The sequence below is a fragment of the Panthera leo genome, chromosome F3 (genome assembly GCF_018350215.1).
Source record: "Panthera leo isolate Ple1 chromosome F3, P.leo_Ple1_pat1.1, whole genome shotgun sequence".
Taxonomy (NCBI): domain Eukaryota; kingdom Metazoa; phylum Chordata; class Mammalia; order Carnivora; family Felidae; genus Panthera; species Panthera leo.
Window position 1 is genome coordinate 56,484,685 of NC_056696.1, and position 72,089 is coordinate 56,556,773.

General features: G+C 37.4%; 1 protein-coding gene across 1 annotated transcript; it reads left to right on the forward strand.

Annotated features, from left to right (window-relative positions):
- Positions 1 to 16,448: 16,448 nt before the first annotated feature.
- Positions 16,449 to 54,884, forward strand: LYPLAL1 (lysophospholipase like 1). Its single transcript, XM_042925544.1, has 5 exons — positions 16,449 to 16,568; positions 22,049 to 22,148; positions 39,640 to 39,809; positions 52,614 to 52,729; positions 53,506 to 54,884. The coding sequence occupies exons 1-5, from the start codon at positions 16,475 to 16,477 to the stop codon at positions 53,743 to 53,745; spliced, it is 720 nt and encodes a 239-aa protein (XP_042781478.1). The 5' UTR covers positions 16,449 to 16,474; the 3' UTR covers positions 53,746 to 54,884.
- The last annotated feature ends 17,205 nt before the right edge of the window (positions 54,885 to 72,089 follow it).

Here is a 72,089-nt window from a genome sequence, read left to right on the forward strand (position 1 = left end):
TCCATCTATCTGCCCTTTCTGGACTTCTTTCCTTGCTCAGCCTATATGGTGTCACATCCTCATCGATATAATCAATAGTCCCATCTCACCTTGACCTTCAGCCTTGCTATCTCTAATACTGATTAATAACTTGTTTATTTCTTCTGTTTCTTTTCCGTAGCTACTGGTACAAATTTGATGATGATGCAGATTAGCTCCTTTGAACTTTCTACATGCATGTATGGCTATTTAGTAATTCTTCCCCAATCTAATTCAGCTTCCTTTTTCTTTAAGCATTTATGGAGTTTCTTAAGTGCTTAACCTCTTCCCTATTCCTTTCATTCTTAGCAAATGGCCATTAGAAGGTATAATCTTGTTCAGTGTCACTATCACCACATTCACATTTTTTTGTTTATGTATTTATTTTGAGAGAGAGAGAGAACATGGGGGAGAGGCAGAGAGAGAGGGAGAGAGAAAATTCCAAGCAGGCTCCTCGCTGTCAGCACAGATCCCAACGTGGGGCTCGATCCCATGAACCATGAGATCATGACCTGAGATGAAACTAAGAGTCAGATGCTTAACTGACTGAACTACCCAGGTGCCCTCATCACATTCAGATTTGCCTAGATTTCTTTCGGGTCTTAGAGGAAGAGTGCCCCTACTCTCCACGGCTCCCATTCCCTCCCCTTCCATCGCTTGGAGTTCCATTGTTCTAGTTCACCATTTCCCTTGGCTTCTTCTGTCAATTCATAACGTGCTCAAAGCATCCCCATATTTTTAAGTGTCCTTTTTCTTTCCACCCTGTGCCCCTCTTGGCTTTACAAGTAAATTTGTTCAAGGAATAGCCATGTTCACTTTTTTACTCTCCATTCCCAAGCTGAGCCACTGCAATCTGACTCATACTCCACTGCTCTACCGAAACTGCTCTCAAAAACAGGCATATGTACAGGATGGAATACTATCAAGCCACAAAAAAAAAAAAAAAAAAAAGAAAGGAATCTTGCTATTTGCAACCACATGGATGGACCTTGAGGGCATTATGCAAAGTGAAATAAGTCAGCCAGAGAAAGACAAATACTGCATGATCTCACTTATAAGTGGAATCTAAAAACAAACAAACTCATAGAAAAGCAGATTAGATTTGTGATTACCAGGGGTGGGGAATGGGGGAATTGGATGAAGGCTATCGAAAGGAGCAAACTTCCAGTTATAAGATAAATTAGTAGTGGGGATGTAATGCATGACATGATGCCTATAGATAACACTGCTGTATGGTATATTTAAAAGTTCCTAAGAGAGGAAATCCTAAAAGTTCTCATCACAAGAAAAAAGGGGGGATTTTTTTTGTACCTATATGAGATGATGGCTATTAACCAAACTTACTGTGGCAATCATTTCACAATAGATGTAAGTCAAGCCATTAGGCTGTATGCTTTAAACTTACACGTTGCTGTACATCAATTGTATCTCAATAAAACTAAAAGAAAAAGAAAACCAAAAACATTGCTAGTCACCCCCCTGCTACCTGCCAAATCCAATAGTCTTATTTCATCCTCAGATAGCCCCTCACAGTTGTTTACCTACATTCTTGTTTTCATGACCACCTCCATGCTTCTTTCTACCTTCATGATTCCTCCTGATGGTTTTTCGCTGATTGCTCTTCCTTGGCCTAGCCTCTAAATGTCGGTCTTTTACAAAATTATTCCTACGTCCTCTTTCTTCCTATTATTACTTTTCTCTCAAAATGGTTTCTTTGCTTCCTCTGGATTTATCACAGGATAAGTCCTATGATTTATCTGATTTCTATACACTGATGATTCTAAAAATTTACTTCCACCCCCAATCTAAACTTTAGACTTATTTCTAGCAGTCACCAAATTTCTGCTGACATCTCAAATAGCTGGCAAAAAGTTGAACTCATTGTTTTCATTCGACACTTGCTCCTTCCTCTATATTCTTTATCTTTGTTAATAGCCGCATAGAACACTTGGAGATAGTCATTTGAGACTATTTCATACACTGCACATCCAGGTCTAGTGGGTAACCAGGTCTTAACCCATTCTACCTTTCCAATATGCCCTCATCCCCATCCTGACAACCTAAATTCAGGTAATTCTTGTATTTCCCTAGCCCATTGACAAAGACTTCTTATGAGTCCCTTTATAAGGAGTCCCTCCCTCTTTCAATCTACTCAATATGTCAGCCCTAAAATTATTTCTATGTTGCCAGAGCTACCTTCTTACATACATGACCATGTCACTTCTCTATTAAAGAAAAAAAAAATTAACTCTGATCTGAAATATGTTTTAAAAACTAGACTGTCTTTTGTCTTCCCAAGGTAAAATAAGGTCTACATATAAAGTCTGGTTGAGAAGCCCAGTGTGTAACTTTTGCCCATGTGGTTTTTATTTGAGAGACGGTTCCCATTTTCTTCTATTGTTCAAAGGACCAGGTGCTATCTGTGAAACCAATTCTTCCTCTTTCCAGATGCAATTCCCTCTGCTCCAAAAAGGGTCTCTCCTCATCAGTGGTTACATACCAGCCTGACCGGCCTGCTGTGGCAGTTCAGTTGTATCTCACAGCCATGGTTAAAAGATGGAATTTGGGCGTCAGTAGGCTCTCTTAAAGATGCTTCATTTATTTCTACAGAAAAGTCCTTTCACTTGACAATAAAATTAATGTCACTTTTAAAATGCTCTCTGCAATGTCCAGGCTCCTGGCTTCCCATCTGGAATAAGATTATAAGGATTAAAGGAACTGACCTAATTGAAGATGGCCCTGGATTTTCAAGATTATTTTTGAAGATTTACAATTGTTGGTTTGCCTTTTACATGTGCAAACAAAACCATCAAGCCAATTAAAGCTGCTTCCAGTTTTCTCTGACAGCTCAAGAAGGTTCTTATTCACTGTCAGTGCCAGGCTGGGCATCGTGCAAGTCTTAACACATGGATCTCCCCTCCCACCATGGCTGGAAGAATCAAGCATTTTTTTTTTTTTTTCCAAACCATTGTTTAAGATTTGTAAAGGCTCTTCTGGCTTCCAACGTAAAGCATTACTTAGAAGACTGAAAGCCTGATTCAGGCTTTCTGATTTTTAAGCCTGTGTTGATTTTTAAGCCTTTCGCACAACATAAATATCAAGAGCTTTATCTGAGTTTACTTGTACTGTCTCACTCAAGATGGATCTTAAAAATACTTTAAGAATCTTCCCCTGGTTTGTCATGTGTTAGGGTGTGTGTGAGAGCAGGAAAGAAGAAGCCAAGGATTAAGTTTGTTTATCTTAAAATTTTTAGCTTGTAGTCAATCACTTCATTTTAATGTGCTGCATCATCCCACAGTAATTGTTTTAACCCATTTCTGCCTTTCTGTGAAATCAGTTTACTTTGTTCTTTTGAAATTGCTCTCGAGAAAATGAGGGACATAAAGATGGGGGGCAATTGTACAAATAATTACATCAAAATCCAACTACTGAAGTAGAGTTTGAGCTTGTATTTTTCTCTACTGGCTCACCATTCCGAGCGTATTTGTCATGGAAGGCCCTGAGCTATCTATATTTTGCAGGATAGAAAAACACTTGGATTAAATGGGTCAATCAGATGATTAACTAATTAATTAACCTTCTGCTTCACTTCTCCTCTGACCTAACATCTGTTTAGGGGAGCCAAACATGATATACTGATAGTCATCTTCATAAGACATTATTCCACATTATAGAAGTTTTGTGGAAACAAAAATCATAAAACTATAACGTCCTCTTAAAAAAAAAAAAAAAAGACACCCTCCCCCACCTTAAAGAAAAGCTATAAATTTAGGCCAATATAAACTTGTCAGTGTTCTCCCTCTCGGTTTCACACCAGGGCGTGGTGCTACACAGCTGGGGAGCTGAGCTAATAAGTGTTGAAAAATGAAAAATGCTGCTTTATGGCATCACATAAACTGGCAAAAAGATTACTTTTACCTCCACCCCACTTTCGACAAACAAATGCCAAAATGGAGATGCTGTAAGAATAAGACTTTATGGGATTGGACCCATGGGGCAAACAGAATTGTCTTGTGGGATTTTCTTTTTATTGAATACTATATGTAATAAGAAGTGGCCTAACATTTATAAAATCTAATCACTTTTTGTTCCTTTTTGAACCTCAAAGGGGTCATTTCTAGGAAAGCTGTTGGAAACACTGCATAATGATCTATTTATCCAGTAGTGAAACAGGATTATCCCTTTTACAAGGAGACTGAGCTTTCCCCAACAGTATAAATACCGTAATATGAATGTACAAATTGAGCATTTTGAGGAACATCACATTCAATAAGTACTTATTTACTTATTTATTTATTTTTAAATGTTTATTTATTTTTTTGAGAGAGAGAGAGACAGAGCATGAACAGGAGAGAGGCAGAGAGAGAGGGAAACACAGAATCCGAAGCAGACCCCAGGCTCTGAGCTGTCAGCACAGAGTCCAATGCGGGGCTTGAACCCATGAACCGTGAGATCATGACCTGAGCTGAAGTTGGATGCTTAACCAACTGAGCCACCCAGGTGCCCCATTATTAAATAACTATAATAAAGTTTAAAGAGTAATGTTAAGTGCTCTTGGGTAATTTACATTAAATAATATAATCAGAATCCAGTTGTTTTTCTTGGGCTGGTTTGTTTCCTAGCTGATGACCATTTACTCTCACTCACTCATCACTCACTCGCTATTCATTCAACACTCAATCACTAAACATCTATTGCAAATTTACCATTTCCAAGTCACATAGGTCTATTAAATCATGAAAACTCTTCCATTACAGTGAATATCCTAAATTTATCATGAGAAGAAATCCCTTTATTCAGGGGCTAAAAGTCAACTTGGTAGAGAGAGAACAAGGTAAGTAAAAAAAGAGAGACAAGAGGGTACCTTGTCAGGAACATTCTTTCCCTGTAGAGAAACATGTTGAACTTCAGTGAAAACGGGAGGAGAGAGCAGCTCAAGGCCTGATCTTCAGGCTTCTAGGTGTTGTTAAGAGTCCAGTGGCTGGGAATTTCTGCTTGTAATATTTAAGGAACAGTGGTTGTCTGTTCTGCTATGCCTTCCTGATTTTCCATACCTAGAAACATTCTCTCTCCTCTGACTTTGCTAAAATTTTACCTATAACCTTTTTATAGTATTTACCTTATAAGTATACACCTTTTGTCTCTCTACTAAATGTAAGCTCCTTAAGGGTAGGACCAATGTCTTATGTATCTTTAATTTACCAACAGTATTTAGCATAGTACATTATACATAATCAAATACTCATAGCACCAAATAATACTTATTGTAGTCATAAGTAAAGAAAATTGAGAAAACAAAAAGGCATGCTTAATGTTTGGGAGAAGTCCCATTTCAGTTGATTAATAAATAATAGGGTGAAACGAGGGAATTCTGATTACAGCTTTCAAAATGTGCAATTATGTGAAGAAGCCACAGAAAAGTGACCTTCTTCAAATCCCCAAAAGTATTTCAGTATATTTGTAGGGTAAATCTAAGACTACAATTACATGAGCTAAGTCATATTACCATTTTTTGTTCCACAATATAATATAATGCATCACTGGAGTCTTTTCCTCACAAACAAATGCAAATTCTGCAAATGGCAGATGGTTTTCAAGAATGAATCTATTCCCGGGGCGCCTGGGTGGCGCAGTCGGTTAAGCGTCCGACTTCAGCCAGGTCACGATCTCGCGGTCCGTGAGTTCGAGCCCCGCGTCAGGCTCTGGGCTGATGGCTCGGAGCCTGGAGCCTGTTTCCGATTCTGTGTCTCCCTCTCTCTCTGCCCCTCCCCCGTTCATGCTCTGTCTCTCTCTGTCCCAAAAATAAATAAAAAACGTTGAAAAAAAAAATTTAAAAAAAAAAAAAAAAAAAAAAAAAAAAAAAAGAATGAATCTATTCCCCTGTCATTATTACTACTGAATTACTAGTCAGTTTACAATTACATACACCAAAATGGTAAGAATAAGAAGGATTTTGGTTAACTACAGTGGGTTCTGACTACTGTATAGCAAATGGCTATAAAATATATCTTTTTTCCTCATCATCCTGCTGCTACATACTCTGAGCTACAGAAAGGAAAATATAAGTTCTTTAAGAATACAAAACTGTCAATCTACCAGTTCTATTAGCATTTTATCTAATTTGGCTCAGTTTAATGAAAAGTTTCTACTACCAGTCCTAAGGTAATAGGTACTAAGGTTTTGGTATGTGATTGAACTTTCAGGATAACTAAATATGGGAAGGCAGTTCACCACATCTCCAGGTCACATCTAGGAAGGTAGCATTGATTCTGATTTCACTGTGGAAGAGAGATTATTAGTTTTGTTTGTTTGTTTTGTTTTGTTTAAGATTTGGACTGTTCAGATTTGGAAAGTGGTAAAGTTTGGACAATTTTACATTAACATGAGACATCTGGATATGTGAGTAATCACTGATTTTGTATCACTGACAATGAGATTTTTTTTCATCCACTTGAATTCAAATGATGGTCACTGCAGTGAAACTTCACTGGGCTAGGCACAGAACACCCAAAAGGCTTACATGAGCTTAAAGTAAATCAACTGCAAACAGCAGGGCCTGACGGAAGTGCTCATAGAGCTGCAAGGAGGCCCTTCTTCAAACAACGTGGGAGGTGGGCAAGAAACTTCAGCAGAAAAACTTGGAATGTAGTAATGTGGAATGTGGTGACATCGTTTGAGGAAAGGATTTAGTCAGCCACAGGTCAAAAAAGACAATAATTATAAACAATGACAACCTCTGAGAACAATAGCCATACCCACAAATTAAAGTTCTCTCTTCAAAGGACTTCATTTTAGGCTTCAGAGCCCAAAATAATTCCCATGATTAGCATAATCTTTGAACGTAAAGAATGGTCTTTCTTTTCTACCTTGTGATATAATTTAAAAGGAAAAAAAATGGTTCTTTACACTATTTGTGTGTCCTTGTTTTCCTTTTGGAGCCCATACAAATCTTTTAATGAAATCCCTAAAGAAGCATCTTGGATTGACCTTATTGGAAAGATCTCAGAGATCTGTGGAACAGTTAAGAAATGGTTGCTGTTGGGGCACCTTGGTGGTTCAGTCAGTTAAGTGCCCAAATCTTAATTTCAGCTCAGGTCATGATCTCAGAGTTTGTGAGTTCGAGTCCCACATTGGTCTCTGTGCAGAGCTGCTTGGGGTTCTTCTCTCTCTCTCTCTCTCTCTCTCTCTCTCTCTCTCTTCCTCCCTCCCTCCCCCTGTCTCTGTATCTCTCTCTCTCCCTCAAAATAAATAACTAAACTTAAAAAAAAAGATTGCTTTTGAGTACAAAGAATATGGTGAAATTTTTTTTTTTTTTTTTTTTAGAGAGAGAGCACATGTGCACAAGCAGGGGAGAGGAGCAGAGGAACAGAGAGAGAGAGAGAGAGAGAGAGAGAGAGAGAGAGAGAGAATCTTAAGTAGGCTCAGCTCAGAGCCTGATTTGGGGCTCGATCCCAGGAACCTGGGATCACTGAGCCAAAATCAAGAGTTGGATGCTCAACTGACTGAGTTACCCAGGCGCCTCAATGAACTTTTAATATCACACTCTGTATTTTCCTTCTCCTTCTTTCCTTACTCAGAAATGAACAAGTCTTCTTAATGATGTTATGAGAGAAACTTGGTGCTTTACAAAGCACAACTTGGAAAAAATGTAAGCACCTTGTGTTTATAGCCAGCATCATGGGTCAAAATCAAAATTGTGTCCTGTGTGAACTGAAATAGTCAAGAGATTTCACTTGCTGTGCATTTTTATGTTTTCCGGAAGCTTGCTTTAAGACAAAGAACGTATTTGTTGATACTTCAGTCTTTGCTGTGGTCTACTGAATGTCTTAAGACAATAATGACATTGGAGTCTATGTCTGTGTGTGTGTGTGTGTGTATCAAAGGAGAATGGGATTTGCCTTCTCTACTTCCATTTTAGCATGTCTTCTCTGAATAAGCAACAAATTGATGGTAATTACTTCCACAAGTGGCTTCCAGATTTTACCCATGTGACTAAACAGAACTTCTCTCTGAGGAAACTGGCAAGAGAGGGGAAACTGTTAGTATATGCAGTGATTTTAATCCCTATGAAACACACTTTTTTGTCTATCAGCTCTACTTGCATGATGTAAAACACCTACATTAGGATACTTTTTTGTGGAGAAGGGACAGATTTAAATCTGTATGGCACATGTGGATCTATTCTTTTGTTACAAAAAAGAAGAAGTAAGTAGATGAAAGCTGATTACTATTTATATTTTAATGCTTTACTTTTTTTATTTTAGATTTTAAGTCTTATATCCATGCTTTATAGAAAGGGATATACATTCTTATAGTCTATGTTAAGCATGGCAAGCCCTTTTAACGTTTTACATAGTCTAGGTAAAAATTGGCTCTTAAATTCTTTTCAGCTAACATTGAACATTGATGCATTTTACATATCTTTTGTGTGAAGAAAAATAAATAATTCACACTTCTGCAAGTGAAGGTATGTACTATTTCTGACTTTCTTAAAATTATATTATTATTAGAAGTGTCAGCAGGCTTCATGGGTGGCATTTCTCACTGACAAGCAAGACATGAGTCAATATTTTTATTAGAGTCAACCCACTTGTCTTCACAAACAAAATATTATTAATGTTTTTCCATTTAGACTTCAATGCTAGTAAGAAGAATATACAAATTGCTAGAAGAGAGAAATAAACTACCGTGATAAACAGTTTTTCAAAGACCGCCATGGGCGCAAATTGATGCAAGAAGTTGAGATTGTTAATTAAAGTTCCAAAAGCTGATGTTTAATGTTTTTTAAAAATGTAAAGTATTGAGTAGATTGCTCAGTCATCATGTACTTTTCCTATTGACACAGCTGTAGTTAATGAGATTTTTGAACATCCTCTGTCTATTATGCATTCTATAATGACCATGTAAATATAAACTAGTGGAGAATATGGGAAAAGAATTAAGTGAAAATTCTTTTACAAACACACCCATACATGCATATGCACGTGCACACACATGCATGCACACACACACACGCACACCCTTTCAGCCTTGCCTTCAAGTGAGAAAATAATTGCAAAGAACTTAGCCCAGGGGCCACATTAAGTGGAGGCTCTTTATTTTTGTTAATACTGTTTTTAGGACCATAGTTTAGAGTGGGAAGTGGGAAAGACAGAAAAGTAAATGGTCAGTTGTGCAAATGCTACTTTTGTGGTGGCTGTGCTTACTGGAGGAGCAGGTGTAAAGGGCATTTGGGCTCAATGAAGACAAATCAAAGGAGGAGACGATAGACTTAAGTTTTGGCAGGTAAGTAGGCAGGTAAAGGATGGGAGAGGGGAAAGTTACTCCTGGCCAAATGGGCAAAGGCACAGGGGCAAGAGGCAGCACAGCACATCTGGAGAATTCTTGGAGTTCAACATGATGAAGAAACAGAACAGGAGGCTGGTTGTCTCTGGAAATAAACAGGGAACTGAACAGTTTTTTGAAAACTGGTTTTGTGAAGTCAAACCTTATATCAGATATCAAAAATATCTTTAAAAAAAATTCTGGGAAGAATCCTTTCATACAGTCTAGGCACTGGGAATATAATGATAAAAAAAATCCAGTTTGGCTTCAAGAAGATCAAAGAAATAGACACTCACTGAAATATAAATTATACCATATTTAATTTATCTTGGAAATTTAGACTTTGAGATGCATATCATACTATGATATATATACATATATAGATATACATCTATGCATCTATATATATGCATATATAGATGCATATATAAAATGAGGCATTCCTATAAAAATGACCCCATTTGCTTGTTTCCAGGCTTGGATTTGCAAGAATTATCCTAAAGGACAGTGTTTTCTAAATAGGATAACTTTACTTCAAGAGTATGTAAGGCAAGACAATTCTTTGGAATGTAGAAAGAAAATATTAAAGCTTGTTGATATCTTGTTTTTATCCCACACTTTTAAATTTCTACTTTTGTTTATGTTTTGTGTCTGTATAGTTCATTCATATAATTTATAAATAAATAAATATGCACATATAAAATATGATAAAAAACTTTTTACTGACAGGGCACACATTGGAAATATTTTGGAGACAATTACCATATACTATACAAGTTAATTATTATTTTTCTCCTACCCACTAAACTGGATGACAAGGTAACTAACACCAGGTAAACATAATTGTTTTGGTTTCATTGAGGGTATAAAGAAAAGGGGCATCTAAAAGCCTTGTTTAAGAGTGCCTGATTGGCTCAGGTGATTAACCACCCGACTTCGGCCAGGTCATAATCTCATGGTTCATGAATTTGAGCCTGCGTCGGGCTCTGTGCTGACAGCTCAGAGCCTGGAGCCTGCTTCAGATTCTGTGTCTCCCTCTCTCTCTGCCCCTCTGCCACTTATGCTCTGTCCCTCTCTCTCAAAAAATGAATAAACACTAAAAAAAATTGTAAAGCCTTTTTTGTTGGGAATTTGAATGAACCTGTGGCCATTAATCATACGTGATGTTGCTTTCAAAAACATACAAGCAAGAAGGAGGGTCACACCTGAGATCTATACATTTGTAGGGAATCCTTTAGTGAGTTCACAATACCTCTAAAGTGCATTCAAAATGGTGTGTGTGTGCGTGTGTGTGTGTGTGTGTGTGTGTGCACGTGCATTGGTGTCCCTTTCTTTTGAGATGGTCCTTAACTTTAGCTGAATCTTAAAGGACACCATGAACATACCCTTACCATCCTCACCATCACTGAATTAATAGACTTACCATAGAACAACATCCTTTCTTCGTGGGCTGGCTGACTGTAGTGCTCCAATCACACATGCCACATTTTAAGCAACTGGCTTCCCTGCATTATGGCTCTTTGTTTGCCTTGTCCTTTACGACCTAGCTCTTCTTTTCACTCAGTGTCATGTCAGTTTTGTCTGATTCCCACCACAAGATTTCTTGATAATGGGTTTTATTTTTTTCAAAGAATTCTGCTTCCTAAGGGAAGGTGGAAACCAGTCCTAATATTGTGATCCTGGCCCTGGCTTTGTTTCCTCCAAGTCTTGGCCCATCCACCCCTAGCTCTTCCTGGAGACTGCCAATATGGCCAATGACATTATGGCAGGTGTTGGAAGGAGTATAGAATTTCACCCTTTATTCACTCTTTTTTCCTCTAAATATAACTCAATTAAAAGCATAATTTAATTCCAACAAGTAATATTTACAATTCTTTTGTGGGTATTTCAGGAGAATACAAAGATCAATAAAACAGTTCTTGCCCTTAAGAAATTGAAACTTACTAGACCACAGGGTTAGCAGGATAAGTATTCAAACTTAGGTTTCTTACCTCAAATCTACTGCACCTTCCACCACGGAACACTCATAACTTTGTCTACAATCAGTTTAGAATTGTGTGTGGCTTTTCAGGTTTTCAACACAGAATATATATGTGTGTGTGTGTGTGTGTGTGTGTGTGTGTGTGTGTGTGCGTGTGTGTGTATATCCTTAACATAGTCCACTTTGGAATAAATTGCATTTACTTTTTACATGGAAAGACTGATTTTGTATTATCTGATTATCTTTTTAAAAGATTCTTTTTAACTCTTTTTTTGCCTTTACTGGCCTTTACTAAACAACAAGAAAAAGTAGGAAGGGAGAGTAAGGTTGCTAAGTCAGTCTGTCATACAAGGAAGGAGGAAAATGATAATTGCTGATCTTTCTGATACTACTAAATAGGAGTATGTGCAGTACAATTAAGAGTTTTGAGCCATAATTTTATGAGCAGAATTAAATAGAAGAGGTACATGTATAAAAATAGCAAGTGTTCCATATTTAAACTTTCGTGATCCTAGAATCATAGAACTGGTAAGCTTATCAAGCCCTACTCCCTGATTTCACAGTTAGAGAAACACATTAAAGAGATTAAATGGCCTGTTTAATGTCACCTTGTTATTCCTAAAGCTGGAAGAAGAACTCCTTAGTACCATTTCAATATTCTTTTCATTGTATACTGTTACGATTACATATATAGTTCATCTTCTCTTAACTGAATGTATCAGGATATAGATGTTCAGACTGTATTGATGGGGAAATTACTCTTTTTGCTTTACTTCCCTGTCTATGTAATAGATGTATGGAATCCAACAGTCCCCTCAGCAAATGGGAGAGTTTGAAGATTTAACCTTCAGTGCCCTCAGGGAAACAGGATCTGGTTAGGAGTTGCTAATAGTTATTGTTCTGAATTTGAAGAGCTATCAAGGTCTACTGAAGGAGAACAAAGAATGGATTCTAGAGTACACAGGCAATATGAAGATCAATGGAGGGACCCCAAGACTACTATAAGGACTTGGAGAAAGTTGATTAAGAAATATTTCCAGAGAGTAGCTTGGGAATATGAGAACTGGTCAGGGGAGGTGTTCAAAAGGGAGAAAATCCCTTTACTAAATAAGAGTCATATGGCAATGCAAATAACATGTTCCGGTGTCCAGGCGTTTATACTGACCACCCAGCCTATGTTCGAAGGAGGGACTTCCACAGTCCTCACCCTGGGCCTGCACACTGTTTTGGTGGGAATTACTTTGACTGTTAATAGTAAAGCCGAAGTGACAAATACCCATGCTCCAAAACCAAAACTGCATTTAGTCTATATTTGAGTGATTCATGTGTCCACCTTCCCAGTGCTGCCTCAGCCCAGCTCACAATGCCTCAGGTGACCCATCTCTTCTAAAAAGACCCCATCTATGCCGTGCATATCTAGTAGGACTCGTGGGATGAAGTAGGGGGACTCCTCTCACCTGTACCTAAAAGGACTGTATCTAGAATGACAAATGCAAGTTGAAGCTCCCAAGAACTGAGGAGATGGCTATATTAAAGTTTATAAACTCATATAACTATTCCTTTCTAAAGAGTTTAGTTTTACTGTTTTAGAAGATATTTATAAGATACTTAAGTTTTTTCTACTTTTTCTTCCATAAATGGATATAAAGGACCTTACTTGGTTAATTCACAAAATTTAACAAATTATCTACCACTGGGCCATTTCGTTTAACGTGTATGTATTATTTACGTTCATGTATTTCTCTGTCCCTTTAAATAACTCAACAGATAAAAAATGGAGGGGATACAACTTGATGCTCAAGATTGAGGAAAACAAGATGCGTAACTGTGCATTGTCTGCATGACTAATGTGAGCTTAACTGTAATCGTTTGGAAGTATCTAATATATTACTCTCAATGACTAATCTTGCAACCATTTTTTTAAAGCCAACAAGTGTGCCCTAAAGAACTTCTAAGCTCACAGGAGGAGAGCAAACTAAATTCCAACCTTGCCATTTATATCTTTAGATTTCGGAAGATGTTGAAACCCTACAAAAAGGGAGATTATTTTTTGTTTTTATTTCGTTTACTAGATTTTCTTAGTTTAGACACTGAAGTTACCAAAAACAGGGTACATCAAATATAATGGGCAAATAGACTGTCTGAGAGCAAATGAGTAACAACAAAAAAATTAAGAGCTACACAAAGAGTAAAAGAATGGCTGAATAAAAATCTTCGAGGGAGAATTTTTCCCCAAGTTCAATAGGGCAAAAGATCCACCATAAAAGAAGCAAACAACCATCCTGAAACTTAATTACATTTCAAAGTAATGCAGTTACATGAAAGGAACAAAACGTTTTTGTTCAATAGTTTGCCTACCAGATGGCATTTCTAAATATAGTAATCTAAAACCTTCTGTTTGTTCTATAAATAAAGATGAAAGGAATAGCAATAATATCTAAGCATTTAAATCACTGGGAATAAAAGAGCACTTTGATTGGGTTTAGAAAAAATCTAGTTTATTCTAACAATGATCCCGAATCTGGGAAGACTCACGTTCTAGGTGAAACTCAGAATCCCAGACTTCCGGTATTGCTCTTCTGTCTGCTCAAAATGGGTTTCATTCACATTAAGGAACAAACCAGGAACTAATACCAGGAGACGTGGGGAAATCTGAAAACATAAGAACTCCTAATCAGTGGGACTCTAAAGGGCTACCGTTCAAATACCAGAAGTATTTTGGGGCCTGTGTGTTGGGGGTGGGGGGGCGGGGGAGGGTTTTTTGTTTTTGAATTAAAATAGCTGGGGTATATCCTGTCTTATTTTTGTGAGCTAATGTGTAAATGTGTAACGGTTAAGGACCTGGACTTTGGAGTCAGGCCTAATACGTGAGCCCAGGCTTTATGGGTAACTGGCAGTATGCTCTTGAGCCGGGTCTTGACTTCTTTGAGCTTCACTGGCAGAAACAGATAGCAATAGTACAGACTTCTATGGGAATTTAGTTATGACAGCACCGGGCACCCTACTAAGTCCCAATGAATTTCGGCTGTTTAGTATCACTGTTAACAATAGTGATATAGCTATATTACATTAGCTATATTAGCTGTATTACTTTAGCAAATAATTACGCTCCTGATTTTCTGCTATCTCGAAGAACACGGTGATGCGCAGCCAGGTTCTCTGGCAGTAACAGAGTTCTAAGAGTAGAACTCGACGCCTCACCTGGCACATCTCCAAGTGGTTTCTCCCAGTGTAACACTGCCCTCTTCTCACTTTGCTCTTCAGAGTTACTGAGACTTCATGTGGGGAAGGCAGGCCTGAAGACAGAAGTATTTTTTAAGAATTGGTTATCAGAGGTCCATCCCAGTCTGTCCTTTCTAATGACTTCATTCTCAGTACTCTCAGCTGGCGATCTATAGTCTTGAGTGAAATGACTCGAAGTTCCTTTTGCATCTGGTCAACTAAAAGCATGTAGGACCATTCCCATGGACAGCATTGGTCCAACACTGTGATAGCACAGAGCTTATCTTGGCAACTGGCTCATGATGTTAAGCAACTTAGCCACTTGGGAGTAGGGTGAGTACCATGAACAAATAAAAGGTAAGTTGTAATTGCTTAAATATGATGCCAACTACTATGAATGGAAGGCTGGTGTTTAATGGCACTTAAAGTTCCACTGGGTTGTTTGTTGAATTTTACACGAAGAAAGAGCCACTTGCTGGGTCTACAGACTTCAGTGTTAGAAGATGTCTATGGTTAGGTCTTCAGATAGAAGGTAGTTCCATTTATTTTTAGTATTTTAAAAACTGTGACCGGGTGCCTGGGTGACTCAGTCGGTTGGACGTCCGACTTTGGCTCAGGTCATGATATCATGGCTCGTGGGTTCAAGTCCCTAATGGGGCTCTGTGCTGACAGCCCTGAGCCTGGAGCCTGCTTCGGATTGTATGCCACCCTTGTTCTCTGCCCCTCCCCCACTCATGCTCTGTCTCTTTCTCTCCTTCAAAAATAAACATTAAAAAAATTTTTTTAAATTGTGATAAAATGTACGTAACACACAATGTACCATTTCAACCATTTTTAACGTAGAGCTCAGTGACAGTAAGGACATTCACAATGTTGTGCAACCATCATCATGATTTCCAGAAATTTTTCATCATCACAAACAGAAACTCTACACCCATGAAACAACATATCCCCATTCCCCCTTCCCCTCTGCTTTTGGTAATCCCTCCTCTACTTTCCAGATACCTCATCTAAGTGGAATCACACAATATTTGTCTTTCCGTGTCTGACTTATTTCACGGGGCATACTGTCTTCAAGGTTCATGTATGTTGTAGCACGTATCAGAATTACATTCCTTTTTAAGGCTGAATAACATTCCATCACAGGGATTCCATCTTACGTGTATACATTTCGTTTACCATCCATCCCCTGAAGGACATTTGGGTTGCTTCCGCCTTCTGGCTTTTGTGAATAATGAACACTGGTGCACAAAATACTGGTTTGAGCTCATGCTTCCATTTCTTTTGCATATATACCAGAGTATATAGCTAGCTCATATGGTAATTGTTTAACTTTTCGAGGAAAAACTAAACTGTTTCCACAGCTGCTGCGCCATTTTTACATTCCCATCAGCAATGCGCCAGGATTTCAATTTCTCCACATCGTCACCAACATATATTTTGTTTTCCGAATAATAACCATCTTAATGGGTGTGAAACGGTACCTCCTTAGATCTGCTGTGTAAACTGTTTTTTAAAACTACAGATTTATTATAGAGCTGTCTTATTTTGCATATAAAAAGCCACACACATCCTGTTCAAGTCCCAAAGAAGGTGAAGTATGATTATATCTGTTAAATTTTGAACAGAATAACAACCTTATTTCTCCAAATAAAAAGGCAATCCTGACTTTCAGGATGGCAGCTAAAAATCCCACAGCAAACAAATATACCCATTAGGCTTAGCGAAGCTGTCACCTTTACAATACCACCCTCAGCAAAACCAAAAACTCTCACGGAAACGGGACCTGCCTCAGATTTGACCCAGAAGCGCCACAGCACCAGCCCTACCGCGCAGGCGCGTCTTCGGGCGCGCGCCCTGCGTGCCTACGTGCGCGGGCCCGCGGGGCGGTGGAGGGGCGGGGCCCACGAAATTCCTCGGGCGGCAGCGATGGCGGCTGCGTCGGGTTCAATTCGCGTGCAGCGTTGCATGGTGTCGCCAGCTGGGAGGCACAGCGCCTCGCTGATCTTCCTGCACGGCTCAGGTGGATTACAGTTTCACGTCCTAGTTTTCTGCTTGGGAATCGTCCTCCCCTCGGGTCCCCCAGTGTTGCCCTAGGCTCTGGGCCCATTAGGGCTCGGTGGACTCGGAGAGGGCGACCCTCCTCCCTTCGCTAGCCCTGTGGCTGGGGACACACAGGCCTGGTAATCTGTCCCCAGCCTTCCCCACCGTGTGTTTCCTTTTTCTATCTTGTGGTCACTGGCCCACCGCCCTCGCTGATGGCCCCTGTGTCCCGCCCCTCGGCCATCCCTCCATCTACAATATACTCTTCTTTGCAACCCTTGCTACCCTCCCCTACCCCCACCATTGTTCTCCCTCAAGTTTAAACAGAGCAAGTTAGTAAGGTAAGTTCTCTGCTAGAGACAAATAAATTATTTAGTACTTTCCAGGGTCAGCTATTAGTGATTTGGGTTTTCAACCGCATTGGATTGTTTGCCATTGCTTTTCTTTTTCCAGTCTCCCATACTACTGTAGACATTTCAGACAGTTAACTTAATATTTATTAATACTTTCTGTGAGGCACTGCGCCAGGGCTGGAGTGCCTTTCTCCCTTTCCTCACTTTCCTGCTCCCCCTTCTTTCTTTTTCCTCTTTTCCTCTCTTGTCATTAAGCCCCCAAGATACAGCACCGAGTCAGCTCTCAGTCCCAGGGGTAAATCTTCTCCTTGCACTGCCCGCCCTTAGTGACGTGTGCTTAATTCGGTATAGCATTTCTTCCACTCATCTGTAATTACTTATGTCTGTCTTTCTCACTTCACTTTCCCTTCCTCAAGAGTAAGGACCCTTGTTTTAATCTTTGCATCCCTAGTGCTTGGCCCAGAATAAGTTCTTGGGAAATATTTTTTTAAAGAAATGAGATGCAGCCGGTGTCCTCAGGGCGCCTACCTAAAGTTAAAAACAAAAACAATTCAATTAGTTTGAGTCAGCAGTGGACGGGAGATCACAAGATGGTACATGATTTACTGCCAAGAGAATTGTAAGGAAAAAACTGTGGTTAGGCATATTAAGGCATTTGGAAGATGAAGAGCTTGTCAGATTTGACCGAGAACGTGGGCTTTGAGCTGAGACTTTGGTAGGCGTCAAGAGATGGTGATTGGATAGTGAAGGGGATTGGAAAGGTACCGGGTGGAAACCTGGAAATGGGCTGTTGTGGGAAGTATTCTCGTTTTAAGAATGAGTCCCAATAGGCTGAAGTTTGCCCAAGGTCACTTGGCTATTACTGTGAGTGGTCATGGAATTAGGATTCCCACTCAGATCTCTCTGACTTCAGAAGGGGTAACGTGGAAAAACTCTGAGCTAGGATGTATCACTTTGGAAATAGGAAGAAACTGGCCAAACGTGTTGAAAGGGAAATTTGGCTGCTGAGATATATTTAGAAGGTGAGGTGGGGTGTCTAAGATGACACCAGTGCTTTCCAATTAAGAGACTGTTACTGGTACTATTTTGGGCTCCAAGGGCGTTCATTTATAAGCATCCAGAAATTCCCCAAACCATAATCTTTTCAATAAATAAATTAATTATATTTTATAATAAATAAGTTATAATAAATAAGTTAATAATATTTTTAGGAAATACTCCTGGACATTTCTTTTTTCCATGGGTCGCTTTGCTTAACGTCTATCCTTACTCTTTTCAATTTCAAATTACCGATGTTTTCATAAATTGTAAATCCAGATTTGTACAATATAAAAGTATATATATTATTTTTTTCTTTTGTACTTTGGAACAAAGAATTTATCCAAAGAATTCTGCTAATTATGCAAATGTAATGCAATTCCTATATAGTTAGAGCTCCATTGTAGTAAATAAGACCCTTATTGAAAGTATGATTTTATATTAGACTTTACTATATGTGGTTATGTTACAGGACATGTTTGGGTTCTGGTTACTCCAAATATGGTCAAACCAATTGTGACAATTTTACCTTGCTCTTAGAATAAAGTGCCAGCTTTTTAAAAAGCAGACCTTGTGAATGGATGAATGGATGTTGCTTTGTGGCATTAAGTTTTGCTTTTTAAGATTGAAGAAGTGAATTTAGAAGCTTTTTTTTTTTTTTAATTTTAAAAGTCTGACCTTCTCTAGGATATGCCAGCGATAGAAGAATATAGGGGAATGTGAGTAATACATAGCTTAATCTGAGCGTTTCCTACTCCTAAAATACAAAAGTATCTTCTTTCAGGATGATAAACACAAGTAATAGTTTAATTAGCTTTGTTTAGTTTCCCGGCTTAGATTAATTCACTCTGTTGGATGCTCCTTTAATGGTATTCATATCTGTAATTACTTAATTTAAGGTCTGTATTCCACACTGCACTATAAGGTTCACACAGACCATGCGTGCCTTGCTTTCTCCTCCTGTAGTGTCTGCGAACTGAGTTGGCTCTTAGTAAAGTCACCAGTAACCTGTGTGTTGCTAAATGTAATAAACATTTTTCAGTCATCCTCTTATCTCATTATTTCAACTGTTAGCAGCAGCATTCAGTATTCTTTTTTTTTTTTTTTTTTTTTTTTTTTTTTTTTTTTTTGAAGAGTAAGGCCAGTACAGGAAGCAACTATTAATGTTTTTTTAATGTTTATTTAGTTTTGAGAGAGAGAGACAGAGACAGGCAGGGGAAGGGCACAGAGAGAGGGAAAGACAGAATCCGAAGCAGGCTGCAGGCTGCAGGCTCCAGGCTCTGAGCTATCAGCTCAGAACCCAGTGTGGGACTCGAACCCACCAATGTGAGATCATGACCTGAGCTGAAGTCTCAGAGGCTTAACTGACTGAGCCATCCCCATCAGCATTCAGTGTTCTTGAAACACTTTCTTGATTCTTTTTACCTGTTTGCTCCTTTTGGTGTATTTTGCATTCTCTTCTATCCATTAATTTTGGGGTTCCTCAGAATTTGGTCCTATTTTTTTTTTCATTTTGTTTTTTTTCTCCCCAGCTAATGTGCATATATGCCCAAGGATTCTGTTTTTTCCTCTGTATGGTGATATACATGTGTGTCTCTAAGTTTCCTTTGAGCTCTGGACATGTTTTTCCAGTGGCCTAATAATCACTCATTCATTAACCCATTCATTCAAGAAATATCTATTATATGGCCACTGTGCAAGGCACTGTTCTAGGCTCCAGGCATATAGTAATGAACGAAACAAACAAAATTCCCTTGTCGTGGAACTTACATTCTAGTGGAGGAAATATTATAGAGCGAGTGGATAGTAGTAAATTCTAAGGGCAAGGAGGATGGGAGGTATAGGAGGTGATAATTTTAGATAAGGTGGTCAGAGTAGGTCTCACTACAGTGGTGACACTTCAGAAGTTAGACTTGAGTGAGGCAATCGTGTAGGTTTTGGGCTAGACTGTTGCAGACAGGGAAAAGCCAGGAGAGAGGGTCTGAGGTAGGTTCTCCGACATGGAACGGCAGTCAGGCGTGTTTGTCTGGAGTGAGAGGAGTAGGCCAGGATATCCAAAAGGGTGCTGGCACAGGTGGTGTGGGGCAGGGGTTGGCAAACTTTCTGTAAAGGCTCAGATAGCAACCATTGTAGCTTTTGTGGGCCATATAATGGCTTCTTTTCTGCTTCCCTCTTCTCCTTTCTTTTCCTTCATTTTTTTTTAAATGATTCTTAAAAAAATGTAAAAATTGGGGGAGCCTAGGTGGCTCAGCTGGTTATGTGTCCAACTCTTGCTTTCGGCCCAGGTCATGATCTCATGGTTCCTGAGATCGAGCCTTGTGTCAGGCTCTGCCCTGACAGCGTGGAACCTGCTTGGGATTCTGTCTCTCTCCCTCTGCCCCTCTCTTGCTTGTTCTGTCTCTTTCTCGCTCTCTCAAAATAAATAAAATAAACTTTAAAAACTGTTAAAGTCGTTCTTATGGTTTTTGTCTTCCAGCTGGCTGTAGTTTGCTCAACCCCAGGTAGAGGACTTGTATGCATTCTGAAGAGTACCTCACACTCAGCGAGTATAAACCTGCTGATTCATGCATTTCCTATCTCAGTGTGTGTAGTTCCATTGCTCACTCAGTTATCCTGGCCAAAAACCCCACCATCGTCCTTGAAACCTTCCACCATTGACCCCTCATAACTAACCTATCATCAATGTCTGTTAATTTTATCTCCTAAGTATCTCTGTACATTTCATTGCTAGAACCCTAACTTAAGCATCCATCACCTGAACAGTAGCCTCCTTATTGATCTCCTCACGCCCACTTTTGTCCCTCCCTTCACACAGCTGCCATCTTAAAAGGTGGCCACCTTTCTGCCAAAAAGCAGCTAGCTCTGGGCTCTGAGGATGTCTCTAGCCTCATCTTGCACTCCCTGCTCTTTCTCTCAATTCTTTGACGTCATCCTGCTCCTTCCAATGAAGGATTTTCGCATTCGCCATATCCTGTCCAAGATGCTTTTTCCTTGTGCCCTTCCCTTTTCACCAGCCCGTGGACCTTAAAACTTTGTGTCGGCTTGTGTCAGTTGTGCGCTAGGCCTTATGTGAACAAATAACTCAGGGGATAAAGTGCAAAGTGACCTTTGCTCTGCAGAGCTTACATTCGGGTAATGTTATCCCTGCACTCCTTCGCTGAGGCAGTTCTGAATACCATAAACACTGGCAGCACCAAGGGTCTCATCCTTACAGTGGTTACATTTGCCTTTAATGTTTACGTATGGTTACTCGGCTACTGTCTGCCCCTCACAATAAACTGTATACTCAGTGAGAGCAGGGACTCTTTTCTTCCTCATCTTGCCCTCACTGCCTGACACATTGATGTGCATTCATAGATATATTTTGAATTGATGTCTTAATGAACTGATTTAAAAGAAATTAAAAGTTGTCACCTTTAAAATTTCCTCTTCAGGACTACAGAAGATGGACCTATATTTTCTTCCATTTTTTTTTAATGGAAATATCCATACCTTAATTCTTGCATGGATTTTGGTTACTTTTCAGCCTTCGGGTGTATAATCATTATTTTACATCATGTAAACAGGTTATCGAAATTAAACTTAGATTTCTTCAAGTTTACAAAAGTATGCTAACTATCCCTTTGATAGATTTTATTGCTTTAACCAAGAAAAGTGTTTTAGGTTGTTCCAAGTACAAAAGTTTATATACACTTTAAAAAGTTACTCTTTTTAAGGGTGAGATAAAAAATGGCAGTGTTTAAAATCAGATAAAGAATTTTTTTTTAGAAAAAATAATTTACTTCATGTATTTGTTGCTGTTGTACCCTTAAACAAAGGAGAAACTTAAAACTCATAAAGTGATCAGTGCTGAAGTTACGAGTAAAGTAATCTAAATTATTTTTGGCTGTTTATACCTGACCAGTTAATTCATGTTGATAAATTGGTTTCTGTGCAGTTATTTTTATTTATGGAAATTTTTTTTTATTCCCTGTTCCAGCCTCTGTGTGATATGAGAGTTATAGACTGCTTTTAAATACACTGTGTTGTCAGAATGTTTTATCTTAACCTAGATTTTGTGATCCATCAGGTGATTCTGGACAAGGATTGAGAACATGGATCAAGCAGGTTTTAAATCAAGATTTAACATTCCAGCACATAAAAATTATTTATCCAACAGCTCCTCCCAGGTATGCAGTAATTTATCTCACTGCCCAGTATAACTGTAGCATAAAATGTATATAAATAGATGTACCAGCTAAATGTTCTTTAAACTTAATTGTGTATTTGAATTGGGGTACTTTTTTTCCAGAACTTTTTATTTTTTCAGTTTTATGATTCAGCCAAGTTTTGCTAGATGAATAACTTTTTGCCTTTTTGTAAAGCATTCCCTGAAGCTTTTAACTTAAACTTTGTCCTAAAGAATAGTCTGCTGAACTCAGCTTCCTCTAACCCTGCAGATTGCTGTCTTTCAGATTCTCTTTTTACCCAAAAAAGAAACTCCAAAAGAACCTTTTTTTTTTACTCCAAAAGAAACTCCAAGAAGCATAAACTTTCTAATAATTTAGTTATGCCACAATTGATAAACTCTGGAAAAAGGTTTTGTGGCATTGTTTCTACACTTAAAAATTTTTGGAAATAATATTAAGCTTTTTGAATCAGTAAACCACAATAGGAATGTGGAATTGGCTACTTACTAAATAGATTATGCAACCTATAGATGTGTTTAACAAAATGCAGAGTCATGAGATTGATATAGTTTTGAAGTCAAACCGCTTTTTATAATTATTAAATTAGCATCTCCATAAGCTTTTATCCTGAGCACATGCTTTAAACTGGGGTTTCCAAATACTTTTTTGGGTAAGCAAAATAATGTGCTGAGCTGTACAATCCACTAATTTCTCATTATCTGTTCTTGGTTTATTCTTATTAATGACACTGTGTGCTTATGCAAATGTGATTTTTATTTTTCTATTAACTTAATATTAATGAGAATCAGAACCAGAAGTTCAAGGACCCTTTTGAATGCAATTAAGGTTTTACTTACCTTAGTTGATAGAATTGAAAATGGTAGAACAAAATAATGATAATTTTGTCATAAAATTTAAGAGTCAAAAAAAGTTATTTTAATATAATTTTAGGAGAGTTTAGTAGTTTGGTAGGGCAAATGAAAGGCCTAATGACCAGGGCGCCTGGGTGGCTCAGTTGTTTGAGCATCCTACTCTTGATTTCAGCTCAGGTCATGATCTCACATTTGTGAGATCAAGCCCCGCATCGGGCTCTGAACTGACAGCACAAAGTGTGCTTGGGATTCTCTCTCTCTCCCTCACTCTCCCTCAAAATGAATAAACATTAAAAAAAAAAAAAGAAGAAGACCTAATGACCAAGAGGTTATTTTTGTGCTGTAAGTTGAATGTTTTTGAAATGTCAGAAGAGCTTTGTTATTTGCTATTGGTTTGTAGTGAAGTTGGGAAGAAGAAAGACAATGGTATTCCTACAGAGACAGAAAAGATAAGTTCATTTCAGCCTAAATATAAGCATAATTAATAAAATTGAATGGAAGATCATTGGAAACAGATTCTAGAGTCAGTACTTTTCAGTTTATGAATTTACATCATCACCAGTTTTGATATATGTTTACAGATAAGTGTATCTCAGACTTTAGGCTGGAGATAGTTCTAAGAATACAACAATCTAAGTATTGTTTGTGGGTGCTGTTGTGTTTAAGTAAAATCTAAAATCACTGAAATATTTCACTGAATTCATAATAACTTTTTGGTATTATGTATCTTAATAGTCAGTACATATTTGGACAGATCATCAAACATTTTAGACCATGCTAACCATGAAATGTAATAGGAGTTACAAATGTAAATTTAAATTTTCTTGATACCACATTAAGAAAAGAAAAAAAGAAATAAGTAAATTAATTTTAATAACATATTTTAGTCAACCCATTATATCCAGAATATTATCATTTCAACACATAATGTATATAAAATTATTAAAGTGATAATTTGCATTATTTTATTCATTCTAAATCTTTCAAATCTGGTGTGTATTTTACATGTGTAACACATCTCAATTTGAATACTGATAAATTTACATTAAATAATTGACTCAAAGAAAATAAAAACACTAATTTGAGAAGATATATGTGCTTCTATGTTTATTATTGCAACATTATTTACAAGTCAAGATATGGAAACAACCCAAGTGCCATCAATAGATCAGTGGATAAAGATGTGGTGTGTATGTGTGTACACACACACACACACACACACACACACACACACAACCAGGAATATTACTCAGCCATAAAAAAGAATGAAATCATGCCATTTGCAACAACGTGGATGGACCTAGAGGGTATTATGCTAAGTGAAATAAGTCAGAGAAAGACAAATACCATATGATTTCACTTACATGTAGAATATAAAAAACAAACGGGGTGCCTGGGTGGCCCAGTCAGTTGACTGATATCAGCACAGATTGTAACGATCTCATGGTCGTGGGATTGAGCCCAGTGTTGGGATTTGTGCTGAACATGGAACCTGGTTGGGATTCTCTCCCCCTGTCCCTCCCCCACAATATGTCCCACGTTTCTGCACACATGCTTTCTTTCTCTCTCTCTCTCTCAAAATAAATAAATAAACATTAAAAAAAAAAGAACAAAGAAACCAAAAAACAGACTCTTAAATACAGAGGGGAGGTGGGTGGAGGGTCTGTGCCATAGATAAATGGGATTAAAAGGTACTAATTTCCAGTTATAAAATAAATAAGTCACAGAGATGAAAAGTACAACATAGGGAATATAGCCAATAATGTAATAACATTTAATGACAGATGGTGACCGCACTTACCATGAGTAATGTATAGAATTGTTGAATCATGTTGCGTTCCTGAAATGGATATAACACTGTATGTTAGTTATACTTAAATAAAACATTATATTAAATAAACGTAAAAGTTCAGTAACTGGTTACACTAGCTACATTTTTAAATGCTCTTTAGGTATATGTGTCTAGGAGCTACCATTTTGGACAATGTAATTTTAGACTTTCAAAAGGAGTTCCCATACGTTTATAGTATGCTAAGGGCAACTGTTCTAGATCAATTCATCGTTTTTACCTAAATTTCTCATGACTGACAGTTCTTGAACTTGTAAGATTTCTTTTTTTTTAATGATGAGGTGATTTAAATTATTCATTCTCAAGCAAGGATGACTGTCCCTCAGAGAACATTTGCGATGCTGGGAGACGTTTTTTGGTGGTCACAGCTGGCGGGAGGAGCAGCATAGGAGGCTACTGGCATCTCCTGGGTAGAGGCCAGGGTTACTGCTATACACCTTCTACTGCGTGCGACAGCCCCCATGACAGTGCATTAGCCAGCCCCAAATGTCAGGGGTGCCTAGGTTGAGAAACCCTGCTTTAAATTACACCTCTGTCCCACTTAGACTAGATGGTTAGTATCCTGGTTCTCTGTTAGGAAAAAAAATAATGTTGCAGTGTGATCAGCTGTTGATATTTTAGGAAAACAAACATCTGAGGTACTTAAAGTATGAATGGCATCATTGTCTTTGAATCAATACAAAAAGAAGTTGAGATTGTACCTAAGAACAGGTCTTTATGTACTAGGCTTTCTTTATTTTTAGATTTAATTACTCAAGGTCAGAAACATTAAATACAAAATTCCACTTTTCTTCAAAATTTACCCTTGATTGAGAGCATGGAATTGTGAAGTTTTGCTTCCTTGTTTTCACTAGTTCTAGGATTCCTAAGATGAAGAAATAAAAACCTCACAATTAAATACAATTTGCAATTTCCTATTAAGGAATTAAGGAGCTTTTCAAACAATTTTCAGAAAGAATATATATGTCTGCATTGTGGAGTATTACATTTCAGACCCCTATTCATGATTAGAGGTATCAAATTAAACAGTGAAGTGAGACATATATAGTTAAGGATAGTAATGCCATTTAATTTGCAATCAATTTAAAAATCAAGTAAGTTTGTAAAATATGTTTATTGCTTTCAATCATGAATACCAGCACTCTCAACCAACCTAGCGAAGTTATTTTGTTTAAATATTTGGCAAGTTGTACATTCTGTAGCTCTGCTGTATTTCATTGGTCCTTTTCCATATTGGAAATCCAATGTCACATGATCAAGGACTACCAATGGCTCCAAACCTTTTGACTTTGTGATCTTCTAAATGTTGGAAGGGCTCTCATAACAAGCAAGTATTACAAGCAAGAACTGGTTCAATATTTTATCATATTAGAAAATCTGTTTCAACATTACTGTGAAATCATTTTTCTTTTAGTCTGTAATAGTGCAGATATCAGCAAGTTTTAATTCTAGTTGTCTCAGAAACCCAGAGCAATTAGAAACTTTATTCGTTTTAATAAATTTTATTTTTAATTTTAAAGCATGAACCACATCTCTGTTGACTGAGGATTTTGCAATCTGAGTTCATCTTACATCTTATTGCAGTTTTGGTTGGTGCCATTTTCCTTCTGTTTTAATGTATTTCAAGATTATTTTTACTCAAGTACATAGGTATTAAAGGCATTGTATTGAGGTAGTTAAGACATCAGATAGTGTTTACAATTCAATAATATTTTATTATCTTGTTGTATTGGAATTGGTGATGATGCTTTCTTAGTTTCATGGTGAATTAAAATGTAATACATTTTAAGGGTTTTCATACTTTTAGGCTTACTCTTCTGTCACACGAATTATCATTTCTTAGTTTTTTCCCATGAAATTATATTTGGTAGTTATGTATTCTCTCCTATTCACAATCTGGCCTCTTTTTGGTATCCCTTTTCCACACTGTTCAGAATGTCCAGCCATAATGCCCTTAGATATTAGGACTATTAGTGGTGATTGTGTATAAATATAGTTAATAAAAATTTGTCCTAGAGGAACATTTTGGCCTTAAAGCCAATTCCTTTTTGTTTAGGGGATTAATTCTCCTAAATTGTATTCTAAGAATAGACAGTTTGCATCATTACCAGCAGTGTATCAGGATACCCATTTCAACTAACACTTGCAAGCATTCATTTATTTTAAAAACAGATTCTAATTTTATTACTGAGAGTCTCTAACGGTTAACAGCTATCCAATAAACAGTGCTTTCAATATCACTAATTCAGCTTAGCTGTTTACTCACCTAATGTGTTTAGATAAGAAGAGAGCTATGTGATTTTTTTTCCCTTGTACACTTAAAATTCTTTTTTTTTCTCTTTATTTTTTTAAGTTTATTTATTTTGAGAGAGAGAGAAAGAGAGAGCAAGCACGAGCAAGGTGGAGCAGAGAGGAAGAGAGAGAATCCCAAGCAGGCTCTGTGCTGTCAGTGCAGAGCCCAGTGCAAGGCTGGATCTCATGAACCACAAGGTCATGACCTGAGCTGAAATGAAGAATCAGAGGCTCCATCAACTGAGCCACCCAGGTGCCCCGCAACTCAGAATTCTTTAAATATTTTTTCTTGATCACAAAATTGTTGTCTTTACAATGATATCTACTTTATAATTTAACAGCCTCTTAAAAGGTAACAAACTAAAAAGAAAAACATAGAGAAGTATCAAAACAGGAACAGAGTACTAATCTGTCAATTGATTCTGAGGTTCATTAATGGATATAAGCTTTGGAAATATATGTATAGTCACATTTATGTGTTATTCATTTTTTGTGCCATTTATATTTAAATGCATTACATATAAATAAAAGTAAAGGTTATGTTACATTGAGTGACAAAAACAGTAATAAGTAAACAATAAATCTGCTTGTTATTCCTTCTGATTACTTTGAATTAACATTCTGATATGTGCTATATACAATGTGGAATCTTTGAGAAACCAGTACTTCGGTTAAGGAGGAAAAGTGAAGACTTTTAGAAATATGTCATCTAGTGGTGCCTGGGTGGCTCAGTCAGTTAAGCATCTGACTTTGGCTCAGGTCATGATCTCGTGGTTCATGAGTTCGAGCCCCACGTCGGGCACTGTGCTGACAGCTCACGGAGCCTGGAGCCTGCTTCGGAATCTGTGACTCCCCCTCTCTCTTTGTCCCCTCCCCATCTCATGCTCTGTCTCTCAAAAAGTAAATAAACGTTAACAAAATTTAAAAAAAATATATGTCATCTAATTCCTATTTAAAGTAAAATTGTTAAGGCTGTCAATGAAGAATTCATCAGTTCTGGGTCTTAATTTTCACAGGTCTAAAATGAACAGATTGGATTAGACTCTAAAATCCCTTACAGTCATTAACTTTTTGAATTTTAGTTCCCTTCAGATTTTATGCAGTGTAGGTAAGAACCAGTAATGTAATACTCAGATTTTTTGCTGCAGTGTTAGACCAGTAGGTCAGAGAACTATCCAAAATAAGTAGCCTATTAAGGATAGATGGAATTACTGTGGTACAGTAGTTAAGAATCTGATCTCTGGATTAGGCAGACCTATGTTTGAATCTAGATTTCTCTATTTAATGCTCTAAGATCTTGAGCAAGGTATTTCACTTCTCTAATGGTGTCCCAGTTTCCTGAAGTGCAAAATGGAGGTCATAATTGTATCTACCTCAAGGAGTCATTGTGAGAATATATAATGTTATTGAATATGTATGTAAATTTCTCAACATGATGTCTGACATAAAATAAGCACTCAATAAATGTTATTAATAGTAGTCTATGATATCCTTGTGGCAGGATGTAGAAATATTATCCAAAGAATTAATTACTGATAGTCCTTGAAGAAATTTTCCAGACGTATGTTTCTGGGTTATATTTTCAAGGACTATTTGAGTTAGTTTTATTTTCATACACGTGAGTATTATTTTCATACTGTTCAAATTTCCAGGTGATGTAAAGCTGAGAAAAATAATATATTGAATAACAAAGTAGAGATCTGAAATGATCTGATAGTCTAGAATAGAGTCAGCAAACTACAGCCTGTGGGTTAAATATGGCCAACCCCCTATTTTTATAAATAATGTTTTATTGGGATACAGCCACACTCTCATTAACACGTTGTCGCTGGTTACTTTTGTACTATAAAGCAGAGTACAGTAGTTGCCAAAGAGACTATATGATCCACAGAGCCTAAGGTATTTACTCTATGGCTTTTACAGGAAAAGTTTGCTGACCCCTGATCTAAAGGAATAGCTTTCAGAATTTTTTATTTTTTTTAATTAAAAAAATTGTTTAATGTTTATTCTTGAGAGAGACAGAGCATGAGCAGGGAGGCGCAGAGAGAGGGGGAGACACAGAATCTGAAGCAGGCTTCAGGCTCTGAGCTGTCAGCACAGAGCCTGATGCGGGGCTTGAACCCATGAACCGGGAGATCATGACCTAAGCTGAAGTCAAGACACTCAACTGACTGAGCCATCCAGGCACCCCTCAGAATTTTTAAACCCCAACTCACAATAGGTTATATATTTGACTTGATCCTGTACCTACATTTCAGCAATTAAAGTCTTACAGATGCTAGAGTGTGGAGTTGCCAGAATTATTTACCAAATATAGAAACAATATCTGGGACATACTTATACTGAAAAAGTATTTATTGTTTATCTGAAATTAAAATTTAATTAGTGTCCTGTATTTTATCTGCAACTCCATCTGGTTGTTCCCCCCTGAGAGTTTGATTTAATTGGTTTGGGATGTGGCCAAAGCAGAAAGATTTTTAAAAGCTTCATTTCTGATTCTCGTATGCAGCCAAAGGTGAGATCCACTGGTCTAGCAATCATAAAAGTCTGAACAAGGTCACTGTGGGGGAAATGTAACACAAGCAGTCAATTCAAGAGAAATCCACAGAGCAGAGACTGGGAAATATTGAAAATTAGGGGAAGGGAGAAGGTGGTGATGTGAAGGTAGAGAATCTATGAGAAAATTGTAGAGATTGAACATGTAAATGTGTTTTGTTTGGGGCATTTTAAATTTAGCATACTAGCCTGCTGTTCATGAGTTAGCACCCATTTAGAAGGATTTTTTTTAAACTCTACAGTTAAATTGAAAATTGGAAGTCTAAACTGATGATAAGAATCATCTGGGCAGTTATTAAAATGTGGATTTGTAGGTTATGACCTTTTAGATTCGGATTGAGTAGGTAGGAGATAGAGATCGTAATTTGCATTTTAAAGAGCACTACTTTTGATGAGGTAGATTTAAAGTGTGTACCAGCCATCTGTACTCAAGTGTACTATCATATTTGTGGGGAAAAGAAAGATTATAGAATCTTCCTCCCCACTTCTGAAGACTGAAGCAAATTTTTGGGTGTGACCTGATTCTCTGTAGTTTTTCTGCATCAGAATTTGAAAGCTATTACTTTGGAAAATGTAGGTTAAATTGAAATGGATTTTTAAAAACAGTTTTGCAGGACATAACTTTTTAAAATATCTTTCTTACTTACGTGCCTGAGATTATTTGAGATACTAATTTTTTTTAAGTTTTGAAAAAATCACTAATTGAAAGAAAGTAAAAGGAGGGGAAAAGACAGCTGAATACACAATAAACGTTGGGAAGGTTACATACTATATTATTATTAAAGTATACTTCAAGACATTATCAGTTATAAAAATGAACATTTATAAGCGAAAAGTAGCTATTAAGGAGGAAGACAAATCCTGCATGGGCATGTACTTAATAATATTGTTTATAACTGACAGAACTAAAGGAAGAAGTAGATTAATCTACAATCTTGGTTGCAGATTTTAATACCCATTCTTCAGGATCTAATAACAACTTAGAAAAATAATGGCTAAGTGGATATAAAATTTAATTAGTACTATAACCACCTTGAACATTGACATTATAGAACTCCACAAAAATGCTCGTAGGATAGTCACCAAGAGATTATATGGAAGACCATAATATAAGTACCAATAAGTATCAAAAGACTGAAATTGTACAGAATATTTTCTGTGACAGGAATGGGATGGAATTAGAAATCAGCAGCAATAAGATAACTATAATACCCCAAAACATTTGAATATTAACAAAATTGCTAAATATGAAATGAAATAAAGGATATCAATATAAATTCTGAAGGCAATGAAAGGAATTATCCTGAATAACTTTATGGCAGTAAAGTTGAACAATTAGAGAAAAGATACAAGTTCCATGAAAAACACAAATAATCAAAACTGAAACAAAAAGTCTGAATACTCTCATAAAAAAAAATTGAATTCATTATTAGAACCTTCACACAAGAAAACTTCAGGTCCAGATAATTCCACTAATAAATTTTATTGAACAATTGAAGGAAAAATAACACAAACTCAGGAAATGGGAACATTTTGTAACACATATTAAAAGACCATTATAGCTCTGATAACAAAACTTTACAAATATGTTAAAGAAAAGAAAACTACAAATCAATATCCCTCATGAACATAGAGGATTCCTTAATTTAACTTAACTTAAAATAACACTAGCAAATCAAATTCAGCTACATATAAAATGGATAATACATTATGACCAGGTGGGGTTTATCCCAGGAACATTTGAAAATCCATCAGTGTAATCACTGTGTTAACAAAATGAAAGATTAAAAAACTGTGTTTATCTTAAAGGATACAGAAAAAACATGTAACCAATTCATAAAGAAAACCCTTAGCTAATTAGGCAAAGAATGAAATTTCCTCAACATAATAAAAGGTGCATAGAAAAACTCTTGCAACAAACATCATACTTAATGATGAAATACTGAATCCTTCCCCTCTAAGATTACACAGGAAGGAGGTCCTTGATTCTGTTCAACATTGTATGGGTGTTCAAACATGTACAATAAGGCCAGACAATGAAATAAAAAGAATAAAGGTTGAGAGAGAAAAGTAACACTACCTTTATTCTCAGATAATATGGCTGTTTACACAAACATCACAAAGAATCTAGATAACTACTAGAAATAAGTGAATTTGAGAAGACAGTAGGATGCAAAAGCAAGATACTAAGATAAACTGTATTTTTATGTACTCACAACAAACAATATTATAATATGTATTTTTTTACCTTTTTATTACTTTTAACCAATCCGTATTTAAAGTGGGTTTCCCACAGACATCATGTTTTTGAGCTTTGTTTTTTCTCTCTAACCAATGTGATAGTTTCTGTCTTTTAAGCGATTTGTTTAGACCATTTACATTTAATGTAATGATAATGTTTGAATTTAAGTCTATAGCTTTTGTTCCTCTTCTCCCCTGTGCTATCTTCTTTATAGATAATTTGAATTATTTTAATATTCCATTTTATTTATCTATTTTTATTTTTCCTGATTGCTCTAGGGATTGCAAAATACATACCAAACTTCACCTGGTTAGATTCTTACCACTTTATATGAAATGCAGGGAGCTTACAACCATATAGTTTCCTTTATCTCTCCTGCTTGTTATGCCTGTCATATGTATTTCATTTATGTACATTGAAAACTCTATCAAAACATGGTTATAATTTTTGTTTTCAACAGTGATGCATATTTTAAAGAGCTTGAGAGGAGAACAATAGTCTATTATATTTACCAAGTTGTGGTCTATTACAGCATGTCAGTATGTTTTGATTAAATTGTAAATTGCCATTTGACTATAACATAGTCCTTCTCCTCAACCCTATTTAATAGATGTTTTTAATCAGCTAAGTTAGGGGCATATTAAGTAAAAGTCAGCAATTAACTTGCTGTGTTGATTTAAATGGAAAATATTGCTTCATTTTTTTTTCATTATTAATTTGGACTCTGTTTAATTGAAGTGCTCAATAAAGATTTTTGTTTCTGTAACATACTTTAGTTGTATTTGTAATTAGAGGTTTTCTTGGTTTGGGGCTTACTATTAGAATTTCCATCTTAAAAATAATAGCAATTTTTTAACAAGCCAATTAATGACTTATATGATGATATAAATTGCTCTTGGTGTTTTGAAAAATTCTAAAAGTAATAAGATTTGCATAGTGCTTCTACTTTTTGATTACTATTTTTCCAATGAAGTGTATGTTTATATTTTTTATTAAATGTATTCCAAAACTAGTACTTTTGATTTAGGTGTAGATAACAGTAGATTGATTTTTACTCTATCACTTGGGATTCGATTCCTGTCTGAAGCCCAGTATGAAGATCACTCTCCTGATACCAGGAGATATGTACTTGAAGTACACTTTACTAATAAGGAACCCTACTCAAAACAGCTATTTTGAAGAAATAGTTTTACTTCTTTGGTAATTATTTTCAACAGTACATTTAAATACCCATTAGTATGTAAAAACTTTTTCTTAGAAACTCTTTTTTTTTTTTTTTAAGCAGCTAAAGAAAAATTTGACCTTTTACTAGAAATTTCAATATGGATTTTACAAGAATTAAAGTTAAAAGATATTCAGAGAAAAATAAACTGATTTTAGGTATTCTCTTATTTCTAGCTGACCCACATTATACCCTAGTGTCACAAATGATTATTGACATTCATCATTCAACAAATGCTTGTTCTTAGCACTGAGGGGATTGCTGTGGAAAAGATAAATGGAAAATAAAAGAGCAACTAAATCTATAAATTTCAAATAGTGATAAATTCTGTTAAGACCATTAAATAGGATAATGGGATAGAGGGAGAGAGTGTGTGTGTGTGTGTGTGTTGTAGGGTAGAGGGGAGGTACACTTTAAATTGTAGGGTCAAAGAAGGCTTCCCTAAGGAGGGGACATTTGAGCTGAGACCTAAATGATCATTGGGAGCCCACTGTGCAGAAATGGGGCACAGAGTGTTCCAGGTAGAGGGAATATCAGATGCAAAGCCTCTGGATCAATAATGAGGCTGTCCTTTCAGAAGAAAACTCAGAGGGAAATGTGACTGGTCCCGGTGATCCTGGTGATTGCTGCGGAAGTGCTATGGCATGACACATAGGAAGACAGGACCAGGCAATGTTATCTTAAAGGTTAAATGAATGACCTTCTTTTTTTTTTTTTTAATTTTTTTAATGTTTATTTTTGAGACAGAGAGAGACAGAACATGAATGGGGGAGGGTCAGAGAGGGAGGGAGACATAGAATCTCAAACAGGCTCCAGGCTCTGAGCTGTGAGCACAGAGCCTGACGTGGGGCTCGAACTCATGAACCGCGACATCATAACCTGAGCCGAAGTCGGACGTTTAACCGACTGAGCCACCCAGGCGCCCATGAATGACCTTTTGATTTTATGACTTTTAGAGACCACGGATCAAAACAGAACTTGGTATCAAGCTGAATGTCAGCTCTTTCATTTTTTAACTTTGGACATTTTATTCCAGCTTCATACGTTACCAATGTGTTTGATTGATTGATTGATTGATTGAAGGGCCACACAGATGTTCTTTGCCGAGCATATGTATTTATTGTGGTAATGTCTGAGCTGTCTTATACCAGCTAATAAAGTGATTTATTTGAGGGAAAAGGTGAATGAGTATAACATATGTGCCAGTTTGTTTAGCTGTTTTAGAAAACAATCTCTTATGCTTTATTTAAAAGTTACTCTAACATTAATAGAAGTATGCATTTTTAATAACGTTTTCTTAACAAAAAAGTTCTAAATTATTATTTATCTCATTAAATTTTCCCAATTATCTCCTTCAAACAAATTGCAATTTTCTTAGAGAATTGGGAGAATAAAAAAACGACTGTATTGGTGAAATTTACATTGGGAGTCCTCCTCCATGGAGCATCTATCTCTGATTAAGGAAGGCCCTGTCAAAGAGAAAAAGTTAAGTGAGTGTCATTTTTTTCTGTTAATGGCTGAGTTCCCAGAATGATTCAGATTTTAGCCTATGATATCATCCTTATTTAAGTATTTAGACAGACAAATAAATACTTAGAGAAACAGCAGAATAAAATGAAAAGGGAAGTAGAAATAATTCCAAAGAGTAACAGTCTAACTCAAGCTTTAAAGTGACTGTTGTGTATTCAGTTTTCATTCAGAACACTGATTTCAATGACAAATTGAATACAGTTTGGGATTTCATTTTGTCTTACACTGACATTAATACTAGTAGAAACCACCTGCTTTCATTTTCAGAGTACTTTAAGAAAGTTATTCTTAAATAACAGAAAGGGATTCTGGGAGGTGGGAGGCTTGAATGCTTTCTGTGTTCTCTCCCCTTCTGATTCCAATTTATTTACCTCTCTTGAGCCAAGCAGCTTCTGAGGTCAGAAGGCCTGCAGAATGAGGGCGGAGGTAGGTTCTATTGGAGTGCTAGTAGAAATGTGATGGAAAACTTTATCTCCTGTGCACCCATTGAAAGCTTGGAGAACAATGCAGGAGAAACCCTATATGAATGTGGCAATTCCTGGGAAGAGCTCAGTCTGCAAAAATCTTCCCTTATCTCAGATTTATGTCATCAGGTGTTAATTCCCATAGAATACTGCAATATTAATTAAAATCCCACAAGGACTTTTAAGGAGTATTTGAAATCATTTTAAAAATTACTAAATATTTGATTAATTTCTTAGATAAGTGAGAAAGAATGGATGCCTGAGAAGAGGCAGGGCAAGTCTGAAAAGGAGACTGGTTTTGATGATGCTAGAGAGTGACTGCAGTACTCAACTTCAGAACATCCTATAAAGCCACTTCAATACACTCAATAGGATCCTAACACAGGATGGGTGAATACATCAGTAGAACAAAATAGAGCCTTTCTCCACCAGGGTTCTTCACCTGAATCACAAAGCACAGGAAATGGTTTCAGTTACTGTTTTCTTGATTTCCCCAAGGATAATACAGAACTAGTACCATTCCAGATCCACTGGAGAGAAGTCCATTTATTATATATAGTACGCGTTAGACATCAGGACTTAACTCTCACAGAACCTAGTTTGAGAGATTAGATAAGTCAGAACTATAAAATTAAATATATGGAAAAAATGGAATTTCACCTTTGTGAAAGATGTTTTTTCTTCTTTTAGGAGTAGTACAGATGCAGTTGATTATCCATATGGGAGAAAATGAACTTGAACTCTTTTTTTTTTTTTTAACGTTTATTTATTTTTTTGAGACAGAGAGACAGAGCATGAACGGAGGAGGGTCAGAGAGAGAGAGAGAGGGAGACACAGAATCCGAAACAGGCTCCAGGCTCTGAGCTGTCGGCACAGAGCCTGACGCGGGGCTCGAACTCACAGACTGTGAGATCATGAACTGAGCCAAGTCGGAAGCTTAACCGACTGAGCCACCCAGGCGCCCCAAACTTGAACTCTTATGACACTTCATATATGAAATAAATTCCAGGAAATTTCAAGACTTAAATATAAAAGTGAAAACGAAAATCATAGAAGAAAATTTTGAATTCCATATGTAAACATGTATGGATTAGAAAAGAGCCCTCTTAAATCAGGAGACCTATAAATTTTAGTTGTTTTTTTTTTGTTTTTTAAGGACAGACTATATCAAATGCAGTTACTTTTATCTGATTTTTAAAAAGACACCATAAATACATAATGTCAATATGTAAAAATAGATGTTAAAAAATACTTCAAGTACAAATGACAACTATTTAAGTGTCAATTATAGACCAAGTGCTCTTCTAAACTAATAAAATCTAAACCACGGTAGAAAAAAATAGCAAATGATACAAACAGGTAATTCCATTTATGTTGAGTTCTAAAACAGAAAAAAAACACTATTCTATCGTGATAAAAATCCCTCAGCATTTGCCTGGGAAGTAAATGGGAATTGCTGGCAAAGGACCATGATGGAATTTTCTGAGGTGAAGGGAATGTTCTGTGTCATTGTGGAGATGATTACATTGTTTGGTCTGTGACTTATATACTTAAACATGTACTTTTATGTATGTGAATTATACCTCAGGAAAGTTGATTTAAAACTGTAGCTGATACCCTTAAATATTTTAAAGGATGTTAGCACCTATTGCAGTAAGGGCTGTGGACAAAAGGATGTTCTCTTTTCTTGCATAAAGGTGAATTTTTTACAGCCTTAATGGGAGTAACTTTGAAACATCTAATAACATAAAAATTGTACCTTTCAACCCAGCAGCTCTGTTACTTGGACTTTTTCATAGGAATAAAAGTCCTAGTACATAAAAATATATATGCAAATATGTTTAATGCCACACTGTTCTTAGTGGCTATAACCTGAGGACCAAATGCCCATTAGTAGGGGAATGGCTGATGACACTGTGGAGCCTCAGTATTAATTAATTATACAGCCATTTAAAAGGATGAGTTCCAACTCTCTCAGATGGAAGGATATCCATAAGGTCTTGTTAAGGGAGGAAGCATGATGCACATAAGAAAAGCCAATAGGCTATTTCATATTTGAAAAGAAAATAGTGCTGTAAAACATATCCTATAAAGATATATGTTTTAATGTATGTGCAAGAAACACCTTCGGGGTTGTATATTCCAGATCTAAACATGGTTTACTTAGTGTGAAGGGCAGGATGTGGGGGAGGGGCAGTGGGGAGGTGGAGTGGCGCACAGAATCAGTAAGATTTATATGAAAACCCTCAAAACAGCACACACATGTACTTTCCCATATTTGCAAAATATCATATACCTTCATAAACAAGGAGAAAATGTAGGTTTTTATGTACTGTCTTAGAGGGATATTCAAAATATACATTCAGATTTTAGATAGTGTATTGCAAAGTAACATTTATAACATTCTTCTGTTTTTGTAAATAAACAAGGCCCTTTGTAGATGAGCTCTTGTTTTTAGATTGCTTTCAGTTTCTCTGAGAAACTTTCCAAATATAATCCTCTTGGTTTCCAGGTACCGAAAGTGGATGTCGGTTTATTTTGGAGTGGTATGATCCATATAGAAAAATGAGTTCTGTTGTCTTCAGTACCATCCATTGGTCCCAAAGAGTGGGTATTACCCAAGGACAGATCTGCAGAGACATTGGGGTCCTTTTGATCCAGTGGATAAGAAAATAAGGATTGAATCTAACTAGCTTTTAGGGTTTACTGAGGTTCCACTTGGTTTTTCACTAAAGAACATACAGGTCTCAGTGTCTTTCAGCCTTCCGTTTTGTTGTCGTTGTTCTACCTGTATATTTCATACTTTTATTTCACTCGCTTTGGAGGGTGAGAGTAAACAGCTAACTCTGAGTTGGGCAAAGTGGTAAATATAGGAGGAATTCTGCATCTGTGATCATTATTGGTTTAGATTTCTTGTTATTATGGGTGCTTGAATTATTTTTTTTTTTTTTTTAGTTTATTCTTGCGAGAGGGAGCACACACGTGCATGCATGCCCTTGAACTGGAGAGGGGACAAATAGAGAGGGAAATAGAGAATCCAAGCAGGCTCCACACTGTCAGTGCAGAGTCCAACACAGGGCTCAAACTCAAAAACCGTGAGGTCATGACCTCAGCTGAAATCAAGAGTCAGATGCTTAACCAATTGAGCCACCCAGGAGTCCCTATGATGGGTAGGTTTAGCACTGGTTGTGTTTTCTAGGGCTTTCTTGCATGGAACATAAATCCTATTTTCACTGTCATGTAAGGGGAAAGAACATTTGGCCAAGTGGAAAACAGTTTCTTTTATCAAATCTTCTTATCCCTCATCTTTGGAAAACCTTCATTCTCCATGTTTATTCTTATAGATCCTTGGGTACCTCTGTGTTTGTTTAGAGGAGCGTGTAAAATTATTTTCATTTCCCTTCATTTACCTTTACCAACATAGGACATGAACACAGGAACCCTTAATCCCACTGTAATTGGTTAAAACAGAACATTTGGAATACCTTGACACAATGAATAAGGTTCACTAATATTGTAACCATCCCACCTTATACGTAAATATAAAGCATCATGTAAGATCAGTTTTATTCAGAGCACCCACCTAGAGTATCTTCTCACATAAAACATGAGTCCAACGAGGTACCCAACCTGAGACCCAAATGATGCAAACAGTATGGAATATCTGTATGATCATGTGCTTCCAAAGATTACTTGTACCCCCATTCAACTCTGATTTCAAGTTTCCTGATCAATTCTGATTTCAAGTTTCCTGAGAAGATAAAAATAAAAGTTCCAACTCTTGATTAAACAAAAATTTAGCCCCCATTCTAAGAATGATCTGGATGAGATCAAGAAAGCTCTTAAATTATGAACTCATCTTTCATACTTAAGTGCTACAAATTAACCACTTTTTAAAAGCATTTTGGTGAATCTTTTTTTCTACTCTTGAGGTATTAAACTTTTTGCAGAGATAAAAATTATTCACTTAGCTATGAATACTAAAATATTGACCCTATATTTACAGGGGGACAAGAGGGTGAGAAAGGGCCTAAGGTAAATCAAAACAAATTAAAAAAAATAGACCTGAATAATCAGTCATTTAAATTGAGCAGAAGAAAATATATACATGCACACTATGTATTTATTAATTTTATAATTAATTTGTAAATATATATATTAATTTATATATATAATTCCTTTTTTCACGGGGATTTTCTGGAGAATTTATCAATATGTAAAGATGGAGAGAATAAGGAAAGATGATGAGTTGACTATTAGTAAATGTTAATGGAATCAATGTAATTATAGGCAAGTTAATGCAGTATGCCTGAGGCTGCTTTTAATATGAATTCTTTAACTTTTAAAACTTGGAGGAAAATGAAATTATTCAGCACACTAGTATTTTAGAAATTGAAACATTCATTTTTAATAACATTCCCTTTTCCTTTTTTTTTTCTTCTTTTTTTTTCTGGTTTTAAACAGGCCATATACTCCTATGAAAGGAGGAATCTCCAATGTATGGTTTGACAGATTTAAAATATCTAATGACTGCCCAGAACACCTTGAATCAATCAATGTAATGTGTAAAGTGCTCACAGATTTGATTGATGATGAAGTAAAAAGTGGCATCAAGAAGAATAGAATATTAGTAGGTAAGACCTTTAAATGTTAGTAAATTTCTTTCACTTTTGCCTATTTCTATACATTGAACTTTACTTGGAATATTATTTAGAAACACCTGTATATCACTTGACCTGTTCATTGTTTCAAATATGAGTTTACATATTGAAGGTTTTAAAAATATTGAAATTAACAGCTCCTGAAACTTTAATTCATTTTCTTTAATCATAACTTAACTTGAGAATTCCATGTTTAATATTCAATTAAAAGATTATTCATTTCAGTTTTTAAAACATTTTATTTTGATTAGCTTGAGTTTTATAAATATGCTTAAAATACTGTTACCATGATCAAGGTAGAGTATACAATCAAAATATAATATAAAATTAATGAAAAGTATACCTTTCAGAGTTAGTGTCACAGGAATAAGGCATTTATAAACTTTTATTAAACATGTCTTCAGCAATCTCTCTTCCCAAGGGGATATATATACCTTTATATAAGCTGTTTATTCTACTTAATGCCCTTTCCTTTTTCTGTAATCATCAAATACATAAACTATTAAAATCTCTATTTATATAATACATAGGAAAGTGAGATTGGCTGGGTAGAATGTGGATGGTACAGAATATATTTTGGTGAATAAGTTTTATTTTCAAATACAACTATTCAATTTAAAATGACTTGCATTTAATGATGAAATTGTAAAGCAAATTAGCTCTATCATATTCTAAATAACCATAAAATGCACATTGAGATCTTGTATAGACAAAATTTGGTAAATTAGTAAACTTCCTTTGTGTTTATTGAAGTACTGAACTAGTCGAGTTGAGAAGCAGTATAATATGATGAATAAAATCCATTGTCTTCTGCCTTGCCTTCAACTTCCACTTTTGTTAATTAAAAGCAGTGAGCCGTCCAGCCCAGTAACATCACCTTCCTGGTCCTCTGTTTCAGCATCTAAATACAAAACATAAGGGGGTGCCTGGGTGGCTCAGTCAGTTAAGCCTCCAGGTTGGGCTCAGGTCATGATCTTGTGATTCTTGAGATTGAGCCCAGCACAGAGCCTGCTTAGGCTCCTCTGTCTCCCTCGCTCTCTGTGCCTCCCTCACTTGCACTCACTCTCTCTCAAAAATAAAGTTTGTTTTAAAACATAATGGGAGTGCTGGGAAGACCATGAGGAAAGGCACGCAACTCAGTGTAGGGGTAAATTATAAAACAGTTACAAAACAGAATCCAAAATGTGGGAATGTATGACAAAGTCTGTCATTCAATCATTTAGCAAATATTTTCTAAGTTCCTACTGTGTGCCAGGCATGTTAGATGCTCAAAGGGACACACAGATCAATAAAAAAGGATCTGTCTCACAAATGTTAACAACCTAGAAGAGCCATTAGGTACTTACAGTGATTACTGTAATGCCAGCAAGCCTGTGATAAGTGACCTAAAGCAATGTACCTGCTGGCTCTTCAAAGAGAATGATCACGTGCATTTATTACTTCTTCCCAGGACCTATCACAATTCCTGGCACAGAGCAAATGCTTAGGAAATTTATAATGAATGCCATGACCTGATCAGTGAATTGCTGATTTAAGTAATTAAGTACCACAGGAATTGAAAGCAGAGATCATACCTTGAGGCTATTCAAGAATTAATAGGAAGGTAGCAGTGGCATTTGAGATTTCAGATGCACACATAAATAGTTTTATCTATTGTAGTGTGGAGGTCTAGGCATAAAGAATGATATGAACTCGAAAAAGTAGTGCTTGTTTTTATCTGTCTGGACGTTAGATGGCTTTCGCAGAAAGTCTGTTGTCCAAGGAAAATGCCTTGTTGACTCGGATAGCTATGCTAAGAGACTGCAGAGCAGGATGGTATAGTGACAGATACAGGTTCAAATGTGACGTCTGCCTTGTTACCACCACATATTACCTACACTACTTTTCTGCTGCCTCACCTGTGTGGGAATAACAATACAACATCTGTTTTCCTGGGAGTTGGTGTTTGTAAAATACTTGGCTCGTTCTAGGCTCTCGAATTCTCTCTGGTTCCCCTTCTGTCCTTTATTCTGTGGATGATTGGTGAGGGATGATCAGAGAAGGTCTGTGAGTCATGCAGCTCGTTAGAACTGTGTGTCAGGAAAACTGATCTGGCAGGAGGGTTAAGTGAACAGATGCGAAGTTGTGTGGGGGGGGAACCAATTCAGTAATTGATCAATTCAGTAGTTGATTCCGAAGTGATTGATTCCAGAGATTCCAAAGTAATGTGATGACAGTGGGAAAACCAAAGATTGGGATAAGAATTTGCTTTAAGATAAAACTGCAAAATCTTCGTACGTAAAAAAGTAGAAAATATTCTGATTAGTACTCAATGTATATGAGGTAAAGATTCTGTCATGTTGACCGATAACTGCCATCTGCTCGTCTCCTTCCGTCCCCACCTCTTCCCTTCCCCACATCCATCAGCTACTTCGTATTACTCATCTCTGGAAAGAGGCCGTGGGGACTGTTGTAAGGTCAAAGAGCTAATAAGAGTTTTGAATTGGGGCACCTGGGCGCCTGGTCATGATCTCACGGTTCCTGCATTCGAGCCCCAGATCGGGGTCTGCACGGACAGTGCGTAGCCTACTTGGGATTCTCTGTCTCTCCCTCTCTCTCTGCCCCTCCCCAACTCATGCTTTCACTCTATCCCGAAATAAATGAATAAACTGTAAAAAAAAAAAAAAAAAAAAGCTGGAATTGAGGTTTACTTCATTTCAAAGCCCATGATTCTCCCATTCAATTTAAACATTTTTAAGACTTTTAATACATATTTTCGAATTCCTTTCACCAAAAAATTGTACCACTTGGTACTTCTCCCACTCCTATTAGAATGTCCGTCTTACTGTATCGTCACTGAATAATATTGCCTTGAAAAATATTTGCTAAAAATAAGTAAATGAAAAGTCGTAATTAATTCATACTTATTTTGTTATTCTCCATCTACTTCTTTTTTGTTGTATTTTAACACAGGAAGGCTTTTCTTCGTTGTCTGTTACTCTTTCCTTTTATGATTTTCTTTTTCCAAATAATGTCTTAGTGTGAGAAAGTCTCTAGAACTTGGATAAATATTCAAATAGGTTTTCTACTGGTTTTCTATATGTGATTTATTTTTTACCTGTACTTCTTTGATTCATCTGGAATTTATTTTATTTGCTTTTTACCATATCATGGAGATTTTAATATTTTCTAAAGTACCAAGAGAGCCTTAAGTATAGTCTTATTTAGGGGCTTTAGGTGGCTCAGTTGAGCATTCCACTCTTGATTTCAACTGAGGTTGTGATCCCAAAGGTTGTGGGGTCGAGCCCACATCAGGCTCTGTGCTGAGTGTGGAGCCTGCTTAAGATTTTCTCTCCCTCTCTCTCTCTTTCTTTCTCTCTGCCCCTCACCTCACTCATGCCCTCTATCTCTTAAACAAACAAACAAAAAAAGTCTTTATAAAGCCATCAGTAATATGGTCAGTATTTTATCAAAACACCATTGAATCTGTAACAACAAAATTTCTCTGTGGAAGCTTTGTAGATTATTACATTGCAAAATTTAAAAAATTGAAATTTATGGCAAAGCCATATTAACATGTTATATATAATAGTTATATATTATTTTTTGAATACAAAACGCTGGAAAAGGAAGATTTTTTTTAGAATTTTTGAGATGAGCTGATTAGCTTCAATAAAGCCTCTTTCTTAGCTTACAATGTGAAAGAGACCACAGAGCACAGACTCAGTGTGCTTTGTTCTTGTTACCTGTATTGTTATTTAACTAGTCAGTGAACATAAATCTTCAATAACAGTCTATAACATTACATGTACCCCAAAACACACATGATTCTTGACCTCTTATACTATGACAAAACATTCATCATAATACCTCCCCTTTTTTGTTTGCCGTCTTCTTTACGTGGGTTAGCTTCTAATCCTAGATTCACTACTTTGTAGGCATAGGATCTCCTTAACCTCTGTGCTTGGGCGATAATAATATACCTATCTTACAGATTTGTGATAGTTGAGTTAGTCAAAATACTCAGGAATGTGTCTGGCATGTAATTTTGAGACCGTTTTCTTCCTGTTATTAAACAGTCTTTATGCCATGGTCACTCCAAAGAGCAGAAGGGCCCTACTAAGGCCACGGCCGCCCCTGGGAGACCTTTAGACGGCTCACCACTTCTTCCCCGTCATCTGTTTTCTTTCTCCTCAGTGGTGTACATGCTGGATTTCTTGCTTTCTTTTTCATGCATTATTTAAAAGGAAGTTACTGCTTAATAACTTCCAACTGGTTTTTGTGCTTTTGTGGTATCTATGATAGTACATTTTAAGTGGAGTAAGATTTAAGTGCTATTCATAACATGTTAACGAAGGAGGGGTTCCGTGGGAAGTCAAAGAAAAATGCATTTAAGATTCTGACCAATTTTTAGTACACACAAACACAGTGCACTACAGTGAGTTTGGGTTATTTTTAAAAAGTCATTGTAAAAGGAAAATTTAGAAAATTTTAATATTGAAAAGGAAAAACATGGAGATAATAGGTAAAACATTTTTAATTGTTATCCTTATTGATTTTGTTTAACATGTGATAACATTTCTGATTTAGTATCATATTATATGTGCTCCTGGAGCCCTTATCTCTGAGATTATAACTGCAGCCAGTGTAAGCTTTATAAAACAACACTATTCTCTGTATTTGAGTGGGTGGGGGAGCCTGTTCTGTGTCTGTGGTTTTATTTTAATTAGTGGTATTTTATTAAGCTTCGTTTTAAAGACAATTGCTTTTATAATGTATGTTTTGCAACTATTTGGGGGTAGTCTATCTAGTTTGCTCAGGTTAAAAATGATACTTCTTATACTAAATTTGATCTCCAAATTGTTAATAAAAATTTTAAGTCTTGGAGTACCGAGAAAACTATCAAAACGTTTATAGCCTGATGAAGAAGGTACAGAAGTAAGGTGTTCTAATACAGTGTATTGTAAAAGTGTATACAAGGTACAATGTGAGCAGTGAGGAAAGAACAAGTAAATCTTTTGGGAGGAGTTAGGGACTGCTTCTTAGAAGAGATGGCTCCAACTGAGTTTTAACGAAGGAGTTAAAATATGACTGGTAAACAGAGAGGGAAAGAAAGCAAGGGGCACATCAGAATCTCTCAGAAAATACTAGTTTAGTATGCCATCCAGCCCCCTAGGATTATCAGATTAGATACAGAGAATGATGTGATCAAGTGTACATTTCAGAAGGCTTATGCTGATAACGCCATAGACGTTGGCCAGTCTGAAGGCCAGGAGAACAGCAATAGATGCAAGGGAATGATGGCGACTAACACACAGTTTCAGGATTTAGGGAACATGAAGATGAATAAGATTATACTTGAGGACATTATAGTCAACTGCAAATGTTAGCTATGAAAGCAAAATCTTGGTTTTCTAGTCATCAGTGGAAATATATTGCTTTCTTTTTATTTTATTTTTATCTTAGAGAAAGAGCACGGGAATGCTGAGAGGAGAGAGAGAGAGAGAGAGAGAGAGAATCCTGAGCAGACCCCATACTAGGGCAGAGTCTGCTCCAGATTCTCTCTCCCAGTCTCTCTCTGCCCCTCTCCCATGCTCGCTCATGCACTCTGGCACACCCTCTCTGTCTCTCTGTCTCTCTGTCTCTCTCTGTCTCTCTCTCTCTCTCTCTCTCTGTCTCCCTCAAAAATAAATAAATAAACTTTAAAAACGTAGTTATTTATTTGATTTTATATATTTATACCACACATGATTCCACAGAGGGTGTGACAAAAGTTAGGAGAAAGACAGGCAGCAGAACAGTGACTTTAAATCACTTTCTGATTTTTGACAAGATAGTTATTAATAAGCCCTGGGATCAAATCTTCTATGCTGGGAAAATTATTAGTAATGCTAGATCATCCTGTCTAATTCTTATTTTATTAACATATTAACATCTTATTTTATTAACATCTGTATCTCTGTTACTATCTGTCTTAAAACTCATTTCCTATGTTTCTGTATAATGTGACAAATCAAAATGGAGAAAGGTATAAAATTTTTCCCATGTGTACTGTTGTGCTTTAAAAGTGTATATAGTAGTAATACTACTAAAATTGTTGGCATTTATATTACACTTGACAGTTTTTAAATTGCTGTTACTATACATCATAATGTTTTATTTTTAGATAGTGTTTAAATTATGAGGTTGTTTTCATGCACAATATCTCTTTTGAGCCTTGTGATAGGTAGAACAGGAAATTATTATTCTCATTTCAGATGTTAAACTAAAAATCAAACAGGTTACTAGCTAACATAAAATTGAGTTGGGACTAGAACCCAGACCCTTTGACTTGGTTCCTTTTGTACTAGGATGGGATTCCTTTTTTGGCCACTAGGTGGTGATAATTTGTTAAGACAAAACTGACAAAATTTAGGTTTAACTTCGATCTAGGATGTATAGAACCTAAAAACTGATATAACCAGATTATAAGAATTTTGATAACATGAGCATACTGTCAGAATTATGGAGCAGGGAGAATCAAGTGCTCCTGGAATTACACCTGAGTCATTTACATGGATGTTTTAAATGCCAACCATGAGGGAAATGGTTAAGGGAATTATGGTCTATTAATATAATTGAATATTATGTAACTATTAAATGCTATATGTACACACAGAAGGAACTTTGTAAGTATGTGTTCAATTAATAAAATTACGGATTTTATAATTCTGTTGAAAGACTTTCAAGTCAGTATGATACGAAAGAAAAAGCAAGGTACAAAAAGTGGTACATGTAGAGGGTTTAACTGTTAAGTGAATTTTTAAAAACATGTTAAAATTATGTATGAAGAGTGAAACTTTGGATAACTCATTTCTGTCTGTAGGGTGAAAACACTTTGTATACTGGGTATATATCAATGTATTAATTTTACAATATTTAAAATAAAAATGAAGGGATAATTGGAATTACCCAGATGAAGATTAGCACCTGAATTTATAGGCTCCCTTTGGGCTGACCTTCTACAAGTTTCTTCTGAAGCTCTTTCTTGACCTAACACTTGGAGAATGATAGCAGTTTTCTATTTTCTTTTAGCATATATGTGTCTTAATTAAACAACTTGTGTTTCTTCAACAACAATTAGAACTTTAAAGGCTTGTAACTGCTGTTCTAACAGCTTTTTATGGAAGATGATAAGTATTCTGTTTACCCTGTAAATTTTGTATTGGAGGAAAATTACAAATAAATATATATTCCCCAATTCTTTGAGACTTTATCATAGCTCAGTCTGAATTACTATAATACATAAGTTAAATGGAAGAATTGTTGAAATTTGTAGGGAGGGTAGATTTTATTACATTTTAAAAATCCTATTCAATTGATGGTAAACTTGAATTATAAGTATTTTTTTCCTCTGGATTTTGTTTTCAGATAGACTAGTTTTCCCAGTATAGTTTTTTATACATTGTTTCTGTTTTATTTTATTTAAAGAGTTCATAAAAGCTAGGTTTATTATTTTTTTAACATGTTTTATTCAGCTTGTTAATCTTAAATGTATGTTGAAATGTTAACTCTTGACGTTTTAATACCTTGCCAGCAACTATAAATATACATTATAACCGTTACCTACAATGAGTTTACTATTTGGTATTTACTTATTGAACAGTATATTTTATATTGCATTTTAGTCATTTAGATGGAAATTGAATTCAAATAACTAGTCTTTTGTATTAAATTTCCTTCTATTAGGAAAAAATACACAAAGTCCCTTTTCATAGTAAAATGTGATGCTAAAGGTGATTGTATTGTCCAAGATGGCTGGTGAGAAATTGCAGATTACCTCACAAGATTATAATTGGGCAAAGGACTTAGATTAAATCTTTAAATAATAAGATTTCAATGAGTACATTTATTTTCATTGTAAATTATGAGTATTAAACATGAGGTTAAATGTCTGCAGGATGCATTTATGTTTCTTCAAAATGATATATCATATGTGGGAAAATGTTTTCTTTCTTACTTCTGGTTTTATTCTTACTAGACTGGTTTCATCTAGGGGCTCTGAAACCACACAAAGTAATTAGGTTTCTCTGATCAATAAAAATGAAATGATGGAGGGGGGAATTTAATCTGTAAAATTTTTTCAATAAAGTTGTTTTTGCTTATCGTATGTTCAAATTCTATCTTGTGATGTGATTTTTGTTATCAAAAAAGTTTTTTTTTTTAATGTTTATTCATTTTTTGAGACACAGAGACAGGTGTGAGCAGGGGAAGGGCAGAGAGAGAGAGGGAGACACAGAATCCGAAGCAGTCTCCAGGCCCAACCTGTCAGCACAGAGGCCAATGCGGGGCTTGAACTCACAAACCATGAGATCATGACCTGAGCTGAAGTTGGACTCTTAACCGACTGAGCCACGCAAGCACCCCTCTTGTGATGTGATTTTTAAATCTTTATCATATTAAAAGTTCACATTTAATGATCCTAGCCTCAATATTTTTTATGAAATATTTTCTTTTTGCTCCATTTATGAATTTTGAAGCTTTTTTCGATTGTTGGTGCAGCTGAGATTACCTAGAACTTCATTGTCCAATATGATAGTCCTTAGCCACATGTGACTATTTAAACTTAAATTTAAGCTAGTTAAAATTAAATAAAATTAAACATTTAGTTCCTTAGTCACGCTGGTCACATTTAATATGTTCCTTAGGTACATTTGGCAAAAATATAATTCAAGCTCTTGAATTACTCCAAAAAATAAAAACTTTGTTCCTACAGCCTTGGTATCTATAACATAGGGATTTCTTGTAAATCATGGCCATATTTTCACTTTCTGTTCTTACCCATTTTACCTAAGGCTGAATTGTCTGCTTTACAGCTATTGATTTTTTCTAAGATTGTGATTCTCATACATTTGATTTATGGGTATAAGAGCTTTTAAAAATTAGAAATAGGCTTTGAGATTGCGGTAGTGGGTCTAGGGCTGAGTCTGGGAATCTCTGTTTTCAAGGAGCCAGATTTAGGAATCATTAGCCTGGGGCACCCTAACAATTCACTCCTGCATTTTCTAAGCTTTACTTTTATGTCAAGTCCGATCACCAGATAGCTACATTTCCTGATGATATAAATTTGTCCCCTTACAGAAATATTCTTATGGGACTACAATTACATTTATTCACTGATTTGATAAAATATTTAAGTGCCTACTATGTGCCAGGCACTGTTCTAAGCATAGGGAGGGTACATCAGTGAATAAAACAGACACAAAACCCTGTTCACATGAACCTTATTAGACCACTGAATGTTTTCTTTATGTCCCGGACTTTTTATAAAAGAATCAAGAGCAGAAGTGGCTGTATGTAAAACGTCTGGTTTTGAGTTTTATGTTCAATAAAGACCTACTTGACAAATTCCACCCAGGAGTTCAGCGCTAGGAAAAGCTTCTAGTATGATTTGGCGTGATCGCTTCTGTTAAAGAATGCTGTCTTGCTACAGGGGAGCAGTTGGAAGTCGAGTCATTCCCCTAATTGCTGCTGCTCCCCCGTACCGCGGTCTGTGTCCCTCCTTCTCTTTTGTTCTTTATCTCTCATTCTTCCAGCAGCCCCATCTCGCCTCCCTCACATTCCGCCCTCATTTTAGAGATGCAGTTTTATTGTTAAGAGTGGGTTTGATTATAAGCAACCCTGAATTTCATTTTATAAGTCAATTGGAGAAAGGGGGGATCTGAAGGGATGAAGCAAAGAACGCATTTGCTGAGACTGGTTCTGTGAACTTTACAGAAGGCTGAAATTGTGTTCTGGAAGATACAGATTCTTCCTCTCAAACTTAAAGTAGGCGTCTGTTTTTACAGAAGCTCTGTAAACTTTGAAAGTCCTTGCTGTTTCGACTTTTACACGTGATTATGAAGCATTTATATATTATAGATTTAAAAACTTGGTGGAGACCCTAGAGATCATCTAGTGCAATTATCTAATCTTACTGGAAATGAGATCCTGGGTTTTAAATAATTTACCTAAAGACACTCGGCGAGAGTGTCACTGGTAGGATTAGAACTCAGTTTCCTTTACTTCCACGTGGTCCTCTCCCTCCAGACTTTGAATTAGAAAATGCATCATGTCCTTTTAAATACGATAAATTTGGGGCACCTGGGTGCCTCAGTCGGTTAAACGTCCGACTTCAGCTCAGGTCATGATCTCGCGGTCCGTGGGTTCGAGCCCCGCGTCGGGCTCTGGGCTGACGGCTCAGAGCCTGGAGCCTGCTTCCGATTCTGTGTCTCCCTCTCTCTCTGCTCCTCCCCTGCTCATGCTCTGTCTCTCTCTGTCTCAAAAATAAATAAAAACATTAAAAACAAATTTTTAAATACGATAAATGTAAGAGACGTGTGTAAACTTTGTATTATTTTCACCCCGTAATACATGGTTTCTAACTGAACAGACTTTATTGAGTTGTCACTATGTAGCAGCCACTGTACTCACCACGGGGGCACGTGCAGTGGGGAGGCCAGCTTGTCAGCACGTGTGCACCAGACGGTGGAGACACTTTGCTGAGCTCCCTCATGAGCTCGCAAGTCCCACGTGATGCTGGAAGAAAGAACCGTTTCTTACCCTCAAAGATTGCACCACCAGTTTTTCAATCTGTAATATGCAAATGCTTAATAAGGCCCAATCTAGAGAAATAATTTATATTTAATAAATGAAAACATGATAGCAGTTGTATTTCAAGAAGCGTTTGCTTTATAACCCACGTACTGTATTACATAGAAAATCTTGAGAAGCAAAGACAAGTCTGTAACTAGAACGGTGGCACAACCCAGGAAGTTTAGAATTCTTTCTGCTTACTTAACAGTGAATGTTCACCAGAAACACTAGTCTTGTCTGCGGTAAGGTCTTCATATCCACGTGGAGCATGGCAAAGGTTCATTAATGTGCACGTTCATAGGTAATGGAGCTCAGTGTTGTTTTTTTAAGTTTATTTATTTTGAGAGAGAGAGAGAGAGAGAGAGAGAACATGCCCACGGGAGAGGGGCAGAGCAAGAGGGAGAGAGAATCCCAAGCAGGCTCTGCACTGTCAGTGCAGAGCCCAACTCTGCCTGAACTCGTGAACTATGAGATCAGGACCTGAGCCAAAATCAGGAGTCAGATGCTTAACTGTCTGAGCCACCCAGGCACCCCGGAACCCAGTGGTTTTTAACCTTTTTGGGAATTTGAGGCACATATGCAACTTTCACAGTCAATTTTAAGATGTGCGTGCTGCCTCTGCCCCTGCCAAGCCCATTTGTGATCTCTAATTAACCATATCTGCATCTGTGGCTGGTGTGGGGGCTATTTTGAAAGAACCTTTCAAGTGGTTCTCCTCCATGGTGCACTTCTGCTACTGACGAGATCCTATTATTTCCCTCTGGTATGTTGAAAACCACAGATGTAATATTTATCATACACTGTAATTATTTACATATTATGTGCTTCTCAAAAATCTAGACTTTGCAAGCCTCGTAATCGTCACTCACACATTGTATCCTGGGTCCAAAATGATACTGTCGGTTGGCCCAATAATACTATTAAATATTATTAAGTAAATAAATAAAATATAAAAATACATAAATAAAATTTAAAAGCCGTTCTAATAAATACCAGAAGATAGGAGAGAGCACATTAAAGTCTGTTGCAAGCAATCTAGATTCCAAAAGTCCTGGTTTACAACTAAAATTAGGGGTACATCCTTAAGCAGGTCACCTAATCTTGGGCCTCCGTTCACTTCATCTGTAAAAGTAGATTGTGGTAAATTCAAATTTATAGTCTCTAAGGACTCAGCTTTACACTTTGTTAAGTGAAATAAAGCAGGAGGCTGGAAGCGAGATCTGGATTCTGCACCCGTGTATATTCTTGTATTTCCATAAGAGTGTGGCTGTGTGATTCACTTTCTATATTTATTTCTCACAAAATGTAAATAAGATGCCTTTTAAGTCTCACTCAAACTGGGGACTAGCATCCCTGGTCTCTCCCCTGAAGTTGGGTCACCAGGTCACCTACCTGTCTCCATATCCTGTGATGTCTCTGGTGCCCCCTTGAGGAGAAGGGCCCATGTATTTTCATATATGTGCTACCGAAGGGAGCACAGGACCGTGTATTTTAGACTGCATATCTCTAGTGACTAGCACAGTGTTTGGCACATAAAAGACAATAAAAGTTTGTTAAATGAGTAAATTATTTTTTTAACTTTGAGAAAGTTTATATAGGTAAGTACGTTTTTAATTATACCATCACAAATCAGTTTCCAAAACGACATTGTAATTTAGAGATGTTTTAACTGGCTCACCAGATTTTTGATCATCCTCCCTAAAAAATCGTTAAGCATCTATTATATGGCAGAGACTGGGAATTTAACTCCTCATGGGGCTCAGAGCTTGGCAAGAACGACAGAAAGATGCATGTTATTAATTCTAGTTGCAGTGAGGACTCCTATAACACAAGTATAAGCAAAATATAAGTAGACACTGGATGTTTAAACAAATAACACTTGTACTATGACTCATATTTTGAACTATGGTAAATATTTTTACTCGTTGAACATGATTTCTTTGTTTAATTCCAGCTCTTTTTGTAACAAGTCTCCTTACCAGTGATGACAGATGAGCCCGTGTCGTTTACGCATTGCAGGTCCTTTTTTTAATGAGATCTAAAGTAGACTAAATTTCTTTTTCGCACTGTGTCTCCAAATATTTTAAAACATGCATGGAATATTGGCCCAGATGTATCTTGTTCTGAATTATTGTTGCATATATTCTGGCTTTTTCTGATTAAGTGAATTTTTGCTTCTTTTAGGAGGATTTTCTATGGGAGGGTGCATGGCAATGCATTTAGTGTACAGAAATCATCAAGATGTGGCAGGAGTATTTGCTCTTTCTAGTTTTCTGAATAAAACATCTGCTGTGTACCAGGTAAGTTCCAGATTTTAAAGACAAAACAAAACCAAAAAAAGCGTGAAATAATCACACATTGAAACTAAAACAAAATTGATCATGAAGCAATTGCAGTCGATGCACAGAGCACTCCTGGGAATCCATCCCCAATTAGTCGTAATGAATATTAATTCCAGCTGGTCATTAATGTTCAGGAAATACCATAGAAAGAATATTATTAAGCATGGTGTCCAAGAGGAAAGGATAAAAATCATATGTATCCCTTACACATAATAAAAATAGAGATGATCATAGCCAGGCTTGTTTTTTTATGTCATGAACATAATCGAAACAAATGACCAATTACATTCCCGACACCTGTCTCATAGCAATATGCTAATATACGAAACGATACTATAGTGTTGTAACTTCATACCAGAATTAGAAACAGCAGATACAGAAATGAAAACTAGAATGTAATTTTTCTCTTGATGGTGCCTGCATTCCTCCCTCTCTCCACTCTCTATGTAAAGAAGTTTGTCTGACAGAGTCACACGGTTTCTTCAGGAAATGCTTGGACTGTGTTTGAGACGGTCCTGTATGGAGTCAGTGCTGGTCATGTACAACCATAGCTCACTTGGTGCCAGCAACTAGCCGAGCCCCCAGTCCAGGACCACCAGTGTGCACCTTAGACCACACCACCACTGCCTCTTTTCCCTTTAAATATTGGAAGTTTTCTGCCCTGTCTGATTTCCAAGAATGGTGTTCATCAATGAATTTCTTAAACTTTTCCATTTGTACATCCTGTTCTTCAGGCTCTTCAGGAAAGTGATGGTGTACTCCCTGAATTATTCCAGTGTCACGGCACTGCAGATGAGTTAGTTCCTCATTCTTGGGGTGAAGAGACAAACTCCGTGTTAAAGTCCCTAAGAGTGAGCACGAAGTTTCATAGTCTCCCAGGTGTTTACCATGAGCTAAGCAAAGCTGAGCTAGAAAAACTGAAGTCATGGATACTTCAAAAGCTTCCAGGAGAAATGGAGAAGCAAAATGAATGAATCAAGATTGATTTGTTGACCTACCTGTAATGTCTTTGTGAAAAGTGGTTTTTACTGCCAAATTATACTTTGATAAGTGATAATTAAAATATTGTTATCAGTAAACAATATCAAGCTTACTGACTTATTTACTGGTTATTGAAATGCTTAGCACCACAGAGAGTAGCATCATCTTATTCATGGTAAATATTAATTTAGACAGACATCTGTGTGTTATTTTTCAGATACATTTGTAAATATTTGGAGACCTTTTAAGTAATTAAATGATTAAATTTTAAAAAGTAATGTAAAGTTGGTTTAAGTAAGAGCAATGAGAAAACATGAAAAGGCTTAACATGGCATTTTATTTACAAGTGTCCTATTTTGTTTCCAAATATTCAGGAATATTTTAGATGTGTTTATTATCGATTTCTGATTTAAATCCATTGTGGCCAGAGAGCATATTTTGTGTTACTGTTTTATCTGTATTCATAAAGGTTATTGGCTTGAAGTTTTGCTATTTAATTTGTTTTGTACATTTTTTGGTCTGGTTTTGGTATCAGGGTAATACTGACCTCATAAAATGAATTGGGAGGTGTTTTCTCCTCTTCTGTTTTTTTGGGAGAAATTGTATAGAATTGGCATTAATTTTTACTTTAAATTTTTGTTGAAATTCTCTAGTGAAACCTTCCGGGCCTGGAGATTTCTTTTATCTCTTGACAGTGTACCTACAAGTTTATTATAAACACCTCACACTTAGTACAAGAACCTTCCATTTTCCCCTTCCTGGTCTTTATGCTATTTTTCACACTTTACTTATAAATAGCATGTACCATAAATCTCACAACACATTGCTACTCTCTTATTTAAAGTCAGCTTTCCTTTAAATCAACCTAAATAATGACGAAAAAATCTTATATGTATACCTGTGTAGTTACCACTTCTAGTGCTCTGCAGTTATTTTGTGCTGATACGTCTTTCTGGTATCCTTTTCATTCTGCCTGAAGGACATCCTTTAAATAATTCCAGTACAAATCTGCTGGCAATGGATTCTTTCAGCTTATATGTCTAGGAAAGCCTATATTTTGCATTAGTTTTGAAAAGATACTTTCACTGGGTATGAAATTCTGGCTTAACATTTTTTTCTTCAGTATTTTAACTTTTTTTTTTTTAATGTTTATTTTTGAGAGACAGAGAGAGAGAGAGAGAGAGAAACAGAGCGCAAGTTGGGAAGGGGCAGAGAGAAGTAGACACAGAATCCAAAGCAGGCCCCAGCCTCCAAGGTGTCAGCACAGAGCCCGACGCAGGGCTCGAACTCATGAACTGTGAGATCACGACCTGAGCCGAAGTCGGACGCTTAACTGACTGAGCCACCCAGGCACCCCTTTTCTTCAGTATTTTAAACATGGCGTTCCACTATCTTCTTGCTAACTTTATTTCACACAGGAAATCTGTTGTTATTATCTTTGTTCTTCTACGTCTAATTTTTTGGTTTTTTTACTTTTGCTGTTTTTAAGATTTTGAACAATTTGATTGTGATATATATTGGTCTGGTTTTTCATGTTTCTTATCCTTGTGGTTCCTTCTAATCTTTTTGGGTGTTTCTTTCGTTTCAGATACTCTCCTCACATGCATGTGGTGATTAGTGCTCTAAGTAACCAGGTAGACCATCCCTGGTTCTCTGGAGTTCTCCTTCCATGTAACGTACTCTTCCCTGGGACACTGTCTTACAAACTCTAACCAAGCTGATCTACTCAGACTCTTAGCTCTGCTTCTCAACATAGGAGTCCTCCAAGCCCCACCCCCTCAGCTCTGTGGCCTGGGAACTCTCTCAAGGCAACAAGCTGGGGCCATCTGTAAAGCTCACCTCGTTTCCTTCCCTTTCTGTCAGAGAACACCGTCTTTTACTGCCTGATTGATGTCCAGTATTTTGAAAAAGTTTGTTTCCAGTATTTTGGCTTTTTTTTTTTTTTTTTTTTTTGTTGTTGTTGTTGTTGTTTCAGATGAAAGAATAAATTCCTTCCTTGTATTATGTCAGTGGCTGGAAGCTCCACTAAATTATCCTTTAAAGAGGTTTACCTTTCTTTCATTCTTTTTATTTACTTTTCTTCAGTGCCCTTCATTCCTTAATGTGGTTTCAGATTTCCATATGCTATCATTTTCCTTCTGCCTGAAATACTTCAACATTTATGATAATGCAGGTCTGCCACTATTAAATTCTTTCAATGTATGGCTGAAAAAGTCTTATTTTGCCTACAGTTTTTTAAAGATATATAGAATTCTAGGTTGACAGGGTGGTTTGTTTTTTTTTTTCCTTTCATTATTTTATTTTTTTTTTTTAACGTTTGTTTTTGAGAGAGAGAGAGAGAAGAGGGGAGGGACAGAGAGAGGGAGACACAGAATCCGAAGCAGGCTCCAGGCTCTGGGCTGTCAGCACAGAGCCCAACGCGAGACTCAAACTCATGAACCGTGAGATCGTGACCTGAGCCGATGTCAGATGCTTAATTGACTGAGCCACCCAGGTGCCCCTTACTTTCATTACCTTAAAGATCTTACATTATTGTCTTCTAGTTTGCATTTTTTTGTGTTGTTTTTCTTTAAAAATTTTTTTAATGTTTATTTATTTTTGAGAGAGAGACAGAGACAGTGTCAGTGGAGGAGGGGCAGAGAAAGAGGGAGACATCTGAAGCAGGTTCCAGGCTCTGAGCTGTCAGCACAAAGCCCGATGCAGGGCTGGAACTCATGAGCTGTAAGATCATGACCTGAGTGGAAGTCAGAGGCTCAACCGACTGAGCCACCCCGGCGCCCCTTCTGCTGTTTTTCTAATCTTTTTTCCCCTGGCTGCATTATAGTTTTCCCTATCTTTAGTTTTAAGCAGTTTGATTATGACATGCTTTGGTGTTGTTTTCTCCATTTTCCTTGTGTCAGGAGTTTGTTGAGTTTCTGTTTTTTAGATCTGTGGATTTATAGTTTTCATCAAATTTAGAGACATTTTGGCCACTGCGTTTTCAAATCTTTGTCTCTCCCTCTTCTCTTTTTTGGGGACTTCAGGCTTACTGACACTTATTCCTTTTTACTTTTTTGTTTTGTTTTCCTTTTTTTTTTTTTTTTTTTTTCATTTTCACTCTGCATTTCATTTTGGATGGTTTCTATTGCTGTGTTGTTGAGTTCATTGATGTCCTGCAATGTTTCACTTGTTATTAATCATATCCACCTTATTTTTTACCTCAGATGCTGCACATCTCTAGAAGTTCTGTTTTCTTTTATTTGTTGCATTTTATATTTAATGTGCTTATTCTCCACCTTCTTGAATATATGGGACATAATTAAAAAAACAGTTGTAATATTCTTGAGTCAATCATCTCTGTCATTTGTTGGTTTGTTTCTATCAATTAATTTCTCTTTTCATTAAGGATATTTTCTTGCCTTCTTAGTGTGCTTCGTGATTCTTTATTAGCTCCCAAATGAGGTGAGTTCTACCTCATTAAGTGACAGACCATTTGCATTTCTATCAATACGAGCTGTGTCACGGAATGCAATTAAATTACCTGAAAAGTACTTAGAAACAGTTTGATCATTTCAGGCTTCCTTTCTGGGGAGGTTTCAGAGCAGCGTTTCTCTGGGACTAATTTTGCCTCCCCACTCAAGCAGTACATTTTGGATAATCCACCTGACACCTGCCAGATCCTGAGGTTTTACACTCTGACTAGTGGAACTCAAACTTCCCAGCCCTTTGTGAGCCCCAGCGATTGTTCCTTCTGGTCCTTTCTGGTGGTTCATACTCCCCTCACATGCTTCTGATGGTTTGTACTCAGGAAGAGGTGAGGTGTAGGGGGCGGGGGGGGGGGGTGCGCTCTGCAGGTCTGTGGCACTCCCCGTGCGGCTGTCTCATGCTCTGCTCTGTGAATTGTAAGCTCCTCAACCTCTTCGGACGCAGGCTGTCCTGGCTCTGTCTCCTCTGCGGGCTCCACTGGGGTCTCCCTCCCCCCACTGCAGCCAGGACGCTCCCTTCACGCAGTAAGCTGGGCCTTTGTAGACCTCGCCTGGTTTGTTCTCCTTCTTAAGGAGCTGTCCTGTGCTGCCAGTGTCCAGTGTCTGAGAGCATGCACGTGGTTCCACTGTGTCGTCGTTTCAGGTCGAAGAATAGATCTGCCCCATCTTAGGCATCGTGGTCATAGGCAGAAGTCTCTTTATTTGAAGTTATCGACTCTAAATGTAAAGAGGGAGGGTGGGAGAGATACTGAGAATTTAATAATATCCAAAATCTTTTCAGAGAAGACTGTGCAGGGTTTTAATCATCCCAAGCTTTTAATGACCTTCACCTCCTTGAAACTTTCAAGGCCTTGGCTTGAATATACACAGTATCACTCGTGTTTAGAGCCTTCATGGCTGCATTATCTAAGAGGACCACATATACGTGGCATAAAGAAGGGCATTGGGGCACCTAGGTGGCTCAGTCCATTAAGCATTTGACTCTTGATTTTAGCTCAGGTTGTGATCTCATGACTCGTGAATTCAATCCCCATGCTTGGGACTCTCTGTCTCCCTCTCTCTCTTCCCCTCCCCCAATCGCTCTCTCAAAACAAATAAACATTTAAAAAACAAAAAAGGCATCAGCCCTATACATGTCAAGTGTATACATCCCAAATATAGTATAAGGGAAGGAATCCAGATTTTTTTTTTAAGAATACCTGTCCTGTCACTTAATAATCATGTATTCTGGCATAAGCCTCAGCCTCTGCTATAGTATACTCTTCTGTGAAATTGTTGTCTGAGGATCAAGCATAGAGCATATGTAAAAGTCCTTAATAAAATGTAAAGGTAAACAAATTTAAAGTATTACTAGTATTGGTTAGTATGGTTATACATCCATCTCCACAAATAGATCTATGCGTGGAAGTTATATCTAAAATTTTATGTGGATAAGCTCCAGTCTAATTCTGGTCCCCTACCCATTGGGCTGATAGGATATCCATTGTGTTATCATGAGCATATGTTCCCAGGAAGGCCCTCCAGTCTCACTGACCTTGAGATACCTATTGTCCATATGTGGGTGGTCTCTTAAATCCCGATTTTTGAGCCTGAAAAAATATACTAAGGCTGGAAACACCAGGGTTTAAGGTTTTATCCTCCTAAAGAAACCACTCGGTCATTCCTTCCACATCCCATCCCAAACCCTTCTGTTGCTTTACCCACATAACCATTTCTGAAAGCAAGGGAGAAAAAAAAAAATGGCAACAAGAACAAAACGTAAATCAGTATCACAATAAATTCTATATGTTCATGTTGGGGAGACTGGAATTTTGCAAGGGAAGAGAGAGAAAGCTAGGATATGAGTGAAGGGAGACTTGTACTTTTTACTCTATTTCTTCTGTTTGAATTTTTATAATGTACTTTATTACTTTTATGATCTTAAATTAAATGTTTATTGATTGTATTTTTTCTCAACTGAAATCTGAATAAGAAAAATCATCATCAACAGTAAGGAACTTAAATGTATTCTTTATAAGAAGCTGAGTATTCCAATTGAAGTGTAACAAAATGAACTGAGAACAAAATATAAAGCAGACTGACAATTCACGGTACTTTGACACATAGGGGAAAAAAAAAAAAACCGGTCCAGATACCATTTAGCCAGAATATATTTAAGTAAAGTCTTCATCATATAAAATGTATTTCTTGGGGCGCGTGGGTGGCTCAGTTGGGTAAGGATCCAACTCTTGATTTCGGCTCAAGTCATGATCGCACGGTTCTTGAGTTCCATCCCTGCATCCGGCTTTGTACTGGTAGCAGCACAGAGCCTGCTTGGGATTCTGTCTCTCTCCCTCTCACTCTGCACCCTCACTCATTCACATTCTCTCTCTTCCTCTCTCAGAATAAATACTTTCTTTTTTAAAACAGGCATTTTTTGGTATGAGAGGACAGAATTACCGCAGCCATGCAAACATTTCAATACCCAAAGCATGCAAATATCTCAAGAAAATTCAGATTATAAGATACATAAAGACAGTTGGTTCACAAGACTTTGAGTAATCTTAACACACAAAGAGTTGGAATTGTATTTAGAGGGAAGACGTGCTGTTGCTGTTACGTAGATTATAATTTTACTTTCCAGTTTGCCCTTTGGGGGCGCCTGGGTGGCTCAGTTGGTTAAGCTTCCGACTTCGTCTCAGAACATGATCTCATGGTTCATGAGTTCGAGCCCCATGTCAGGCTCTGTGCTGACAGCTCAGAACCTGGAGCCTTCTTTGGATTTTATGTCTTTCTCTCTCTGTCTCTGCTCCTCCCCCACTTGTACACTCTCTCTCTCTCTCTCTCTCTCTCTCAGAAATGAATAAACATTAAAAAAATGTTTTTAATTAAAAAAATTAAAATACGTTTCTGTGGATGTGCACATGCAAACTCCTCTCAAGTAGCCTTAGCATATTCCTACACTGAAGGTAAGGTGCAAACCCATGCATGTGTTATCTCTGTCATATTTGTTAACTTCTGCCATTTAGCTGCAACCAAATCAGTTCAATTTGTTCCATACAACACTGAATTAAGACAACTATGAACAGGATTATAAGCACCAGAATGAGGCCACCCAGTAGCACTGAACTCAAGTGTGCACCCCAAGTTTCTGGTCCCATCTACCTGAACAAATCCCATGGGCCATTAAGGGTTTACCTTAAGAGGCCAGCTGACCGGGGCGCCTGGGTGGCTCAGTCGGTTAAGCGGCCGACTTCAGCTCAGGTCACGATCTCACGGTCTGTGAGTCCATGAGTTCGAGCCCCGCGTCGGGCTCTGGGCTGATGGCTCAGAGCCTGGAGCCTGCTTCCGATTCTGTGTCTCCCTCTCTCTCTGCCCCTCCCCCATTCGTGCTCTGTCTCTCTCTGTCTCAAAAATAAATAAACGTTAAAAAAAAAAAAATTAAAAAAAAAAGAGGCCAGCTGACCTCCTTAAGTTTCTGCATTGACCTTCCCACTTGGTCATTAACATTAATCCAGGCGTCACAGGATGTATGAGCAATTACATTGACTCCGCCTTGGCCTACAAGGACACCACCTAGGACAATGTGTCCTCCACAACCCCATGGCCATGATTTGAGTTGGTACTGTATGTTTCCAGGAAAAGGAGGAATATCATTGATCATTTTCGCTAAAGACAGGCAAAACATTTTACCAGCTTTTCTAATTGGATGATTCCCATTGTAGAGATGATAGCCCTTAGGCTATACATAAATAACAATCAGTTATCCTCTGTAGAAAGCTTTCCCCACCCCCCCCCCCACCCGGAACAAGAATAGCTTGGGGCGTGTGGGTGGCTCAGTCAGTTAAGCTTCCGACTTTGGCTCAGGTCATGATCTCTGGTCCTTTGGGCTCTGTGCTGACAGCTCAGAGCCTGGAGCCTGCTTTGGATTTTGTGTCTCCCTCTCTCTGCTCCCCCCACTCTCAGAAATAAATAAACATTAAAAAAAATTTTTTTTTTAAAGAATAGTTTAATTTTGGAGAGATCTCTATGGTCATGTGAAATCTATGTGAGCCATTTGTGGTATTTCCTAAAACACTTGAAAATCTTACAAAAGTTTAAGAGTCACCATTTTTTCCAGATAGACAAGTTAACACCTACTTTATAATCATCCGGCCTCCTAAAATGGTACCAATGTTAGTCAAAGGCACAGATGACAGGGTCTCCAGCGTGAACTCCTTGCTCAGCTGGGTAAGCCTTACAGTTTCGAGTGCAGTTCAGTAATTGAGTCTAGTCCTTGTTTTTGCAGAGAAGCCCAGAGGTGGTCACCCTGTGCTATTTGTGCACATCGCCAGCTGGGTGGCATTTGCCCATACCATAGAATGACTAAGTGATAGCTATGGGAATGTGTGTGGGGAATATATCTGAAAAGTGTGTTGATAGGTGGTTTTTGTTTTGTTAAGGGAAGGGTTTGGAACTGGGGCCATCCTCTACTGTTTGCTTAGACTTCTTAGTAATGTTAACAAGAATGGCAACCAAATTTAATCTTCTGTTGAGAGATGGCTGACCCAGCAGTCAATTAAATTTAAGGTGCTTATAACACTTTGGGAAAACGACACCAGGGTATTTTCCATCTTGAGGAAAGCTCCACAGGTGGTTCTGAAAGACAGTGATCATTTCTGTCCTTTTTTCCCCCAGAAGTTTCTGGGGTCTGAGGAATTCTCAATTTCCAGAATTGCTGCTTTCCCTCCTCTTAACATGTAACTATGTCCTAACCCAGTAACTGTCACTCTACCATTTGCCAGATGTTGCCTCCTCCTACCCATATCTTTTGTCCCAGAAGAGTTGGGTACAAGAGGAACAAGGGTATTTTATAAAACTTACAGAGACCCATTGTGCCCCACAACTTGGGCCCACATAGACCGCAGTAAGGAGACTTGGCAAGCACTTGTACTCAAAGAGTTAGTGATTATCTTTTTGATCTAAGACCATATCAACACAGCAAATAAATCCATATCTGTGAACCAAAAATAAGTTTGAATCCCCTGCCTCCTTTTGGCTGAGCGGTCTCCTAGAATGTGTACCAACAAAGCCCACCTGGGGTTGTCATTAGGAAAAAGAAAAAGAATCATACTCAAGAATGATCGGGGCGTCTGGGTGGCTTGGTCGGTTAAGCGTCCGACTTCGGCTCAGGTCATCATCTCACGGTCCGTGAGTTCGAGCCCCGCGTCGGGCTCTGTGCCGACAGCTCGGAGCCTGGAGCCTGTTTCGGATTCTGTGTCTCCCTCTCTCTCTGACCCTCCCCCGTTCATGCTCTGTCTCTCTCTGTCTCAAAAATAAATGTTAAAAAATTAAAAATTAAAAAAAAATGATCAGGAAGAATCCTTGAATATTCAAAAGAGCTCTATATAATCACCCAACACTTTCTTTCTGACTCTAATCGAGAAAACCTCTGAGAAGAGATGATCCCTTTCTGCGGACAGTTGCATTCATTAACCAAACTGCCTTACTAAGGTGTGTGGATCAGAATAAAGTGAAAGGAGTAGAGCCAGACATTTCTGTGTCCATTTTTGAGGAGAATCCCTCAATGCTCAACAGCACCAGATCCCAGCGAATTGCAGGGAATGTGAAAAGCCCGTTGAATACCTAACTATCAGCCCATTGTTAAATTGTTTTGTGATAAAAGGCACACCATTGTCAGGCTGGATGTGGTCCAGGAATATAAGCCAAAAATATAACACAGATTAGTTTCACAAGTCACAATAGTGTGGCCAGTATAAACTTATCAGACTGGAACAACAACACATAACCTGAAAAAGTGTTAATAGCAATGGGCCACCACTTATAAACCCCAAGAAGAGGTCAAAGATCAGGTGTAATTAATGTGTTAGAAACAAGTATGGGCAATGCTCCATGCTGTGTGGTTACCTTCACTGAGAGACAACCGGGTCACATTTTGTTGGGACTCAAAATTTGGCAATGGTCTCCTATGCTTCTCAAACAGGATCTTTTACTGTGTACCCAATATAATGGTTGATGTGTTACCATGTCTGGTATGATGATGGTTCCACTAAGCAACAGTTGCTGTCTGGGTAGTGCAGACTTGATCAGCAGCTTAATTCCAGTCAGTTTCAACAGAAAATGGGTCCATCTACATGAGTGACCCAGAGGGTTCAATTAGCAGTCACTATTTGTTTCCTTAATTAGCAGTGCCAAAGAGGGTGTCTTTAATCTTCCAATCTCTAGTTGTTGTTGTTGGGTTTTTTTTCAAATTTTTTCTTAACGTTTATTTTTGAGAGACAGAGAGAGACAGAGCATGAGTGGGAAAGGGGCAGAGAAAGAGGGAGACACAGAATCCAAAGTAGGCTCCAGGCTTTAAGCAGTCAGAACAGAGCCCAACACGGGGCTCAAACCCACGAACTGTGAGATCAGGACCTGAGCCAAAGTCAGATACTTACCGACGGAGCCATCCAGGCACCCCAGTCTGTAGTTTTCTAAGTAACAATCCAATAATCAGGCCATGGCAATGACCCAAGAATCAGTAAAAATATAATGAGTTTTACCAAGGGTAGTATTTGTCAGAGCTATTAGAACAGCCTTGAGTTCTGCCTACTGAATGAAATGACCATGTCCATTTTCAGTTCTGAACAGTTGGCCCTGAGGCTGAACAGTTGCAGCTTCCCAGTGGACACCATTGGATTTCAGCTTAGCCAAACCATCAGTGAAACAACCCCAAGCATTATAGACAAATTCTGTGAACCAAGGGCCCCACTGAGCCAGCGACTTTGCTGCAGGTGGTGGAATGGAATAGCCGCCATTTTTTTTTTTTTTTTTTAAATGTAGAGCCAAGATGCCTCTGAGGCCAGACCAGCTGCATTCTTGAATGTACCATTCCCATTACTGGATGCTTTTCACTTTGTTAGTCATTGAGTCTGAGTCGACCCACCCCAAAATAGAAATATCAAGTTATGGTCACAGTTCCCCCAGAGGTCAAGCATTCAGTTTCAACAAGAGCCCCAGTAAACTAATAGCTGCTTTTCAAAAGAGGTAAAACTAGTAGCTATGATGAAGAGGCAATGAGTCCAAACCCCAAGGGGCATCTCCAAGTGGAGGCTACCTCCCTCTGCCAGAGGCTCCAACTGGCAACAAAGTCAGTCATGGAAACGTGTAGCTCAAAGGGACTGTTGACGATGGAGGGCCCCAGAAGTATTAGCACTTGTCTACATCCAGATCTTCCCAGTCAGGCGAAGCCCTTTTTGTTCTTATGAGTATTTGCATACAAGCATGTAAAACGCTAATACCAATTCTATATTCAGCAGTGGAACCCAGAACAGCAATACATTAAATAACACAAAGGGTTCCACCCCAGAGTTCGTGTTAACTTCCCTTTCTCACTGTGAACTCTGCCCCAACCCCATTAGTTGAATGTGGGCATACCCTCATCGCATGTGCCTGTATCCACAAGAACCACAAAAATTTGAATCCCTTACTTTCCCCATATTCCCCAACACAGTGGATAGATTGTGGCCTTTTATCCTCTTTCAGAACAGGGAGATATCACCCTTGCTCTAATCTCCTTTCTCCTTAAACCAGCTGAGGTCAATGAAAGAAGGGATGGGTCACAGGGGAGCAAAGAGGGAGAGGGCTCCACGTGGTAAGCAAATCACGCCCCAGTTTGGAGAGGGATGGCAGCTGCTGGCAAAACTTTATTTCGATTTTAGTTTCTCACTCTTCATGGAATCAGTCTGCTTGGCATTGTAAACCAAATCAAGGATGAGAAGAGCTTTCATACCAGTCAGTCAATGCCCTCTCTGTGGTTTTCCATGGGAAATTGTTTCAGGAAAATTTTCTGAGGGGCCCAAAGCTTCCATAAAGCAAGTAGATCACTGCCCACTGCAAAACAAAACAAAACAAACAAACAAAAAGCTCTGAGGCCTTTTACCACCATCTTCAAACGGATCTAGGTTGACATGACAGACCACAGGACAGGCTGAGTCATAAGGTGGCCCCAAGATTCTACTTCTCTTTAACAAGCGTCCTGCACAATTCCCCCCAATCTTCCGGGCAAACCAGCAAAGGTTCTAATGATTTGCCTAGGTTCTGCTTGTAGGGAGTGTGATTTTCCCTGCCTTCACACTCAATGTAGGTATGTGCTTCTGTAACTGTGGTCAGAAAGAGGGCAGAACCTTCTGCCTGTTCAGACCGAATGTTAGCACTAGTTCTTCTGAAGGGGTGGGCCTGAGGCTGTCCTCCCACTTGGAGAGTTAGCAACAACCAGGGCACCATTTGGCTAGTTGTTTGGACCCCTTTCCTCAGCCTATAATTGCTTCTCTAAATTCCCATTAAGAAGAAATAAGATAGCAGGCCATTTATTGCCCGGTTGACCATACAATTTGATCAACATGTTTGCAATCATTTCCCATGAACTTCCTGAAAATTCTGTTAACCACCCTGCAAAGCCTTCCTTCCTTTCTAGTACTCCAGTATTCCAGAAAGTGAGTAAAATTTCATTTGAAATATTGAGTGCCCTTTTACAAAAATGTAAAACATTATTTTAAAGTACATTTCCTTTACCCTGCCCTCACATTATGTGCATTACCTTTCTTATTTTATTTAGGCCTTTGTTTTTTGGATTGGTTGTGAAAGCCATATATGATTTTTATACTGAGAATAGAATTAATAATTAATTCTGTAATGAATAGTGCACATCCTGTTTTGAAGAAATAATATTTTGGGCAAAATTTCCATAAGAGATTTTTGGTTTTGCCCATAAGTTAGTTCAGAGCATCTGAGATCTTCCTACATTCCTTCCTTCCTTCCTTCCTTCCTTCCTTCCTTCCTTCCTTCCATTCTTCCTTCCTTTCTTGTGAAGTGACAGGCAAATTTGATGCCTCAGCATTTTATTTTAAATTCATTTTAGGGGTGACTTCAACATAGCTTGTTACCTCATTTTTGTTACTGTACCTAATAATTGGGGATTTTTGTTTGTTTGTTTGTTTGTTTTTTGTTTTTGTTTGGTGTTTCACTACCTAATCTTATAGGCACAGTCTTACTTTAGTCCAAAATCACTCTTTTCATTTTCTATTTCCCTCTTTCTTCCCATCCCAATTTTTTCTAGTCAGTTGTTGGCTTGTCCGATTGTAACTAGAGATACACTTGACATATTAGTTACTTGACATATTAATTTTGGCCACTTCTGGTATGCTTTCTTTTGCCAGTGAAATTATTGAAATTGAAAAATTGGGTGGGGGTGTCTATGAGAGACGGAAGTCTTTCCCCTGGGCATTAAGTATTAAGCCAGTTTCTCTATCACATAACAAGAGAGAAGTGTTAAAACCAAAGTTCACGGCATGCAACTGGCAGAAGCAAATAAATGGCTCTCTTTAAAAATTTCACTTCAACAGCAATAAATCTCTAGTTAAATCTAAAAACAGGATTTTAAAATGGCAAATGAAAAATATATCGATTTCAAATAGTAGCTCAAATGCATTTTTTTTTTTTTTTTTTTGGTTTCTTAATTATCCTGTGAAATGTCAAGTGTGTTTCAGGGCAGCTGGTTAACATTGTCTGAGTTCAGCCATGGAATCAAAGAGTTTTTATTGCTGGAGGGGAATTCAGAGATTATCATTTTACACATATGGAAACCGAGATCCAGAGAAATGATGTATGTATAGTCCTGAATAAGCAGAGCTAAAACATAACTCCTCTTTCTTATACTCTTTCCACAATGATGCAATGCTATCGTGGTGATGTTCAGAAAGTAGAGCTGCAAATTCACATAAATTTCAAATATTTTAATTTTTTTGATATTTATTTATTTTTGAGACAGAGAGAGAGAGAGAGAGACAGAGCATGGGGGGGGGGAGGGGCAGAGAGACAGGGAGACACAGAATCTGAAGCAGGCTCTGAGCTGTCAGCACAGAGCCCCACGCAGGGCTCCAACTCACAAACCATGAGATCATGACCTGAGCCGAAGTCAGATGCTCAACCAACTGAGCCACCCAGGTGCCCCTTCATCCCTTTGCAGAGTGCAAAGGGATGGGGGGGGGGGGAGGGGCAGAGAGTGGGGGAGGGGCAGAGAGAGAGGGAGACAGAGGATCCAAACCAAGCTCTGTGCTAACAGCAGAGAGCCTGATGTGGGCCTCGAACTCACCAACCTGTGAGATCATGACCTGAGCTGAAGTTGGCTGTTTAACCGACTGAGACACCCAGGAGTGCCTCTCTGTCTCTTTCAGTGGCTCCTTTACTGTTAGTCCCTCAGTGTGGAGGCTTCCTGTGGTTCTGTTTTTCTTTTTTTCTCTGAGTAAACTTGATCTTGCATAGCGTCAGACTGCTAGCTTTATCCCTAGCCCTCGATATACTTAGCTCTCATGCTAGCTCCCCACCAATGTTCTGGACATCCTGCTGGAGCCCTCCAGCTCCTCCGTGGTTGTCTAGCAGCCGCTATATCTTTAATATATTCAAAACAACGCAAAATGTTCACATTTACCAAATGCGTGATTTGCGTTAAAAAAGAAAACTAAACTCTCCAAGTTTCTGTTCTCTCTCACCTGCAAAATGGGTTTCTTATGAAACTAAATGCGGAGAACCCAGCAGCTGAGAAGTATTGCTTTGTTGTCCGTTCTCAAACTGCTTCTCCTGTTGTGATCGGTTTTAAAGGTTTTTCCTCTACATAATGATATCTTTGGGTTATAGTCGGCTCTTCCCCACTCTCATCTTTGCACCATGTCAATTAACAAATCCTATGATGTTCTATCAAAGAAGCTTCTTTCCATTTTGGCCTTTAAACCATCCTCAAGGTCTCTGTCTTAGTTCTGGTCTCATCATGCCTTTGGATGGATCTCCTTGGCTCTGTTTTCTTCTGTCTCTTCATTCTCCAGCATGGTATCAGAGTTATTGGCCTGCTCCACTACCTAAAAACACCATGCTGGCTTCCCAGTGTCTTCAGAATAAAAGTATAATGTTTACAATTTTCTAGCTAAGCAGTAAATTCCTTCGCAATCTGGGCCCTACCTACTACTTCAGCATTATTTTTTGTCCCTCTTTGCTCTCTTGTCACAGTGCACCAGAATGGACGCACACACACACATACACACATGCACACACAAACTCCCAATGTTTCTACCACACCCAAATCCCCTCGACATACCAAACGTTGTCAAGACTTTGTCTTTAGTATACTATTCCCTCCATCTGGAATGCTGTCTCTCAACTGACAAACTCCTAACATTTAAGACACCAGTTTTAAGCAACCCAGTGCCTCCCTCAATTATCTTGGGCAGAAGTTGCTCTGTTTACATGTTTCTGTATTGATCCTTTACACGACAGTCTTCTACCCACTCCAAATTTTGAACACAAAGGCAAGGGCTATACATTTGTTTTCCCCTTTAGTACCTAGTACTGTGATTGTCACACAATAGACATGTAATAAACAGGTCACATAATTATCATGTCCTGCTGGCATCTCAACTAAGATTTCTTTGGATGTTCTTTTGAATTTATTTTATAACAATCTAAGGATTTGGTCCTGTCCTCCATGATAGCTTCCCCTGAGGTTAGATATAATTTTTAGGGAAATAATGTTTTACAGTCAAAATGTGGGGACAAAAATAAAAAAACAACAAAACCCACTCGTATGCATTCTGCCCCCCATCTGACCCACGGCAGATATGGATCACCAAACAAGGCATTCTTCCCCGAGAAGCCAGGTAGATCCTTCCTTCTCAACACAGTGCTCCAAGAACCACTATCAATGAAGGAAGTTGGCAGCTGATGTTTGGGATAACAAGTCATTAGAAAACTCAGGGTGGATATCACATGACCTGAAATTCTGGTCCCACTGTGTGGCTGACAATTCTGAGATGCAGGTGGTGGCACTTTATGTGGTGTCTTGCATGACATAAATATTTAGCAATTAATTGTCTATTAGTGAATGATGATTACTGAACTATTTTTGCCTCATTTTCTCTGCCCAAACAATAGGGCAGGTAATTTCCAAGCTACTTTTGATGGTTGGTGTAAGAATAAATATAACGAGCAATGTGAATTTCCTGGGAAAAAGTTTAAAATCATTATAAAAAATAGTTTCATTACATAAAATATTATGTACAATGAAGTATTCAACTTGTAAAACTAATTTAGTGTCCTACAGTTGAGTTATAACAACTGGAAACATAGGATATACTAGCATATTTTTTTAAACTTCAAATGTATATAATAAACAGCTGTAAGTAGAGTACAAAGAACTTTTTTTTTCTGAACTGTTTGCAAAGAAATTTGCCAATAGAATGCCTCATCATGCCAGAATACTTTGGTGTATATTTTGTACAAACAGGAACATTCTGTAGTTCCATGGCACAACCATAACAATCAAGAAATTCAAAATAATGCATTACTGCTATCTATTCCTCGTGACATTAGATCCCCATTGACACTTGAAGCTTTTAGGCCAGTTATTTTGGTAAATCGGATTTTTCTGATGTTTCATTATGATTATATCTGACTTAATTACTCTCATGCAGAAATACAGAAGTGACAGAATATACTTTCCATCGTATCCTATCAAGCAATTCATGGTTTCAATTTATCTCATTACTAAGAATATTCACTTTGATAATTTTATCAATATGGTGACTTCAGGATTGTTCACTATAAAGTTATCCTTTTCCTTTTTGCAATTAATTAATAAGTATTTTGTGATGAGGTACTTTGAGACTATGGCAGTATGTATTTCTTCATGAAAGTTTTAATTTGTTTATTTACTTATGTCGGAATCAACTCCTGGATTCCTATGTGTTCAATTGGTTGTAGTATGCTGCTGTAATATGTTTTATTTTGTTTTTTTGACACTGACATTGTCCCAGAATTGGCCATTTGGAGCCTCTCTGAGTTGGCTTTGGTGTCATTTTTACATTTCATTCTTTGAAAACTGTATTATTTTACAGCTAAAATAAATGTATCAGGCTTATCTTGTACTTCTGTTGCCCAACCCCTGAATCAATAATTTCTCCAAGGAATCATGTCTGGTTCCAATTAATGAAGCACTAAGTAGATTTCTTCTATTGGGGAATTGTCATTCCCAGGCCCTCAGTGGAAAAAACTGGGGATGAATGTATGAATACTCATGTATACGTATTTACAAATCTTATATATTATGTACATATTTATATATATTCTATATTATGTAAATATATTTATATTGCGTGAAACCATATGTACCATATGTGGAACCATAAAATGTGGAATATATATAGGTTATATATACATAGAGAGAGAATATACACATACACATATATATGTAATAAGTTTATATATGTACCTCCAATTGTAATAATAGTGATTATTCTATTCCTGAGTTGTTTTGGAAACAGGTTTTACAGACCCCCCAATTGCAACATTTTCAGAATTTTTTCAAATTGGTTGTTAAACCACTTGTAGCTTGAAAATGGCCATGATGGGAATCTTTACACCATGGAAATTGTCAAACACTCCTGTCTATGTGTTTGATTTGCATATTTACAACGGATATATCCAATCTTATTTTTGAAGAGACCAAATTTTCCAGTGACTTGCTATATATCTTCTCATTGATGTCATTGATATCATCCCATGAGCACCGACACCAGAATAGATAACCTGATCATCATCTCCCGTAATTCTGCTTCTATCCCTAATGTTCATCTTATCATAGCTAAGAAGGCAGCTTTCCTCTCAGTTCCACAGACAAGGAATAATAGAATCATTTTTGATTTCCCCTTCATCTTAATCTTCCTAAATCTAACCCCCAGGTTGTGTTGAGTCCATCTCTAACCTGTTTCTTATGACTCTTTTCTTTTATAATCCCAGTTATTCATTGGCTTATTTTAGGCTTTTGCTTTTTTCTTGCCCGGTCAATTGAATGTTTCTCTTTCATAAATTTCTTACCTTGAATGAGAGATAGGTACAATAATCAAATACCTTCTCACTTGTCTGAAATATATTCCAAATGAAATTTATCAGTACAGAACAATATGGCTACACAAAACCTGATCGAGTATGACTTAAACAGTAAAAACAGTTGCTAACCTCACATAAGAAAGTTGGAGAAGTGTTCTCAACTTGGTATAGCTGTCCAATGCTATCATTAAAAACCCAGACTTTTTTTTATCTGTTCCCTCTGCTATTCCCAACTATTGACCTTTTCCCTGACACTTGGCATTCTGTGGTCACAAAATGGCTGCCAGAGCACTAAACAATCCATCCTCACGCCACAGAAAAGGCATGGCATAGAAAGTAGCCTCACTTGTCTGTCTTTCTTCAGGCAACATAGTCTGTCTCAGAAACTCCCCAGCTATCTTTTCCCTACCTCCTACTTTTCATAACTATGTTACACGGCCCCAGATCCCTTAAAAAGAAGTCATAGTCAGCCAAAGTTCTTTGGCTTTCCTAACACTTTTTTTTTTTCAAGTTTGAAGCTTATACCAACTCTACTGTGTTTCTACTGGGTAATGATATGTGGAGAAAAACCACATCTGTTCTTTCTAAACTTGTTCATACCTCTTCACAAGGACCCAATTCCACCAAGATTATAAAATACGCGTTTATTAATTCAATGAGCATTCAATGAGAATTATTTTAAATACTAGGGTAGGGTAGTTAACAAAACCGGCAGAAATTCCTGCCCTAAAAGAGCTTACATTCTAGTGACATATCTGTTCTCCATTAGAGGAAATCTAAATCTAAATCAGCAGTTCAGAAGACTTTCCAGAATTACCTTAACTTACTTCCTGCCACTATGCTTTACTCTTTCAAAAACAGGAGCTGGGTGTTGATTCTGGTGTGTTTTGATTCCGACCTAAATTCTATTTTTCCTGGCTAATATTTCTTAGTTTGTGAAATGAACTTGGGCTTTTTCCTATTTTTAAGTACTAACATTC

Bases quoted from the DNA above. Each gene is read 5' to 3' on its own strand.
- LYPLAL1 (XM_042925544.1), top strand. From the start codon at position 16,475: ATGGCGGCTGCGTCGGGTTCAATTCGCGTGCAGCGTTGCATGGTGTCG. The intron at 39,810-52,613 runs GTAAGACCTTTA...TGCTTCTTTTAG, and splicing joins GAAGAATAGAATATTAGTAG to GAGGATTTTCTATGGGAGGG. The intron at 52,730-53,505 runs GTAAGTTCCAGA...CCTGTTCTTCAG, and splicing joins AAACATCTGCTGTGTACCAG to GCTCTTCAGGAAAGTGATGG.